This window comes from Theropithecus gelada, chromosome 19, assembly GCF_003255815.1.
Source record: "Theropithecus gelada isolate Dixy chromosome 19, Tgel_1.0, whole genome shotgun sequence".
In the NCBI taxonomy this organism is placed as follows: domain Eukaryota; kingdom Metazoa; phylum Chordata; class Mammalia; order Primates; family Cercopithecidae; genus Theropithecus; species Theropithecus gelada.
In genome coordinates this window covers 3,495,757-3,562,411 of record NC_037687.1, presented here as the reverse complement: position 1 = coordinate 3,562,411, position 66,655 = coordinate 3,495,757, and the positions used below count along the sequence as shown (strand labels likewise).

Here is a 66,655-nt window from a genome sequence, read left to right as displayed (position 1 = left end):
CTGGAGTGCAGTGGCCGGATCTCAGCTCACTGCAAGCTCCGCCTCCCGGGTTCACGCCATTCTCCTGCCTCAGCCTCCCGAGTAGCTGGGACTACAGGCGCCCGCCACCTCGCCCGGCTAGTTTTTTTTGTATTTTTTAGTAGAGACGGGGTTTCACAGGGTTAGCCAGGATGGTCTCGATCTCCTGACCTTGTGATCCGCCCGTCTCGGCCTCCCAAAGTGCTGGGATTACAGGCTTGAGCCACCGCGCCCGGCCGTATTTGTTTTTTTTAATAGAGACTGGGTTTCTCCATGTTGGTCAGGCTGGTCTCAAACTCCTGACCTCGTGATCTGCCCACCTTGGCCTCCCAAAGTGCTGGGATCACAGGTGTGAGCCCCCGCGCCCAGCCTTAAATTCTTTTTAAATAGCAACTTTATTGGGATATAATTCACAGACCCTACGTTTTACCTATTTGTAGTGTGTACATGTGTTCATAGGTTTTAGTATGTTCACAGTTGTACAGCTCTCCCTTCTTATTCCAAAATATTCTCATCAGTCAAAAGCTGTCCATGGAGAGCTCATTAACTGTCACTGCCACCCCTCCTCCAACCCCTGACAACACCTCACTCACTTTCTGGGCATTTCATAGAAGTGGGAAAATGGGGCCAGGTGCGGTGGCTCACGCCTGTAATCCCAGCACTTTGGGAGGCCGAGGCGGACGGATCACAAGGTCAGGAGATAGAGACCGTCCTGGCTAACACGGTGAAACCCCGTCTCTACTAAAAATACAAAAACAATTAGCCAGGTGCGGTGGCGGGCACCTGTAGTCTCAGCTACTCAGGAGGCTGAGGCAGGAGAACGGCGTGAACCCGGGAGGTGGAGCTTGCAGTGAGCCGAGATCGCACCACTGCACTCCTGCCCGGGCGACAGAGTGAGACTCCGTCTCAAAAAAAAAAAAAAAAAAAGGAAAATGGGAAAATGGGATCACACTTCTGTGTCCTCTCGCTGAGCGTGACGTCCTCCAGGTGCGTCCGCGCTGTGGCCTGTGTCAAAGCCTCATCCTTTTCACGGCTGAGTCCCGCTCCAGCGTGTGGATGGCCAGGCTGTGCTGGCCCATTCACCCGATGATGGATGCCTGGGCTGCTTCCCCCTTTTGGCTGTTGTGGATGTGCTGCTGCGAACATTTGCGTAAAGTTTTTGTGTGGACGGAGGTTTTCACTTCTCTTGAGTTGATGTCCAAGGGTGGGATTGTGGGGCCGCAGAAACCTGGTGTGGGACGGTTTGAGGAACTGTCAGACTGTTTCCCACGGTGGCTGCAGCGTCTTACATTCCCGCCGCGGCAGACAGGGCTCCTCATTTTTCCACATCTTCACCAGCTCTTCTTGTTGTCTGTGCTTCTTGTTTTCTGAGACAGGCTCTCACTCTGTTGCCCAGGCTGGAGTGCAGTGGTGCGATCCTCCCACCTTAGCCTCCCAAGTAGCCGGAACTATAGGTGCCGCCACCACCCCCAGCTAATTTTTGTATTTTTGTAGAGACAGGGTCTTGCTCTGTTGCCCAGGCTGGTCTCAGACTTCTGGACTCAAGCCATCCTCCCTGTTTGGCCTCCTGAAGTGTTGAAATGAGTTGAGATGACAGGTGTGACACTGCCTGGCCTGGTTCTTATTATTGACTTGTGAGTTCGTGTCTTTTAGATGTGGGGCCCTCACCACATAGATGATTCAAATCTTTCTACCATTCTACAGGTCCAGTTTCTTGCTGGTGTCCTGTGAGGCACAAAAGTCTTGATGAAGTTCACTTGATCTGTCTTTATTTTATTTATTTTTCTCGAGACAGAGTCTTGATGTGTCGCCCAGGCTGGAGGTCAGTGGCGTGATCTCAGCCCACTGCAACCTGTGCCTCCCGGGTTCAAGCCAGTCTTCTGCCTCAGCTTCCAGAGTAGCTGGGATTACAGGTGTGCACCACCACGCCTGGCTAATTTTTGTATTTTTGGTAGAGACAGGGTTTTACCATGTTGGCCAGGCTGCTGTCGAACTGCTGACCTTAGGTGATTCGCCCTTCAGGAGGATCAGCCTCCCAGAGTGCTGGGATTACAGGTGTGAGTCACTGCCTGGCTAGGAAACTTGCTGTAAAGGGCTGAGGAGTAAATTTTTTAGCTTTTACTCTTAAGTACGGTGGCTCACGCCTGCTTCGGGAGGCCAGGGTAGGAGGATCCGTTGAGCCCAGGAGTTTGAGGCCAGCCTCGGCAACGACGCGAGACCTCCTTTTTCTCTGAAAAAGAAAAGAATTAACCAGACGTGGTGGCGCCTGTAGTCCCAGCTACTCAGGAGGCTGAGGCAGGACAATCATTTGAGCCCAGGAGTTGGAGGCTGCAGAGGTATGATGGCACCACTGTGCTCCAGCCTGGGTGACAGTGCAAGACCCCGTCTCTACAAAAAAAATCTAGATGAGCATTTTAGGGTTTGTGGTCCAGGTGGTCTCTATCACGACTCCTCCATGCCGCGGTTTTAGCACTTAAGGAGCCAGACAGTTTGTGAAGAAATGGTTGTGGCTGTGTTCCAAGAAAACTCTCTTTAGTGGGCTGCATTTGGCCCCTGGACTGTGGTTTGCCAGCCCCTGCTTTAGACAGTCTCTGTAGGACCCTATGACTTCAACATAATCAGCGAGACTCCTGTCTTTTTACCTGTGCTGAAGTTTAGGAGAAAGTTCTAGAATTGAAGTTGCTGCCAATGGCACACACATTAGAAATGCTGCCAGGCTGCCCCTGGGGGTGAACCCATTGACACTGGCATCACCCCGGCTGTGTGAGGACACCCTGCGTTCCCCCCCCCCCCATTGCTGGCAGCCAGTTTCATATCACGTCTTTTATCATGAGAGGGGTCTGGGCGTCTTTCTCAGATGTTCACACTGTTTGTTTTCTTCTCCTTTGCCTGTTTTACAAGTTGACTGTGTTAATGCTTTGAGAAAAGCCTCATTTCTATAAATAAAAATGACAAAATATGTATTTCAAACAGCACCAAAGGATGCAAGTTGCAAAGTAAGAGACCTTCCCCCATCCAACACCCAGAAATAACTCGGAACCTTCTAAGATTCACGTGTCTGGCCCTGACTGCTGAATGACGTGTCTGCAGTGGTGGAAGCCGCATAGCACTAAGAGCTTGAGTTCTCCTGGTGGGTCACAGGGAACCAGATCCTGGTGCTCAGAGGGAGACAGCCGCCCGGGACTTTGCTGCCTGGGCCCTACGTGCCGGGTGACCTTGAGCAGGTGGTGGTCCCGCTCTGGGTGTGTCTGTGGTGGAAGTCATGGATTATGCAACAGACCACTGCCACACTGAGAGGATTCACACCACAGTGCTTTTGCTGTCGGTTTCTCGGGCTTGGCTGGGCTCAGCAGGTTGGTTCTTCCCCATCACTGCTGTTGGCCTGGATCACCTAGGCAGCGGCATCTGGCTGGTGCCGGCACACCCCGGTGGCCTCCTCTCCCAGGCCTCTCTCTGCATCACTGCTGCTGTCCAGCCTGGCCCCAGCATCGTACTGGAGGGATCCCAAGAGAGCAGAGGCTGATGGGAGAACTCACCCCCGCCCCCCGCCCCGTGTCACTTCTGCATCATGTGATTGGCCAAAAGCAGGGCTTGAGACCTGCCCACTTTCAAGGGGAGGGAGGTCGGCCCCGCCCCCGGGACCAAAGGGATCCTGGCAGGCAGCAGGTGTCCCCATCTGTGCAGTGAGTGCTGTGAGATCGTGCGCTGGCTGATGTGTGGGGGGTGAGGGGGTGGCAATGAGCTCATCTTGTTTGATGCCTCTAATTATAAGGCAAAAAAGTGCTCATGCATGACTGGTGTGGTTACCACCGCCGCACTGTGAGCGGGAGGCTCTTCTTATCGGTCCGTCTTTATTTTGAAGCATCGTGAGGTCCAGTGGGTGACACAGAGGCCATTTCCCAGCCAGGAGGCTGTGGGCGGTGCTCCAGGCACCGAAGCGTCTGCTCTGCCTCTCTTGTGCTGGGGGCCGGGCCTGCTGCAGAGAGAGTCATCACTGGCCAGGGTGCCAGGGGCTCCAACGTGGGGGAGGCGTGAGACTGCCCAGGAGGGGAAGTGGGGGCTGGCTGTGCTCTGCTCAGGACTGTCCAGTTGTGCCTGGACAGATCCCAGCTCTCCAGACACGATTCTGCCCCGGGGCCTTTGCACTGGCTGTGCCTCTGCCTGGGAGGCCCCTCCGCCCTTCCCCCGCCCGGCTCCTCCTCACTCTCCTCCCATCCCTGCTGTGGTGACGCAGCCTGGGGCCTGACCTCCTGGAATCAGGTGCGTCCACCCCCACGTTTTTGCTGCATGATCTCAGGCAAGCGATCTGACCTCTCTGAGCCTCAGTTTCCGCCTCTGCATAATGGGAGCAGTAACAGTGCCTACATCACGGGGTTGTTGGGACGATTGCATGACTAAGCCGTGGGGTTCTCATGGTGCGGGCCCCGCCGCACACACGGCACAGGTGGGCTAGCGGGCCTCTGGCCAGCTCCTCGCCACGCTCCAGCTATTCCAGGGCGGCTCAGGGGTTAGAGACGGGAAGCAGCCTGTGCCTCCAGGCTCTTGACTCCATCCAACCCCGTTTCCCTCCTGAGCCAAGCCCGCTGTGCCCTGGACCCAGACCTCCGTGGGACTCCCGGGCGGAGGACGCTGTCACAGGCAGCCTTACCCACGTGCCATGCTCGTGCTCCCTGCACTGTTGCGGGAGGAAAGATGAGGTCGCTGCCCTGGGCTCAGGGCCTCAGAGGATCCAAGGAGTAGAGAGAAGTAAACCAAGCGGGGACAGGGTGACCAGGGAGGGACCTCCCTGAGGAGGTGACATTTGATCCAGACCTGAACAAGGTTGGGTGGGAGAGAGAGTCGTGCAGTCATAGCTCACTGCAGCCTCAAACTTCTGGGTTCAAGTGATCCTCCTGCCTCAGCCTCCCAAGTAGCTAGAAACACAGGCGTGCACCACCACTCCTGGCTAATATTTAAATTTTTTTTTTGTAGAGATGGGGGGGCTCACTATGTTGCCCAGGCTGGTTTCAAACTTCTGGGCTCAAGCCGTCCTCCTGCCTCGGCCTCCCAAAGTGCTAGAGCCACGTCGCCTGGTCTTACATTTCTTTTTAAAGTAGAAGCAAGTCTTCTTTTTTCTCCTTTTTTTCTTTGTTGGTAGTGTTTTGGGGGGACATGAAATTCATACTGAATTTCGTTGAAGGTTTTTCTGGATTCGTAGATGGGATCACAGAGTTTTTCACCGTTGGCTTTGGGTAACTTCGTAGATGTCCCCAAATACCCATTTCCCGGCCTGTCAAACAGTGATCATGAATTAGGTGGCAGCTGGATAAGATGTCCATAGGCACCTTCTGGCCACACGCCGCCGGGGAGCGGGCCGTGGGGGACGAAGGCAGAGGCGAGCGTGCTGGGCGGGACTGAGTGATGGTGCAGCCTTTTATTTCTAGATCGGCCTGTTTTTGGAGAAACCCAGGTTTTTCTCCAAAACATTGTGATTTCTAAGGTTGACCGAACCCAAACACCACAGGGCTTAGAACCAAGCTCAGGCGGGCCACTCCCCGAGGTGTGCTGGTGCCCAGACGGGCCACTCCCCGAGGTGTGCTGGGAACGGTGGGTGCCCGGGACCACGGATGTACCGGGTGACAGTTTACGGTGACTCACCTGTCTTGGGGCTGCAGGGCCAGGCAGGTACCTGAGTTCACGTCTCTCGTCACTTCCCGGTGGGGACCGTCAGTCGGGTGCCTCCTGTCCCCAAACAGGGACGCCATTGCCTACCACGCCAGGCCTGTATGAGGTTAGAGACGATCGCGCAGGAAGCCTGGCCATGTGGTTTCTCCCCAACGTTGTCGGAATCCTTCCACCTCTCCCAGCCTCAGTTTCCCCATGTGTCAGATGAAGCCTTGAGGAGTGGCTGCTTGGTCAGGCCGGGTGGGACTCTGCGTGAGGAGAGCTTGGTTGGCACCTGGAGCAGATATTTGCTGTTGCAGCCGTGTTGAACTTCTCACCCAAGGGTTTAACCTCAGGGGCCAGCACATTGGGGCGTCACCTGGGGTCATTCTGCCCCCTGGGGACACTGGGCCTTGTCTGGAGACATCTGTGGTTGTTACAGCTGGGGGATGCCCTTGGCATGGAGTGAGTAGAGGCCAGGGACGCTGCTCAGCACTCTACAGTGCCCAGGACAACCCCAGTGACCAGCCCAGAGAACAGTCCAGCCCTAAGTGCTGAGGGAGGAGACCCTGGTTTGCATGGGCTTTGGGGAGTGCCTGGAGGCCCCCAAACTGTTTGCATGTTGGTACACTCCTATCAAGAGAGAAGAGGCCTGAAGCAGGGCCGTTTGGTGTCACCGTGGGCAGGACTGTCCATCCCAGTCCACACCAGAGAGGAGTAGAAGCCGAGAATCGGCACCAGCCTTCCAGACCTTGGCAGTTGGAGTTTACTACGATTTACAAAAGCCTTGGTCCATGATGGAGAGAAAAGAAAGAGTGAACTCAGTCCTGCAGGCACAGACAGTGTGAGAAGCTCCAGCCTGCAGGACTGGCTGCCCTTCTGGTTAAGCCTTGACCAAGTCCCCCGACCTCCTTTAGAGACAAGCAAACTGTGAGGCCCTGGGGGGATGACAAGAGTTTGGAGAAGGTTCCAGATGGTGTGTGTCACTGGGCAATACTTTTGCAACTAACGAGATCTGCATCTTCATTTTGCTTTTCTGGGACATAATTCACTGCCACAAAATTCACCCTTTGAAAGCGTCTTACTGCTTACTTATTGCAACTGAGTAAATTCTTTTCGGCGTATTCACAGAGTTGTTCAGTTGCTGCCACTAATTCTAGTACATTTCTATCACCCCGAAAGCAAACCCCATGCCCAGTGGCTGTCACTCCCCATCCCTCCCCAGCCCCAGCACCCACGCATCCCCTCCCTGTCTCTCTGGATCAGCCTGTCCTGGGCATTTCGTAGAAATGGGGTCACACACTGCATGGCCTCTTGTGTCTGGTGTCTCTCGCTGAGCATGACGTCTTCAAGGTGCATCCGTGCCGTGGCCTGCTTCAAAGCCTCATTCCTTTTCATGGCTGAATAATCCATTATACAGATTATTAATGCTCCTTTGAATGTAAGAAATCCAAGTAAGACAAAGGAATTAAAAACTGTAACTCCTCCTGTTCCAAAGAAGTCCACAGATAGGCCGGGTGCGGTGGCTCATGTCTGTCATTGCAGCATGTTGGGAGGCCGAGGCGGGCAGATTACGAGGTCAAGAGATCTAGACCGTCCTGGCCAATATGGTGTAACCCTGTCTCTACTAAAAATACAAAAAAGCTGGGTGTGGTGGTGCGTGCCTATAGTCCCAGCTACTCGGGGGAGGCTGAGGCAAGAGAATTGCTTGAACCCAAGAGGCAGAGGTTACAGTGAGCTGAGATCTGTTTCAGTCAGCTATTGCCGTGTAACAAACCACCGCCAGATAGAGGCTTCAGACAACGATGTATTTGCTTGCGATTCTGTTATTTGGGTTGGGTTCAGCTGGGTGGTTCTTCTGTAGGTCATAGCTGGGGTTAGTCCTGTGGCTGTGGTCGGCAGTGGCAGGAAATTCAAGCTTGTCCTGCACTTGCCTGTCCAGCCCTCAACTGGGATGGCAGGAACAGCTGGGGCCGCCCAGCCTTTCTGCAGGGAGCCGGCCTCTGAGCGTCATGGCCCAGGTTCCCAGAGACGCAGTGAGAAGTGCCAGCCTTCCTCATGCCCATGCTGTCCCTTCCCTCCCAAGTCACACCACTGCCAAGCATCGCAGCCATCTGTGGACAGCCACAGAAGCCCTTTCTGCAGTTTAGTGAGAGAAGATTCTCGTATGGCCTGCCCTTGTCCACTGGGTCCTGGGCTGAGCCTCACCAGAGCTGAGGGTTGGCCCCGCCCCCTCTGGGTCCCCAACCCAGCCTGTGTCGTGGAGTGCTGCTGCCCAGCCTGGCCTTCCTGTCAGGTCCTCAAAAGGGCCTGTGGTCCCCGTGGTCAGAGGCCTTCACGGCGGGAGGCCAGAGGATGGGTTGTCCAGCGAATGAGAGAGGTGACCATGAGCTCTGGCCCGGGGTTGGTTCCTGCTTGCAGGATCGCAGGACCCCATGCCTGGGCCGTCCTCATGCACTCGGGTTGCAGTGTCATGGTGAGCCCGCACCTGTGCTGGGCGCCCAGCAGCTACCCTCTGGGCAGCGGCCCCACCCAGGGGTGCAGGCCCCCTGTGCTACTCTGACACACTTGGGTCCCAGTGCCGCCACTTTCTCACTGGCCCTCCCTTGCTGCCCTCAGAGAGCTTTGCCAGAGTCTGTGGGGGGCAGGTGACAGAGCAGGCCTGGGCCCCCTGTTGTGGGGATGACAACAGCCATATCCCAGGTGGTGCCATGTGCCGGGCAGTGAGGAGGGGATTTTTTGGCGCAGGGTGGCTGCGGGAGGCCTCTGAGGGGGTGATGTTTAAGCCAGGTCTAGGGTGAAGCAAAGGAACAAACCCTGAGGGAATCTTGGGACCAGCAGGCCAGGCAGAGGCACCGCTCATGCAGAGGCTGTGATGCAGGGTGGCGCTGGCGCTGGCGTGCTGGAGGGACAGCCAGGGCCTATGTGGCTGGAGCAGAGGGAGGAGCGGAGGGCAGGGAGGGGGCCACGCACGGTCTGGTGGGGTAACAGGGCCTGGTCTTTACCTTGCAGGGCTGTAGTGGGGCCTGGGGAGACCCTTGTCTGCGGTGGGGATGGGGTGGGTGGACCCCTTTCCCAGAACCCCTCCCCTGCCCTGAGCTCTCCCTGGCCCCCCAGTCCCCGGCTTCCTCATCCTGGACCTTCCAGGGCGCTGCCCACTCTCCCCCGACCCCCACTGCCTCCAGGCCTGGGGCTTCCTCCTCCCAGCCACGGGGGCCTGGACTTCGGTCATGCAGGGATGAGGCCACCACTGTGCCTGTCCCGCCTGGTGTTGCGGGGCCCTGCAGGTACCCACGTGGGTCGAGGTGCCTTCCACCCACCCTCGAGCTTGCCCTCACTGGGCCTTCTGCCCTGCGGCGCTGTCAGTGAGCCTAGCTTGCGCCCTGTTTCCTCTCACTGCAATGCCTCCCTCCCTTCGGCCACCTGTCCAGGCCTCTCCGTCCCCATTCTTACTCTGGGTCTTACTATGGAGCCAGCCTGACAGTCCGCCTCCTCCCGCAGTTTAGTCATTTGCTGCCTCAGTGTCCACGTCAGACAGATGTGGAGAGGAAGCTCTGGCAGAGGCCTGTGTGCAGAGAGAAGAGGAACGGGTATCTGTCAGTCCATGAGTCAGTCAACAAATGCCCCAGGCTGTCAGCCCAGGGCAGGCCCCATCCTGAGGGAATCCCCGGGGTCACCAGGAGAGACCAGGCTGGTCTGCAGGATGGGGTGGCGTCGGTGGGGTGCAAAGGTGGCTGGTGTGGGACACGGCGTCCAGGGGGCATGGCAGGGCCAGGGCAGAGACTGGGCACAGGCCAGGGAACAGCGGGTGCAGAGGTGGCCATGTGTCCCCGTGGAGAACGGCAGTGCCTCGAGGGCTCGAGCTGGCTTCAGCCACACTTTACAGGCAGAGACTGAGGCTCGGAGAGAAGCCCTGGGCACACAGGGAGGTGGGGTGGCCGATGAGGTCAACGTGCAGCCAGCAATCAGAGCCGTGTGCCGCAGGCCCGGGTCGCATTGCCGCCAGGTCCTGTGATGGGGCCAGGAGAGAGGGGCCCCAGCGGCAGAGCCCCCGCCTTGGGCACTCAGTCTGGCCACAGGAAACTGCTCAGAGGGGCCACCTCCCGGCTCTGCGGCGCGGCACGCCTCTCCTCCCCCGACTATTTTTAAAACCTAATTTCCTCGAAAACGGGGTGGCTCATTCTGCAGATAATTAGTCACGTCTCAGGCTGAGCAGAGCTCGATGTCATGACAGCCCCTCATGGGGGTCACGGCAGGCTCCGCGCCGGAGTGGGCCTCGTGGGGAGCAAGGATTGAGTGAAAATGGCGCTTACCTGCCCACTCGACCGGGCAGTGGTTGCAAGGCTCTGCTTCCTCCCCTGTCCCCTCTCCTCCACAGGACACTCGGCTCTGGTCTCCCCTTGCTGTCCCTGCCTGCCTGCCCTGGGAGCCCCACATTTTCCCTGGGGTCCCCCAACTGAGTGCATCCCCTCCCCGTCCTGCTCCACCCCCGCCTTGGTGCTTCGGCCCTGGCCAGTCCCTTAACCTACAGGCCCCCAGTGCAGGGCCGTTCCCAGCAGGGCCCGAGCTGGCCGTCCCTCTCCTCTCCCCCTTGTCAGCCAGCTCAGGCGAGTTGGGCAGGTGAAGATGTGGAACCAGGAAGGGAAACTGAGGCAAGGGGCCTAGACCCAATGCAGGTGACCCTGAGGTGCCTGGTGAGGTCAGCAGTGCCGGGTCTGGAGGGCCTCACCGTGTCCACTCGGTCCTGGGGCAGTAGGGAGCCTGGGAGAGTCCGGGCAGAGGTGGACCCGAGGGCTGTGACCTCTCAGCTTCGGGGCCACTGAGGAAAACAGCTGAGTCACCCAAGTGGGTGTGGGGGAGCCCCAGAGGGGCGGTTTCGGGAGTAGAGTCAGGACTGTGGGCAGGGAGGCCCCAGACAGGCCGAGCAGGGGGACGCCGATGAGGTCTGGAATGTCCTGCCCCGGCCCACCACTGGCTTCCTGCCCTCTCTTCTTTTCCTTCCCCCACACCCTGGACGTAAAACCGTGAATTGTTCTGCTCCAGGGCGCCAACCCAAACATCACGTCAGCATCCAGCACCTTCCGCCCCCCGCAGCCCAGAGCAGGCCCTGTGTGGCCTGTCAGAGACCTGGGGCGACCAGCCTTGTCCTCTGGAAGGACGGAGAAGCAGCCCCGTCCTTCCCTGCACCAGGGCAGGCAGCCGGAATCCTGAGTCACCTCCCTCCCTCCGTCCCCGCCCCCGCCCCTGCAGTGAGCACCGCGGTCCGTCCCCCAGTTCCTTCCATGGCCCTTCCAGGTGCCCACCCAGCCCCGCAGGGCGCCCAGGTGGCCCGAGGGGAGGACCCTTCCGCTGTTCTGGCTGCCTCGAGAAGTACGCCCCCTCCCATGCAGGACTGGGGTCCTCACTGGAGGGCCACGCCCGGTGTGAGGTCCTGGGCTGCCCAAAGTCCCTGGGACTGGGGGGCTTGGAGCAGCAAGCCTGGAACAGGCATTTGTTCTGGCTCTGCTCTGGAGGCCAGAAGCCCGAGGTCCAGGAGTGGGCAGGGCTGCACCCTCCCGACCCACCGTGGAGAAGCTTCACGCCCCTCTGCTCCGCGTGCCTCCGGGCATCCTTGGCGTCTCTGGGCCTGCAGGAGCGGTGCCCTCCCCGCCTCCACCCCACATGGCATCTTGGCCTCTCCGAGCGGCTTCTCTTATAAGGACAGCAGCGGATCCAGGGCCCACCCTACTCCGGCACGACCTCATCTTACCCAGTGACATCAGCAGAGACTGTCTTTCCAAATAAGGTTGCAGGCTGAGGTTCTTGGAAGGACGTGAACGTCGGGGGGACACTGTCCAACCCCGCACCCCCAGGCAGGCATGGGGACTGATCACGACAACAGGGCCCCACCAGCGTCTTGGATGCGGCCCCCTCCCCGGCCTGCCCTGAGCCTCCTGACCCCGGCCCCTTCCCCGGCCTGCCGCTGCCCCAGGCTCCTGACCCCGGCCCCTTCCCCGGCCTGCCGCTGCCCCAGGCTCCTGACCCCGGCCCCTTCCCCGGCCTGCCCTGAGCCTCCTGACCCCGGCCCCTTCCCCGGCCTGCTGCTGCCCCGGGCTCCTAACCCTGGCCCGTTCCCCAGGCTTCCCCTTGCTCCGAGGCTCCTGACCCCAGCAAAGTTTTCCACCTCGTGCTTTCGCCGGGTCCCTGGCGGTTCTGACCTGGCAGCAGAGCGAAGTCGTGCCTTCAGTGCCTTCAGCGCCTGCGGTGGACGTATTTTCAGACGGCAGGGCGGTCGCCGCGCGCGGCCTCTAGGTGGGACACGTGGGTCTCCCGTGCACCCACTGAGAGCAGCGCAGGGGGCCGAGGGGCACTGACAGGGCGGGGCGTCGATGACCCAGGCCCGGGTTTGACTCTCCTTCGGCGTGACCTTGGGTGGGTTCAACCCTCCCTCTGACAGTCTCTTTCCGTGTCTTAGAACAGAGGGGTTCCCTCCCTCCGCGCGCTTTGCCGGCTTTGTGAGGCCTTGGTCCAGAAAGACTTCTTGTCTCGGGAAATTCTCCTCTGTCCCTTTTCCCCAGTCCACCCCCAGCCGGGTCCCCACCCCCGACGGTCCCCATCTGCACCCCGGACTCCACAGCCACCTCCTCACCTGTCTGCACCTCCCTGAACCTCGCCCAGTTGGCCCCTCACGTGTCCTGGCCTCCCCTGCTCACCTCAGCCGGCCTGGAAGCCAGGGCCAGACCAGTTCCAATGCACTGCTGCCCAGCCCAGAGCAGCGAGGCAGCCAGAGGGCCGAGCCCCACGGAGCAGGGCATGTGCCACACCCTCCTGCCCGCATCCCGGCGCAGCCCGAGCGTCTCCACGGGCTCATAATAATCCCCTTTGAGGGCCTGCCTCAGCACCCCCGGCTGCAGGACCTTGGCCAGCCCTCCCTTCCCCGACCCTCAGCCTGTTCCTCTAGGACTGGGGAATGGAGTGAGAAGGTACAGGCAGTGCTGGGGTGGAGTCAGCCCTGCCCCACAGCCCCTGTGTGATTCAAGACACATTTGTCTCCATGCCCTGGGCCCCGGGTGGTGCCAGCGTTGGAATCCAACAGGGAGGCGCTCCCCTTCGGCAGCCGCCTCTGTGTGAGCCTGGAGAACGCTGCTGTGATCCATGCAGCAGCGTGGCTGCCTCAGCCACCGTGTGACCTTTGCACTGCGGCTCCCTCCGCCTGGATCCCTCCTGCTCCCCCGGCATCCTTGTTCGGCACTGAGCTTAGACACGACCAGCCCAGGGAAGCCTCCCTTGCTGATCCGCACCCCACCTGTCACCCCACATCAAACACCTAGCCCTGCGCCCACCCCTGTGGACCGTGAGCCCCTTGAGGGCGAGGCCAGGTCTGCCCAGGGCCCGCGTGGTGGATGCCAGTGCGTGTGCTCCCTGCAGTCACCGACACCACTGCCCGCCTCAGGGCTCCAGGGCCAGGAGTCCGGCCCCAGAACAGCCTTACCAGCCTAGAGTCAAGCTGTGGGCAGGGCTGGGCCCACCAGAGGCTGCAGAGGAGAATCCGTTTCCTGCCTTTCCCAGCGTCTAGAGGCGCCCACACCTGTCGGCTCAGGTTCCTTCCTCCCCCCTCACAGCCACGGCACAGCCTCTTCCCCTCTCTCTCTGACTCACCCGCCCACCTCCTCTCGTGAGGACCCTGTGAGGACATCGGACTCCCAAGTCCCCCAGGATCATCTCCCGTCGGTCTCAGGGCCCGTAATCACAGCTGTAGAGTCTGTTCCCATTCTCCAGATGAGGACCCCAGGGTCCCGCTGCTGGGAGCCAGGGTTGCGAATGTGGTCCTGGGTCCTAGGAGCCGAGTCTCGCCTGTTCCCCTCGTCCCAGCCTCCTTGTGTGGACGGAGCTTTGGCTCAACCCAGCAGGCCCCTGTCGTCCTCTCTGGAGCTGAACCCAGCAGGCCCCTCTTGTCTCTCGTCCTCTCTGGAGCTGCGGTCCAGGCCCTGCTGCAGGCGCTGACCGGAGGCTGTGGGCCCAGGACCCAGGGCAGGGTTGGGGGTCTCCTCGCAGGCTCCCTTATCGTTCCACAAACCTCACCCTGGAGAGGGATGGGGAGGGCGCCAGCCCTGGGGACCCCTGGCCAACTCCCACTGACTGCAGCTGCTTGGGTGCTGCTGGGCGCTCCCCACAACTCCAGCCTGCCCTCGCCCCAGCAGGGGCCTGCACCCCTCACTCCCCACGCTGGCACCTGATTTCCCCATGCCCGAGCCTCTCCTGGCACCTGCCTCTGGGGAAGCGGGGCTTGGTCAGTTCAGACCTGCTCAGCCGGTGACTGCCCAGAACCTGATGTCTGGGCGTGAAGGGGGTCAAGAGCCGGGGGAAGTTTGCTCCCCACTTCCCCTCCCCTCCTCCAGGCAGGTCCAAGCCCCAGGCCCTTCATGGTGGGTGCCAAGCCTGGGCGTCACCGGCTGCCCACCTCCCTGAAGCTAGAAAGCCTCTGCCCTGCTCTAGGCCCCAGTGACCGCCAACCAGGGTGACCATGGCAGATCTCAGCGGCCCCCGCCCTCATCACATCCTCCCAGCACACTCAGTCCCTGTCTTCACGTGTGTGTAGCCTTGAGACAGGCCCCATGCAGAGTTACACACGCCAGGCCTGGGGGGCCAGGAGATGGGCCGGGGGCTGGGCCCAGGGCTCCCGGGGGGTCCCCAGTTTCCTGTCTGATACCAGTTTGTCTCTTCTGCAGGTTTGGCTCAGAAGAAGGCAGCCCCAACAGAGGTGAGTGTCTGGAGGGGACGAAGGGCCTGGGGTCCCCACCCTGACCGCTTCCTCCCTACCCATGGAGAAGCTGTGTGGCCTGAGGCAGCTCACCGCACCTTTCTGGGCCCCAGATGCCATCCAGTGTCCACAGGCAGGATGAACATGAGGTCTGTGCCAGCCGTGTCTTGAGAGGTCAGAGTGAAATTCTGTGATGGAGGAGGGGACCCCGCATTTGAGGGGCCGCGCCCCCAGTGGCAGGGGTGCCTGGTCAGGGCTGCAGGGGCAGGAAGGGCTTCTCTGCGTTCCAGGCCACATGGAGCCAGGACTCTGGGGGGTGGGCGGTGGGGAGAGAGCAGCTCTCACAGGGGCACTGGGGGCAGGAATGGAAGACCCAGCTGGAGGGTCAGATGCTGCCCAGAGGGCGATGCCTGAGGCTACCAGCTTCACCCATACCATCGGTGTCTGTGAGCCACACAGGCGTAGTGCACAGGCTGTGTGCAGCCTACGTGTGCGTGTTTGTGTGCATGTGCACGTTTGCCTGTGTGCATTTGCCTGTGTGCACATGTGTTTGCAGGTGTGCATGTTTGCCTGTGTGTGCGTGTGTTTGCCAGTGTGCGTGTTTGCTTGTGTGCGCGTGTGCACGTGTTTGCCTGTGTGCACGTGTGTTTACCTGTGTGCGTGTTTGCCTGTGTGCATGTTTGCCTGTGTGCGCATGTGCACGTGTGTTTGTGTGCATGTTTGCCTGTGTGTGTGTGCACGTTTGTGTGCATGTTTGCCTGTGTGCGCGTGTGCACGTGTTTGCCTGTGTGCGCGTGTGCACGTGTGTTTGCCTGTGTGTGCGTGTGCACGTGTTTGCCTGTGTGCATGTTTGCCTGTGTGCGCGTGTGCATGTGTGTTTGCCTGTGTGCGTGTGTGCACGTGTGTTTGCTGGTGTGCATGTTTGTGTGCGCATGTGCACGTGTGTTTGCTTGTGTGCATGTTTGCCTGTGTGCACGTGTGCACGTGTGTTTGCTTGTGTGCATGTTTGCCTGTGTGTGTGCACATGTGCGTGTAGATGGGTCCTTTCCATGCCCTGTCATTGCTGCCTCTCTCCTCCGGAGAGCTTTCTCTGCACAGTGGCCCTGCCTTTGCAGCTTCTGCCAGCCCCGTGGCACCTAGTGGCCTTCTTCCCAACCCCAGTGGGCGCGGTGGGGTGGGCTGTCCGCTGAGGGCACTCGAGCTGCTGCATCTCCTGTTTTCCCGCTTGCAGTCCTCAGGGCACCTGTATCCTGAGCCCCATTCCCAGGAGGAGTCCCCAAGGCACCCGCCCCATCTGGGCCGCCCTTGGGCCCTGCGTCCATAGCCAGAGGTGGGAGGGCTTTGTCCACCAGGCCTGGGACCCTGGGATCCTTCTTCAGAGTCCCCCGGCCTGGGGGCAGTGTGGAGGGTGGCGCGGGTGGCGGGATGAATTACTGGGGAGAGTCTGCCCCCTGGTGGCCTCCCAGGAGAATGCATGGAACATGGCTGAGCAGCGTCGGCTGCAGAGGGAGGGCAGGGCAGGGGTCAGGGCTGCAGGAGCGTCTCTGGGGCCGATAGCAGTGGGATGGGGTCTGGCCAGTGGAGGGTCCGTGGCCTCTCCTAGCAAACGCAGTGGTGCTCCTTATATGATGGTGCCAGGCGGGGCTGTTCTCCTTGGTTGGCCTCTGTGTCCCTTCAGGCTCCCACGGCCCCTCTTCACATCCTCCCACGAGGGTAGCAGGCTGAGGCCCCCTGGGGTCGGCAGCTCACCCATGTGCTGGGACGCCTGCGCTGCCCGACAGCTTGTAGGAGCCGGGCCTGACCCTGGCCAGTGAGACCATCTCCCTCAAGGACGAGATGCTCTTTACAATCCTTCCACCCCAGGGGTCTCACAGTTACGGGCCCTGGTGAGGAAGAGGGGTTACGACTCCCACCAGCACCTCAGGTGGTGGATGGGACGCTCTGAGGCTGGCCTGGCTCACACCGTGTTGGCAGGAAGCCTGACCCCCGCTCTGTTCCCACCCCCACCTCAGTCCTGTTTTTTTGTTTTTGTTTTTGTTTTTGTTTTGAGACGGAGTCTCGCTCTGTCGCCCAGGCTGGAGTGCAGTGGCTCAATCTCGGCTCACTGCAAGCTCCGCCTCCCGGGTCCACACCATTCTCCTGCCTCAGCCTCCCGAGTAGCTGGGACTACAGGTGCCCGCGGTCCTGTTTTTAAAAAATACCCACTTTACTGAGATGTGATTCACATGCTATACACCTCACCCTCTGAAGTGTGCAGTAAATGACTTTTGGTACATTCACAGAGTTGTGTGGGGCCATCTGTGGTTGTCACAACTGGGAGGTGCTCCTGGAATGGAGTGGGTGGAGGCCAGGGATGCTGCTCAGCACCCCAAAGAACAGTCCAGCCCCAGTGTCCACAGCACCTGGGGGAGACCCTGAAGTTAGGGGGCTGGGGCTGCCCAATCCTCTTTCCCTTCTCGAGGACCCAGAGGTCTCCACCACAGAGTGAGCGCTTCTGGGTGTCCAGTGTGGGACACTGAGGGGCCCCAGCCAGCCCACTAGGCGCCTGTGGGTGAGGGACCTCCTGCTGCATCTCGGAGTTGCCCGGACCTGCCCCCTGCCCTGTGCACCCCTGCTGGGCCCAACAACTAAACTCTTTCTTCCCAGGGTTTCAGAGCACACCCTGCCCCGTTGGGTGTGCTCCTCACGGAGTTAACGCTTCCTGCTTCCTCTTCCCAGGCCCTGTCGATGACGGCACAGCCGGGCCCTGGCCATGGGAAGAAGTTGGGCCATCGAGGTGTGGACGCATCTGGCGAAACCACCTACAAGAAGGTTCCTCGCTCCCCTTAGCTGGCTGGGGGCAACGGGAGGGAGCGGAGGGGCGGGAGTTCCCACTGGTACCATCGATGGGGCCCGTCACCCCCGACACAAACCAGGGTCTGCACAGGGACAGGTGTGGGCTGTGTAGGGCAGAGACTCGAGTCCTCAGTCCTGGACAAGGCCCCGCTGTTTGCTGTCCTTGCCGGGCGGCTGGGCAGTGTGCTCCGTGGCTCAGCCTGGCTGCAATGTCTGCCCGGCTCTGAGTCCTTGAAACCTTGGGCAGAGCCTGGGCTCTCGGCTCTGGTGAGGGAGAGGGGTTACGGGCCCCGCCACCACCTCGGGCGGTGGACGGGACACTCTGGTGTGTCTGGCTCACACCATGTTGGTAGGAAGCCTGACCTCCGCTCTGTTCCCACCCCCATCTAGGGCTTGTTTTTTCAAAAATAACTGTTTTACTGAGATGTGATTCATATACTGTACAATTCAGCCTTTAAAGTGTGCAGTAAATGACTTTTAGTGCATTTGCAGAGTTGTGCAGCCATCACCTCTAATTCCAGAACATTCCATCAGCTCAAATAGCAACCCTGTCCCCATTAGCAGTCGCCCCCCATCCCCCACTCCCAGCCCCGGCACCCCGCATCCCTTTCCTGCCGCTGTGGATTGGCCTGTCCTGGACGTTTCATGGAAATAGAATCACACACTGTGTGGCTTTCTGTGTCTGGCGTCTCTCACTGAGCGTGGCGTCCTCAGGGTTCATTCGCGCTGGGGCCCGCGGCAGAGCCTCGCTCCTGTTCACGGCTGAGTCGTGTTCTGGCACGTGGGGCGCCCGTGCTGCGCTTGTCCTTTGCTGCGTCGTGGACGCTGGCGTGGTTCACACTCCTGGCCGTTGTGAATTGTGCTGCTGAGGACACGTGTGTGTGAGTCTGTGTGTGGATACGTGTGTTCGTTTGTCTTGGGCAGACACCCAGGAGCAGAACTGCCAAGTCACATGTAACTCAGTGTCACTTTTGAGGAACTTGCAAACTGTTCTCCGCAGCCGCTGTACCATTTTCCACGCCCAGCAGCAGTGACTGAGGCCCGGTGTCCCTGCATCCTCACCAGCCCTCGTGATTGTTGTCTCTGATTCTGGCGTCCTCGTGGGTGGGTGTGAGGTGGTGTCTCTTCAAGGTGTTTTTTTGTGTGTTTGTTTTTGTAGAGACAGGGGTTTTGCCACGTTGCCCAGGCTGGTCTCGAACTCCTAGGCTCAGGCGATCTTCCCACCCTGGCCTCCCGAGTGGCTGGGATTCCAGGCGTGAGCCACCGCGCACGGCCTCCCTGTGGTTTGATTTGCTTTCCCTTGGTACCCAGTGACATGGAGCGTCTTTGCGGGCTTCAGGGCCATTTGTACGTTATCTCCGGGCACATGTCTGTTCTGTCCGTGGCATCTCGGGGAGGTGAACGTGCAGGCCAGACCCCCACCACCCAGAGTGTGGCTTAGGAGGGAGGCAGCGACCGAACCTGGGCAGTGGCAGAAACCAACTCCCGACCTCCCTCCCTGCCCCCTCGCACCTGCGACGGGAGAACTGGAGGCCAGAGTTAGAGACCAGAGGTATGGGCCGGCTTCCCAGGGCTGACGTGAACATGGCCCCGAGAGCACACAGTGAGAATAATGCTGACAATGCTGGTGGCAAATATAACAGCAGCTGGTAGGGCGCAGTGGCTCACGCCTGGAATTCCAGCACTTTGGGAGGCTGAGGCGGTTAGATCCTGAGGTCAGGAGTTGGAGACCAGCCTGGGCAACATGGCGCAACCTTGTCTCTACTAAAAATACAAAAAAATTATTAGTCAGGTGTGGTGGCGCGTGCCTGTAATCCCAGCTACTCGGGAGGCTGAGGCAGAGAATAACTTGAACCTGAGAGGCGTAGGCTGCAGTGAGCCGAGATCGCCCCACTGCACTCCAGCCTGGGCAACAGAGCAAGACTCTGTCTCAAAAAAATAAATAAATAAAATAACGGCCAGGCGCGGTGGCTCACGCCTGTAATCCCAGCACTTTGGGAGGCCGAAGCGGGTGGATCACGAGGTCAGGAGATCAAGACCATCCTGGTTAACATGGTGAAACCCCGTCTGTACTAAAAATACAAAAAATTAGCCAGGCGTGGTGGCGGGCGCCTGTAGTCCCAGCTACTTGGGAGGCTGAGGCAGGAGAATGGTGTGAACCCGGTAGGTGGAGCTTGCAGTGAGCTGAGATCGCGCCACTGCACTCCAGCCTGGGTGACAGAGCAAGAGCCTGTCTCACAAAATAAACAAAAATAATAATAACAGCAGCTGACACCATGTTCCCAAGAGGGCCAGAACCATTGTACCCGTCCCTGTCTACAGGCAGGGAAACTGAGGCACAGAGCGGCCATATGGGTTGCCCAGTGTGACCATGTGCATTACTTAGAAGGCAGCTAGCAGGAACCCGCATCTGAAGACGTGAAAGTGATCTGGGCATCTCGCTGTAAACGGTACCCCCTAAAAACAAACCCTGACAGTGAACCAACCCTTGCTAAGTTGGAGCTGTTTCAAAATGTGAGAACCTTCTAGAACCTAGCTAGCCAACAGGACTGGAGGGCTGAGTGACGCGGTGCAGCAGCCACAGCCAAGCCCTGTCCTGGCTGTGTTGCCCAAGGGAGGGTAGCTTCACCCCCCGGCCTGATGTCCATGGCTCAACAGCTGCAGGACAGGCGACCCCGGGGGCCACCGGGAGGGGGTTGGCAGGTGCGGGGTCCCGAGCTGCAGCTGGACACGGTCTCCACCCCCTGGTGCACATAGCGGGTGCAGGGCAGCGCGGGGAGCAGCCGGGGGCCCTGACGCTCTGGTCTCCCCGCAGACCACCTCCTCTACCCTGAAGGGCGCCATCCAGCTGGGCATCGGCTACACTGTAGGCCACCTGAGCTCCAAGCCCGAGCGCGATGTGCTCATGCAGGACTTCTACGTGGTGGAGAGCATCTTCTTCCCCAGGTGGGCGGGGCCCCGGAGCCTCAGGCCTCACCCAGCACACGCATGGCTGTGACATGGAGTGGCCTGTCCTGAGCGCCCTTCTCTGCTGAAAGCAGCACCTGGCCCCTCCTGGCGCCTCCTTGGCCTTGAGCTCTGGCCCTCTGTCCGCCAGGACATTGGTTTGCTGCTAAATCAGAGACCCAGTGTAAAAGCAGTTTAAGAACAGGAAAAAGAGGCCAGGTACGGTGGCTCAAGCCTGTAATCCCAGCACTTTGGGAGGCTGAGACGGGTGGATCACGAGGTCAGGAGATCAAGACCATCCTGGCTAACATGGTGAAACGCCGTCTCTATTAAAAAATACAAAAAAAAAAACCTAGCCGGGCGAGGTGGCGGGCGCCTGTAGTCCCAGCTACTCGGGAGGCTGAGGCAGGAGAATGGCGTAAACCTGGGAGGTGGAGCTTGCAGTGAGCTGAGATCCGGCCACTGCACTCTAGCCTGGGCGACACAGTGAGACTCTGTCTCAAAAAAAAAACAGGAAAAAGAAAAGATAGAAGTTAGCTCTTTTCTAATCTACAAATACCAGCGGGCAGTGCAGGGCTGGTCAGGAGGCTCCATGGTGTTGGGGTCCTGGGATCCTTCTGGTCACCCCACACCACCATCCTCAATATACAGCTCTGTGACCAGTGGCCCCAGGTGGCTGCCCAGGCTCCTGCCATCACGGCTGCATTCCAGCCACAGGAGGAAAGAGAAGGAGAACAACACAGCCCTTCCCTTTAGAACATAACCAGTGTTTCTGCTGCACTTGTGTCATTGGCTGGGTGCAGTCACATGACCACACCAAGCTGCAAGAGCCTGGGGCGGTGTGGTCCTATTCTTGGCAGCCATGTGCCTGACCAACACTGTGGGCCCCATTGTTAATGAAAGAAGAGAGGGTGGTTACTGGGGGACAATTCCATCAGGAGCCCCATGTTGCTTGTGGGATTGGGCCATTTCTAGGAAGCCTTGGAGCTCAGCCGCTAGAGGCACTAGGAGGGGCCATGGCAGGGGTGGGGGAGAGGTGCCCACCCCCCTCACAGGCTTCCTCCTGTCCTTCCTCCACAGTGAAGGCAGCAACCTCACCCCCGCCCACCACTTCCAGGACTTCCGTTTCAAGACCTATGCACCTGTCGCCTTCCGCTACTTCCGGGAGCTCTTCGGGATCCGGCCAGACGATTACTTGGTAAGCGTATTTGCTATTATGGGCTTCCTGGCTTGAAACAGAACATGTGTTGGGTCTCGGAGGGTCTGTGGGTCAGGCACTGGGGGCAGCCTCCCTGGGTTCCTGGTGTAGGGTTGTGGTGAGGTTCGGGGCCGGGGTCTCCGTGAGACTCACTGGGGAAGGGGGAGGGATCGGCCTCCAAGCTCACATCGCTGGCGGCTGCAGAACTCTGTCCTGGCTGGCGTTGGCTGGGAGCCTCCTCCATTCCTTGTCATATGGGTCTTGTCATCAAAGCGTCTGCTCACCAAAGAGATGGTACAGTCTTCTGCAGCCTGGTGCCAAAGTGACTGACCCATCTTCAGACTTAGGGTTAGAACAAGGCCCTGGGACGTGGGTGCCACTGGGGGCCAGCGTAGAGTCGGGCCTCCCAAGCTCTAGCCGTGGCTTTGTTGTTTCCAGTTAGAAAAGTCAAAATCTAGGCCAACCCCTTTGACCTAGCAGCCCATCATCCGGGCTCCTGACAGAGGCGTGTGGAAGGCGGCGCTCACCGTGGCGGCCCCGGAGCTCACCAGCGCCAGCACCACTTCTCAAAGCTCCGGGTGGCCTTTTCCCAAGCCTGCCGGTCATTCTGAGGACTTTGTGTCAGGGAAAACGCGAACTCCGCAGACGAGTGCGGTTGGCGTTCTGGCTGTCACAGCAGCGCGGTCCCCGGGGCCGGGAGCCTGTGGTTCTCCGATCCTGCCCTCACCCACGGTGGTCGGTTCCTTGTGCCTGTGGTGGTTGCTGACCGTGCAGGCGTTTGGTTTCTCTCAGGCTGTAGGAAGTGCCCGAGGCTGCGCTCTTCCGGGGAGAATGAGCATGTGCTGCAGCCGGGGGTACATGCGACCCCCCGAGAACTCCAGCCCTGTTCAGGTGCCCGGGAGTCACCATGCCCCTAGGCTGTGTCACCAAGGCCCAGCCTCCTGACTTCAGCGTCCCAGCGTTTGCCTGAGCTCGGCAGGGCAGTGGGGAGTGAAAAGACAGCTGGGGTTTTTGCCTAGAAATGGCCCTCGGGTGACCTGGACGCCCCCGTGTGAGGCGGCCGGGAATGGGAGGCGGCGGCCTGGCTCATAGCAGAGACGGCGCCCGCGTCCGTTAGCAGGAGTGGACGGATACAAGCCGAGCTGGGCCGTCTGGGTCTCTCCTAGAACCCGATGAGACCGCATTCCAGGGCCTCAGGCCGGGTGTGCGCCCACAGCGTCTTGGGGGCCAGCCTGGTGTTGGTGACCCCCGAATCCTCTCCAGGAGTGTGAGAATTCTCCTGGGGGCCCCCAGCCTCTGTCCAGGCTGTGGTGTGCATGTGGCCATGAGCCAGTGGCGGGAGGACGGGCCAGTGTGCGTGTTGCCGTCCACAGGGCCCCTGAACCTGAGTGGGGACAGGTGGGGCTCGGGGGGCACTGGGGGTTGCCGGTACTTCTCTGATTGGACAGCTGAGGTCACAGTCCACGCTGGTAAAAGGGGTGGCCCCAGCAAGGCCCCAGCTCAGGACAGCCAGGAAGGAGAAGGCGGAGGTTGGACGCGGGGTGGGGCTCAGCCCTGCCCAGCAGTCAGCGGAGGGTAGAGAGGAGGCCGAGGTCAGTGGCACGGCTGCCGAGAGCCCCAGCACCGACGAAGGAGGCCTTGGGGGGTTGTCCTGGCACTGCCTGGCTCAGAAACCCACTCATGGGGCCTGCTTCCCCGTGGCAGCTGAGGCCCATGGAGGCCACAGCCCCGCAACTGCCATGAGCCTTGTGGCTTCAGAATTTCCGTCGTTGGTGGTATTTGCACAAAGCCGAACGTGCCTTTCCGCAGTGTTTTCCACTCTGCGGGTGAGATCAGCCTCCCCGTCCTGCCACCGTGGAGAGGGAGCAGTGATTTGTGCCTCGGGGGACACTCCAGCTGCGTGGGGCGCCCCCTGCTGCAGGTGACCTGAACACAGTGGCCCAGGGCTTGGCGGGGTGCCCTGGCCTCCCAGGGAGGGCACCAGCCCCAGGAGAGACCCGCCCTCGCTCTGCACTGCTGCGTCTGTATCGGGGAGGCTGGAGGGCGTCCTGCTGCGGCGGGAAGGGTGGAGGAACCACGTGGGCTCTGTGTTTCCCGTGGATATTTGTGGCTCATGGCTGTGGGCGGAGAAAGGCAGGCAGATGGCCGGGCTGAGCGACAGCAGTGGCCTGGACAGATCTCCCTCCAGCCTCTGAGTCCACCCCACACGGCTCTCTCACCCTGCACCGTCACTCCCAGCCAGGCCATGGCAGAAGCAGCGCGTGCAGGAGGAAGGATGCTCGCTGTTCTGAGCTGCCGAGGTTGGCAGGGCCGTTGCTGACTCCACAGTATCCAGCCTGTGTTGACCGACGTGTGATAACTGATGGCGCCGTTCCCTGGCCCGAGACCACCTCGGGCAGTGGAGAGCGGGGGTGGTGACTTGAGCCCAAGGAGGAACGGGGGCATTCCCAGGCCCTGGGCCTGAAGTGACCTCATGTTTCCAGAGTCCTCTGGCCCCCAAGCACATTCACACCTCAGACCATGTGTGGCGTTGGGGACCTAACTCACACCTCAAGCCTCTGGCTCTTCCAGCATTTTCCAAAGGTGGTTCCCCTCACTTGTTGGGGTTTTTTTGAAACAGAGTCTTTCTTACTCTGTTGCCCATGTTGGAGGGCAGTGGTGCTGTCCCAGCTCACAGCAGCCTCGACCTCCTGAGCTCAGGTGATCCTCCCACCTCAGCCTCCCAAGTAGCTGGGACCACAGATGTGCGCCACCATGCCTATGTTTTGTTTTGTTTTGTTTTGTTTTTTGGTGCAGATGAGGCCTCGCTCTGTTGCCCAGGCTGGTCTTGAACTCCTGGGCTCAAACGATCCTCAGCCTCCCAAGGTGCTGGGATTGCAAAGTGCTGGGTGAGCCACTGTGCCTGGCCTCCCCTCGCTTCTACTTGCCACCACTCCTGACTCTGGGGACACCCCCCACCTGCTTAGCACAGCAGCGTTCTTCCCAGCGGGGCAGGCGGCACTCAGCGCTCAGAGACCACCCTTCTGTTGTCCGGCAGATACGGACCCAGCGTTAACCCTGGGCGGGCCTGCCTCACTCCGCTGATGGGGAGCTGGCTCTGACCTCATCTGCGACCAGTTAGAATTTTGCAGGGCGTGACCCAGATGGCCTTAACCACATGCACACTTCATTGGTTCCATACCCAGAAGACGCAGGATAGCGCCCGTGGGTCTCATCTTCACTCTCGTCCTTAACAAATAGAGCACCTGGCCTGTAATCCCAGCACTTTGGGAGGCCGAGACGGGCAGATCACGAGGTCAGGAGATCGAGACCATCCTGGCGAACACGGTGAAACCCCGTCTCTACTAAAAATACAAAAACCTAGCCGGGCGAGGTGGCGGGGCGCCTGTAGTCCCAGCTACTCAGAGGCTGAGGCAGGAGAATGGTGTAAACCCGGGAGGCGGAGCTTGCAGTGAGCTGAGATCCGGCCACTGTACTCCAGCCTGAGCAGCAGAGCGAGACTCCGTCTCAAAAAAAAAAAAAAAAAAAAACCAAATAGAGCACCTGTCGTGTGTCAGTGACGCAAAAAACTTTCGCCTCCACGGACCTACTGCCGAATGTCTACGAGAGGGCGTGGTGGCAGAGAGAGAGTGAGCACATCATGAAACAAACAGCAGGGGCTGAGAAAAAGGGGCAGAGAGGTGGGGAGGAAGGGCTTGGACTGGGGTGCTGGGGGCCAGAGTGGGGCCTGCCCATTAGAGATGCAGCTTCCATCCCAGAGGTTATCTTCTGGTCCAGTGTGGCTGCTGAGGTTCCGGCCATCACATCAGCATCTCAGGAGAGAACTAGGTGGGAAGGAGAGAAGGGCAAATATGCAGGTACTCCAGCTGCCTGTTGCCCATCTAGGGAGTCTTCCCTGAGTTCCACCCCACAGCTTCTGCTTGTGACTCATGGGGGAGAGCTGGCATTGTGGCCACACCCAGCTGCAGGGTGCTGGGAGCACCTCTTAGCCATGCACGTCAGCACCCCCATACGATCCAGTGTCCACTCCTAATGAGAGCGGGAGGCAGCCTGGGGAGTGCATCCTAGCAGGCCAGCCCTCGAGCTGCAGAGTCAGCTCGGTCTCAGGCTCCAGTCCTTGCTGGCTGGCCTCAGGCAAGTCGCTCCCCCTCTCTGAGCCTCTCTTTCCGCATCTGTAAAACACAGCGACACGTCGTCAGGTCCTGGGGCTGTTGGGCAGACGGAAGCCAGTGCCATCTGTGTGTCCAGCAGCTCGGGGCCCGCTGACCCGCCTCCTCTGCTTCCAGTATTCCCTGTGCAATGAGCCGCTGATCGAGCTGTCCAACCCGGGTGCCAGCGGCTCCCTCTTCTACGTCACCAGCGACGACGAGTTCATCATCAAGACTGTCATGCACAAGGAGGCTGAGTTCCTGCAGAAGCTGCTCCCCGGCTACTACATGGTGCGTGGCTCGCCCTGCGGGGTGGACGGCTCCTCCATCAGCCCCCTTCTCCCGGCCGACAGGAGCAGATGTCTGCAAGGCTTGGGCAAGCAGGCGTCCTTGGGGCGCAGCGAGAGGCATTTTGGGCCTCAGGGACTCACCCTCGGGGGTCCCCCGTCAGGCTTCACCAGCACCAGTCACCAGTGTTCAGGAGCTGCCCTCTCTTCCTCCTGTGGCCAGACGCCCTGAGGGCCATCCCCGGGCAGGGCTGGGTGGGCATCAGCTCCTGCCTGCCTCCCCATCCCCACCTGGCCAACACCCCTATGAGCCGTGGGCCCCAGAAGCGGCGGCCCGTGGACAGTGTCTCTCAGCTGCCACGGAGGCCCAGGCAGCCCAAGGGTGCCTCAGAGGGATCCAGAGAGGAGGGGACGGGCCACCGGCTGGCACCCCACAAAAGACCAGCTGCTCGGGCAGGCGTGAGGCAGCTCCATCCGGCCCCCCTCTCACCCCGCGTGACTCACAGAAAGGGCGCGTCAGGCCCCGGGAGCGGGAGGAGGAGCCGGCGGCTGCGGCTGTGTTGCCTGGTCTGGGATTCCGGTACTCGCCCAGACGAGGTGGGCGCCTCCCATGTGGCCGGGCCTGAGCTGCTGCCCGGCTCTGGGCAGCGCCGTGCAACCTGTGACTCAGTTTCTCCTTTGAGCCCTCCTCCATCCACTCTCTGTGATGCTTAGTGAGGGGCCCGGGCTCCCTCGATCAGGCTCAGCAAACTCAATCTTTAAAGGCCCAGAGAGTGAGTGTTTTTGGCTCTGCGAGCCAGTGTCCTATGTCTCCAGGCCTCAGCTCTGCCTGTGTGGCACCAAGCCGCCATGACCACATGAGAATGTACGGGCACGGCCATGTGCCCATACGTGTTATGTATAGACCAAGAAATGCAAATTCCATATCACTTTCACGTGTCATCAAAGACTATTCTCTATTTCCCCACTTATTTATCTATTTATTTATCTATTTATTTATTTATTTATTTTTTGAGACGGAGTCTCACTCTGTCGCCCAGGCTGGAGTGCAGTGGCGCGATCTCGGCTCACTGCAGCCTCCCCCTCCCAAGTTCAAGCCATTCTCCTGCTTCAGCCTCCCAAGCAGCTGGGACTACAGGCGCCCGCCACCACGCCCAGCTATTTTTTTATTTTTAGTAGAGACAGGGTTTCACCGTGTTAGTCAGGATGGTCTCAATCTCCTGATGTCATGATCTGCCTGTCTCGGCCTCCCAAAGTGCTGGGATTACAGGTGGGAGCCACCACGTCTGGCCTCTTCACCACTTTTTTTTTTTTTTTGAGATGGAGTCTTGCTCTGTCGCCGAGGCTGGAATGCAATGGCACAATCTCGGCTCACTGCAACCTCCATCTCCCAGGTTCAAGCGATTCACCTGCCTCAGCCTCAAAAGTAGCTGGGATTACAGGCATGTGCCACCACGCCCAGCTAATTTTTATTTTTAATAGAGACGGGGTTTCACCGTGTTGGCTAGGCCAACTCCTGACCTCAGGTGATCCACCCACCTCGGCCTCCCAAAGTGCTAGGATTACAGGCGTGAGCCACCGCACCCGGCCCTCTCCACTTTTTAAAACTGGAAAAACCATTCTTAGCTCATAGCCCTATAAAAATAGGTGGCATCCAGATTTGGCCCAGGGGCTGGAGTTTGCTGAGCCTGCCCAGGCTGGTGCCTGGGGCCGTGCCCCCGACTTCTCTCCCTGTGGGTCCATCCCAACCCCAAAACCTGGGCAGCAAACCACTGGGTTCGTCATTGAGAGGCTCTGGGCAGGGGGAGCTGTTGATTCACTTGGGTGCCCCTGGGTCACCCAGTGCCTGCTTGGGGTCTACAGGGCAGAACAGGACCCAGACCTGTGCCTGGGGACCCAGATTTGGAGTGAAGGTCCGAGTTGATCAGTCCAACACAGCAAAGCATAACCAACATAGAGGCTGGGCTCACGCCCGGAGTCCTGGCACTTTGGGAGGCTGAGCTGGGAGGATGGTTTGGGCCCTGGAGGTTGAGGCTGCAGTGAGCTGTGATCGCGCCATTGCACTCCAGCCTGGGCGACAGAGTGAGACCCTGTCTCAAGAAAATACATGTGTGTGTGCACACTGTGTATGTGCATGTGTGTGTGTGCGTGTGTGCATATACATATATGCATGTGTACGTATGTATTTTAGGATAGAGCATTGTGTTTCCGGCCTCCAGACCTCCCAACAGGCAAGCCCAGCCAGGGCGATGTCCTGTGGGCAGGCAGGGAGTGTGGAAGCCTCTGATGGAACAGAAGCGCCTGCCTCGGGGCCTGGCTCTGTAGAAACAGACTCTCCTGGAGCTCACAGTTGGGCGGGGAGACCCTGTGGCCTGTGAGAGTCGGGGTGCTGTGGGAAGGTCAGCTGGGCACCTGCAGAGGAAAGGGGTCCCTGAGGGCGTCTGGGGAGAGAGGGGGGCTGACCAGGGGCATCCATGAGCCCCCTAAGGCAGAGGCCAGCTCTGCCCGCCCCCGTAGGTCTGTGGCCCGGCTGCCGTCCATGACGTCCCCTCTTCCCCTGGCAGAACCTTAACCAGAACCCGCGGACGCTGCTACCCAAGTTCTACGGGCTGTACTGCGTGCAGTCGGGGGGCAAGAACATCCGCGTGGTGGTCATGAACAACATCCTGCCCCGCGTGGTCAAGATGCACCTCAAGTTCGACCTCAAGGGCTCCACCTACAAGCGGCGCGCCAGCAAGAAGGAGAAGGAGAAGAGCTTCCCCACCTACAAGGACCTGGACTTCATGCAGGACATGCCCGAGGGGCTCCTGCTGGACGCCGACACCTTCAGCGCCCTGGTCAAGACGCTGCAGCGGGACTGTCTGGTGAGGGCCCGGCCCGGGCGGGGGAGGGAGGGTGGCAGGTGGGACTGCCTGGTGAGGCCACGGTCCAGGCAGGCAGGGCCAGGGAGGGTGCCAGGCTGAGGCCCAGCTGCCCTGCAGCCCACAGCAGGCCCCACCCCAACGTGGGATCTGGAAGCAGCTCAGGCTTTTATGGCCTTAACCTAAAACGTGGTTGGACACTGGCTCATGCCTGGGATCCCAGCACTTTGGGAGGCAGGCAGATGGCTTGAGCCCAGGGGTTCAAGACCAGCGTGGGCAACATTGTGAGACCCTGTCTCACAAAGAAAACAGGAAACTTATGTCTCCAGACCCAGCCCTTGGGGGTTGGGAGTGTCTGCACCGCTAAGAAGCGGTTCCTCTGGAGGTTACATGGTGACAGTGGTAGAGTCCCCCCACCCCCCCAAGAAGAGAGCCCAGCCTTCAGATGCTGTGGTCACGAGCCCAGAGCTCCCGGCCAGCCATGAGAGCTTGTGCCTCAGTTTCCTCACCCATCAAATGGGATGACTGCCCGCTCTGCAGGCCATGGCAAGGGCCCATGTCTGTCCGGTGGGGGGGTCTGGCTCCTGTCCCCGTGGAGCCTGCACCGGCTCTGTATTAGGGAAAGAACGATGCACGCAGCTCTTCCTCTCCCTGTGTTAGCTCCATTGTCCCTGCCCCACCCCGGCAGCTTCGAGGCATGGAGCCAATGAGGGAGGCCCCAGCCTGTCAGCTCCCAGCTCCCCCATTCCACCCAGGCCCTCCTGCTGACCACCCCTAGCTCCCCGACCCCTTTGAGAACTTGACCCACACCCCCAGAGAACTGTGCAGACCGCTCAGGGGCCTCAAGGCTACCCTGGGCATCCACGCACCTGGGTGTCACCTGTCAGGCTGGCAGGTCCTTGCCCACGGGCCTGGGCTGGTCAGAGCATAGGCCTGGCCCCCTGTCTCTCAGGAAGGAGCAAAGCCAGGGAGGGAGTCCCCGTCCCAGTGCCTGGGGCGGCCTGCTGTGAGGCTGGAAGCCCCACTCTGGCCCGCCTTGATGCCGCTGTGTGACCGCAGCCCCTCCATCCCTCGGGATAATACTAGAACCCCCACCCCTGCATGGCCGTGGGACTCCATCCCTCACACCCGAGCCCACGGAGCTGTCCAGGCTGAGGCCCCCATAAGCTCCAGGAGCTGTGGTGGGGGTGGAGACAGCTGACGGCATGGTGTGCTCCTGCCCATCTGTCCCGCCAGGTCCTGGAGAGCTTCAAGATCATGGACTACAGCCTGCTGCTGGGTGTGCACAACATCGACCAGCACGAGCGTGAGCGGCAGGCGCAGGGCGCCCGGGGCACCTCGGACGAGAAGCGGCCAGTAGGCCAGAAGGCGCTCTACTCCACGGCCATGGAGTCCATCCAGGGCGGCGCCGCGCGCGGAGAACCCATCGAGTCGGATGACACGTAGGTGGGCGGGGGGCCTCCGAACCCGTCCCGCTTCCCTTCCCCACAGGCTCCGGTCCCCCATCCCCGGCTCAAGTGTGAAAACAGGCAGGGAAGGCTGACGAGGGCATCCGCGGCGACAGGGAGAGTCTGAGAGCCTCACGCCAGGGCCTCAGAGCGAAAACAGGCAGGGAGGGCTGGCGAGGGCATCCATGGTGACAGACAGAGTCTGAGAGCCTCACGCCAGGGCCTCAGAGCGAAAACAGGCAGGGAAGGCTGACGAGGGCATCCGCGGCGACAGGGAGAGTCTGAGAGCCTCACGCCAGGGCCTCAGAGCAAAGCCAGGCCATAGTGCGGGCCGCAGGCTGAGTGCTGGATTCCGGGTCTTGGCTTGCAATGGTGGTAGCATTTCCCATTCACCCGTGAGTGGGCCGAGGCCACTGGCCATCCACAGGAATGAGATAGAGATAGCGTTTCCCCATGGCACTCAGAGGGGTCCACTCGCTGCCCGTGCAGACAGGAGCCACAGAGGTGTGGAAGGTGCATGGGAGGACAGAGGGATCGGGCGAGGCAGGGCTCACAGCAGGACACAGCCCACGAAAATGAGGGACTGCAAAATCTGATTCCACACAGATCAAAGTGACTGCTGGCCGGGCACGGTGGCTCATGCCTGTGCTCTCAGTACTTTGGGAGGCCAAGGTGGGAGGACTGCCTCAGCCCTGGAGTTCAGTACCAGCCTGGGCAGCATAGCGAGACCCCCTCTCTACAATAAATATAAAACTTAGCTGGGCATGGTGGCATGTGCACCTGTAGTCCCAACTACTTAGGAGACTGAAGGTGTGGCAGGCGTGAGCGTGGCAGGCGGAGGTTGCGGTGAGCCGAGATCACACCGCTGCACTCCAGCTTGGGCGTCAGGGTGAGACCCTGTCTTAAAAAAAAAAAAAAAGCTTGGCACGGTGGCTCACGCCTGTAACCCCAACACTTTGGGAGGCCGAGGCAGGCGGATCACCTGAGGTCAAGAGTTCCAGACCAGCCTGGTCAAGATGGTGAAACCCTGCCTTTACTAAATACAAAATATTAGTTGGGAATGGTGGTGCATGCCTGTAATCCCAGCTACTTGGGAGGCTGAGGCAGGAGAATCGCTTGAACCCAGGAGGTAGAGGTTGCAGTGAGCCGAGATTGAGCTGTTGTACTCCAGCCTGAGCAGCAAGAGCTAAATTCTGTCTTAAAAAAAAAAAAATGCTGCCACAGAAGATGGGAACGGTGGTAGAGAGAGGAGGCCACACCTCAGTGGCCTACAGTTATGTCTCTGCTGGACGCTAGGGGCAGAGGGAGCAGACCGGCCCTGCCCTCACAGGGCTCGGGGCTTGGTTGGGGAGATTCTCACAGAGCCCTTCTGGGACACTATGAATGTTAGGGCCAGGTCATTCGCTGGTATGGGGCTGTCCTGGGGCTGTCCTGGGCACTGCAGGGTGCTGAGCAGCGTCCTGGGCCTCCACCCACTCCGGGCCAGGAGCACCCCCCAGTTGTGACAACCACAGATGTCCCCAGATGTGGCCCCAGGGGGCGGGTTGGACAGGTGTTGTATAGCAGTGCTGAGATTGTGCCCTGGTCATAGCAGCACCCTGACAGTGGGGGCAGGCCCGAGCCTTCACTTTGGTACCTGTTCTGTCCTCACAGCAGCCTTGGAGGAGGGAGGTGGGCTTCCCCCGTTTCCAGCTGAGGAAGTAGGCTCCTAGGTTGGGGGGCAGCCTTCCCCAGCGGAGCCATGCAGGTGTGGAGCCAAGTTCCACCTGGCCTGGCCCCAGGGGCGGTGCTGGCTTGCACTAGGCCACCAGCTGGGCTTTGGTTTGCAAAGGTGGTGGTATTTCCCATGGATGGCAGAGGAGGAGCCGGGGCCCCAACCAGGGTGTAGCTGTGGGGAGTGCGGGAGCCAAGGCCAGGCACAGCTCCCCCTCAGACCATCCTGGCGTTTGTAGGGTCTTCGTGGGCCTGGCAGGGGAGCAGGTGAGCGCACCAGCCTGTGGCGTGAGCAGAGCGTGCAGGGCCCCGGCCCAGCGGGTTTGGCTCCTGGTGGCTTCAGGATGGCTGCTGTACGTGTGGCCTCACTAACTGCGCTGGGCATGGTGCCGGGTGACAATTAACTCCCCAGGCTGTACCTGAGACCCCGTGGCCCTACCTGGGCATGCAGCATGCATGTGTGTGCACGTACATGTGTGTGCATGTGTGTGTCCATGCACACGTGTGTGGTGGCAGGGTATGTGCCCGGGCCTCCTAGCTGGGACTCCTCAGCAGCGCCTGGGCCTGGGTTTGAGACTGGGGATGATGGAGGGACATCAGGACGGAGATTCCCGGGTGCCAGGCCCCACTCCAAGAGCTTGGCCGAGCTGCCACCCACGGGAGCAGGTGGACTTCCCAGCCCCGGAGTCCCCAGCCCTGCCTGCCCCGAGTCCCGGCTCTGTGGGATGCTGACGGTGCCCTCATCCTCTCTCCCCAGGATGGGCGGGATCCCCGCTGTGAACGGCCGCGGGGAGCGGCTGCTACTGCACATTGGCATCATTGATATCCTGCAATCCTACAGGTGGGTGCCAGGGTCTGCAGTCCCACAGGGGGGTGCCCGGGTCTGCAGTCCTACAGGTGGATGCCCTGGGTCTGCAGCCCCACAGGTGGATGCCCCGGGTCTGCAGCCCCACAGGTGGGTGGGTGCCCCCAGGACACCCATGCACAGAGGCGCTTGCCTGTGGAAACAGCTGCACCAGCAGCTCTTGGGGCTTCCTCAACCTTCTGGAAAGCTCTTGCTTGGCTGCCCCTTCTTGAGCCCTAAAGGAAGGTGTCTGGTCGCCTTGAAAATCCAGAGTGAGTTGGGCGTAGTGGTCCACACCTGTAATCTAGCGCTGTGGGAGGCCGAGGCGGGAGGATCGCTTGAGCCCAGGAGTTTGAGACCAGCCTGGGCAACATAGCAAGACCCCGTCTCTACGAAATATCAAAAAAATTAACCGAGCTTGGTCGTGCTCCTGCAGTCCCAGCTACTCAGGAGGCTGAGGCAGGAGGATTTCTTGGGCCCAAGAGTTCAGGGCTGCAGCAGTGAGCTGTGATGGCGGCGCTGCACTCCAGGCTGGGTGACAGAGCAAGACCCTGTCTCAAAAAAAAAAAGAAAACAGAAAATCTAAGGAGTGGGTTTGAGGCCTCCCTTTGGGGCTTGAATATTTGTTTTTTGGTTTTTCATTTGTTTGTTTTGAGACAAAGTCTCGCTCTGTCACTCAGGCTGAAGAGCAGTGGTGCGATCTTGGCTCACTGCAGCTTCCGCCTTCTGAGTCGACCCTATTCTCCTGCCTCAGCCTCCCTAGTAGCTGGGATTACTGGCACGCGCCACCATGCTTGGCTAATTTTTGTATTTTTAGTAGAGACGGGGTTTCACCATGTTGGCCAGGCTGGTCTCGAACTCCTGACCTCAGGTGATCTACCTACCTTGGCCTCCCAAAGTGCTGGGATTACAGGTGTGAGCTACCGTGCTTGGCTGGGGCTCTAGAATGTTGAAAGACAGGGTCACTCTCTCGGTACTATGGACATTGGGACCAGATGGTTCTCTGGAGTGGGGCCGTCCTGGGCACTGCAGGGTACTAAGCAGAGAGCCTCCACCCACTGCCTGCCAGGAGCGCCTGCCACCCTGAGTTTTGACAGCCACGATTGCTCAAGGCCATGGCCCAGTGTCCTCGGGGGTGCACAGTGGCCCCTGAGTGAGGCAGCCTGGCAAGGGCTTGGCTGATGTCAGCTGCCACTCCGGGCGCTCTCTCCACAGGTTCATCAAGAAGCTGGAGCACACCTGGAAGGCCCTCGTCCATGATGGGGTGAGCGCCTGCACCCCTCCTCCCATCCTTCCTCTGTCCTCCTGGTGGTCGTCCTGGCCTTCCTCCCATCCATCACTCCACAAACGCAGACTACCTCCTGGGGCCGAGCATTGAGAACTAACTAACAGCCTGTAGAATCCAAGATCCCAACAGGCACCCCCATTTTTCAAGAGTGTGTAGAAGGTCCAGGCAGGAGCTTCCAGAACAAGCATTGAGCATGTCAGGGTGGCGGCCAGCAGAGGCCTCTGGGGATGTCTTAGACCTTGCCAAGGCCCAGAACCCGAGCCTAGGGCAGATAGGAGTGCTGTCTTGCTCTGACGAGGCCGGCCAGGGTGTCCTGTGCTGCCACCCTACATCGCTGGGGTTGTCCACATGTCCCCTGGCCCACAGTGGCCGGGCACCGCCTCCCACTGCAGCCTTCAAGGGTGGAGTCATTCACAGTCCTGGTATGTGGCCACCCCTCACCCAAGGAGGCTGGGAAAGGAGGCTGCATTCTGGGAGGCCAAGGGTCACATCCCAGCAGGGCCCCAGCCAGACCGTCCTACCTCAACCTCCCCTACAAGTCCATGTGGGCCACTGCGCCTGGCCGGAATACTTTATTCATAGCTGGTTGAAAAAGTCAAAAATGCGAATAGGTCTCTGGCGGAAAAGCTTCCACCCATTCCCTGGCACCCAGTCTCCCTCCCCAGAGGGAGCCACTGTCCCCTGTTCCGTGAGCCCCTCCCAGGAAGCCACAGCACCATGGACCCATCTCGAGCCTTTTCACACAGAAGGTGCCCCCCGCACACATACAGCGTCTGTCCAGGGCTGTCTCCAGCTGTTGGTTGATGCACCCTCTGCCCCCGGGCACCCCCAACTCTCTTCCAGGATACGGTGTCTGTCCACCGCCCCAGCTTCTATGCCGAGCGCTTTTTCAAGTTCATGAGCAACACAGTCTTTCGGAAGAACTCCTGTAAGCCACCTGAGCCCCGCGAGGCGGGAGGGACCCCGGGGGAGGCCGAGAGCCCCGCGGGGCAGGAGGGACCCGGGAGGCCAAGAGCCCCGTGAGGTGGGAGGGACCCCAGGGGAGGCCGAGAGCCCCGTGGGGCGGGAGGGACTCTGGGGGAGGCAGTAAACCCAGAGCCCCTGTGTCCCCCTCAGACCAGGCCTCATCCAGAGGCAGGATAGTCGGGACATTTGCTCTGCACAGGAGCCACCGCCGGAGCCTGACTCCTGAATCCTGGCCTGGTCTCGTCCTGCCTTGTGGCCTTGAACAGGCACTTCCCTCTGTGCCTCGGTTTCCCCATTGGCACAGCACTGTGAGAGTACAGTGTTGATATATGGGATGGGCGGGCCTGGCCCAGCAGGCAGCTCATTGTGTGGGGCTCCAACAGCATCACCATCACCACGGAAATGCATCCCGGGCAGGGAACCCAGGAGGCTGGCATAGCAGGGCGTGGCCGGGGAGGTCACAGGGCAAACAATGGTGGGGAAGGTGGGGACTCAGGGTTCACCCACAGGGTACCCAGGGGAGGTCCCCATTTCTCAGGGCTCAGCTTCCCCTCATGGGCCGCTGTAGCATCTGGACGCAGACTCAGGGTTCCAGGCCCCCGCACAGACCTCAGCCCGTGGCCCACCTGCTGCCAGACGGGTTCCTCCCTGGGGTCTGTTTCTCAGCCACCCTCCCCAGTAGAAGGCTCTCGGGCTCCCCAGCATCCTGCATGGGCCTGGCACACAGAGGTGCTTGGGAAGTGTTGGGTGGGCATGAATGATCTGCGGGTCCGCACCCACGGGGTTGCTGCTGGGAGACAGCAGGGACAGGCACGCCAGTGCCCAGCACTTGCAGTCAGGCTGCTCTTCCCGGCCTGCACACCTACCTGCTCCCGGCCCCGAGGCCAGGGACCCCCTCTCATTGACACCGTGGGAATTGGCAGACACCACGCATCGGGATCTGTCTCCAGAGAGCTGGCTGTCGAGCCTGTCCCCGCACCCCACCCTCTGGGACTGATGCCACAGGATCATTCCCAGTCATCCAGGGCTGTTTGCCAGCCTTTGGTGACTGTAGGAAGCTGCACAAGGCAAACTGAGCACCTACTGTTTACCAGGAGCTGTGTGGGTCATTCTGGGGGCAGAGGTCACAAGAGCTTGGTGAGGAGGCAGAGCTCGCACAACACTGAGGACAGGCCCGGCCCTGTGTGGGCATCATCTGCTGCACCACACCCCACTGCTGAGATCGGCCAACGGGGCCCAGAGAGACTGAGCCACACAGCCAGCGGGCGAGCCTGGATCTGGGCTCAGGCCCTACGTGCTGAACCATTGGCTTCTCTAACCACAATACCTGGTGCTGTCTAAGACTGTCAGTGTCCATCTGAAAATGGGGGCCCTGCCCGGGCTGGGCCACACATGGAAGGGGATAAAGCCTGCAGGCATCCCTGGCCAGCTGGATAGACGGGAGTCACAGGTCTGCAGGACCCCGGGAGGGGCAGGCACCGTGCCAGGGTCCCAGTGTGTGTCATAGAGACGGTCGGGTGGGCAGGACAGGCAACTCAGGCTCTCAGTCCCTCCGCGGGCAGAGCCCGGTTTTCCACCAAGAGGCTTGGCTGCTTCCTGGCCTCAGGGATGGGCAGGGGCCTGGTGGGTCTCAGGGACATGGGTATATTCGGGCAGCGGCCCTGTCTGGCCTTTGCTATGAGCCCCCAGCAACCCCAAGCGCCAACACCCACCCTCCCCTGCAGCCCTGAAGTCCTCGCCCTCCAAGAAGGGGCGCGGCGGAGCCCTGCTGGCTGTGAAACCCCTGGGGCCCACAGCTGCCTTCTCAGCCAGCCAAATCCCCAGCGAGCGGGAGGAGGCCCAGTACGACCTGCGGGGGGCCCGCAGCTACCCCACGCTGGAGGACGAAGGTGAGGGGCAGAGGGCAGAGTGCGCCTGTGGGGGCTCCAGGGTGTGTCAGCAGCAGCCCAGTGGGTGGGGCGCCGCCTCATCCTGAGTACTCATCACTCAGTCTTCCCCTCCGGATCTGCGATCTGCAGAACCTCCTGCCCAGGGACTGGGGGCTTCCGGGACGGCCCCAGGGAAGAGCCCAGGGAGAGCTGAGTGTAGAAGGCTCCACTGCGTGGGGTGGTGACAGCTCCCGTCTTCTCTCACGGTCACTGTTATCTGAGGCGCACCAGGATGCCATCGAAGGCATACAGCCCCCAGGCTACGCCTGATGTCAGGGAGGGCAGGGGACAGAATGAAGGAATTGACATAGCCATGCAAGGGTCCTGGGGCAGGACCACACTGCTGGGGGAACAGCAAGGAGCCAACAGCAGGGAGGGGAAGAGAGGGAGAGGGGAAGAGAGCAGTGGGGAGGGGAAGAGGGTGGGGAGAGAGGGTAGGGAGGTGACGGGCCAGGCTGCACAGGGCCCTCTGGGCTGTGTAGGGCTGTGGATTCTATTTTGAGAGCGGTCAGAAGCCTTCGTGTGAAGGGGGGAGGTCGTCCTTCCCTGCCGTGTGGGGAGGTGGGCATGTCCAGGAGGCGGGCTGGCACTGGGCGTGGGTTCCCAGGGTGAGCCAAGCCTCAGGGAGAATCGACTGTGTGTGTGTGGGGGCCTGGAGGCTCCACAAGGTACCCACAGTCCTCTCCCCACAGGCCGGCCTGACCTTCTGCCCTGCACGCCACCTTCTTTTGAAGAAGCCACTACAGCTTCCATTGCCACCACTCTGTCATCCACATCCCTCTCCATTCCTGAGCGGTCCCCCTCGGAGACTTCGGAGCAACCTCGGTACAGGTGGGCGGAGGCATCCGCTGTACACGTGGGCGGGGCATCCGCTGTGCACGTGGGCGGGGCATCTGTGCATGTGGGCGGGGCATCCTATGTACAGAAGAAGGGGGCATCCGATGTGTAGGAGGGAGGGGCATCTGTACAGGTGGGCGGGGCTGCCAGGTAGGCAGGCGGATAGGCAGGGCAGGTAGACTGAGCAGGCGGGCCATCCTCTTTCTGGGTGTCACCTGTTTGCTGTGTCTCTACAGGCGGCGCACACAGTCCTCCGGACAGGATGGCAGGTGAGACCCTGCCCCCTTCCCTCCCTGGGTCTCACCAGCTCCTCCTGCATAGCTCCCAGCTCCCATTCCCGCTCCCATTCCCGCTCCCCAGCCCATTCCTGCCCCCTAGTCCGTCTGCTCTCTGCCCATTCTTTCCTGGGAACAGATTTAAGGTTCCAGCACTCGGCCTTAGCACTGCACACAATCTTGGAGCCACTTTGTTTTTCTTACACCCTGGGACAGCTGTGGCCTGTTGGATCCTTCTTTTTCTTCTTCTTTTAAGTTTTTTTTAACTTAAGATACAGCGGGAACATCGTGAAATGCTCCCCTCCTGCCCAAGGCCGGTCTCCTCCCCAGGAGCAACCACTGGGACTGTGGGTTTTGTCTCTTGGCAGATACTTTCTGGGAACACAGCAGACGTGCACCAGACTTTTGTTCCTCTTTTATTTTCACACCAGTGGGCACACCCGTGCATGCCGCCCGCATGTTGCTGTTGTCACTCGACTGACGGGGATCTCGGGCGTGTGTGCACCGTTCCTGTCACGCCTGCGTGCCGTCCTTCCATCCCATGGACTGCACCTGGCTTTAATGCCCAGCCCTCGGGGACATTTGTGAGGTTCCCGGGGTCTCGCTCTTGTGAACACCGGGGCAGTGTCGAGGTGTTGCTTTCCTTAACGGTGTTTTAATCATTGCCGCCTGATGAAAGAAACCCCTTGGTGCCATGGGTGGGATGTGGCCCTCCCCTTGGTCCAGCGTGCCATTTGGAGAGGCTACACAGCCAGGCCCGGCTGCTGGGACGCTGATTCACCTGTGTCAGGGCCTCGGCTGCCAAGTGCAGGCACCCCCAGGGGGTGGGCAGGGTCTGTGGCACGCAAGCTGGTCGGTGCTGCCATTCGCTCATACGCCCTCAGAACCTGCTACACCCCAGGCCCTGCCAGCACCACAGTCACCAAGGGACCCAGGTGGACAGTCTCCCGGCTGGGAGTGACAGCCAGAAAGACCAGGCCCAAGCAGGAGGCTCCCAACTCCCCTCTGGGACTGGCCCTGGAGTTCACTGGGCACTCCTGGGGGTAGCACGGGGGGAAGCGAGGAGGGAAACTGAGACACAACCTCCCGTTGCCTGCAGGCCGCAGGAGGAGCCGCCCGCAGAAGAGGACCTGCAGCAGATTACGGTGCAGGTGGAGCCTGCGTGCAGTGTGGAGATCGTGGTCCCCAAAGAGGAGGACGCAGGGTGAGCCTGGCTTGGCGGGAGGTCAGGGCGCCCTCCCGCTGCGGACCGGGAGGAGCCAAGAGCATCCCGAGGTTTCGTCGTGAAGCCGTTCTTTCTTACTGGGTTGTATTCGGAGACGGTGGATTTTCCCATAAGGTTATTTTTTGATTGAAGAGAGTGGTGCTTCACTAGCCGAGGTGATCCTGGCCCCCAGGAAAACTGGGCGATGCCTGGGGGCATTTGTGGCAGTGAGTGGTGGCCAGGGACGCTGCTCAGCATTAGCCTGCAGTGCCCAGGATGGCCTCATCCCAGAGAAGGACCTGGTTCCAGTATCCACAGGGCCCAGGCAAGAGACCCTGGGTTAAGGGCTGTGTAAGAACATCTCTGAACCTCCAAGCGTTTAACGAATATTTTTTTTACCTTTTTAGTATTTATTTTGTTTTATTTTTAATTTTAATTTCTTTATTTTTATTTATTTATTTATTTATTTTTAATTTTTTTTGAGACAGAGTCGCTCTGTCACCCAGGTTGGGGTGCAGTGGCGCAATCTCAGCTCACTGCAAGCTCTGCCTCCCGGGTTTACGCCATTCTTCTGCCTCAGCCTCCCGAGTAGCTGGAACTACAGGCGCCCGCCACCTCGTCCGGCTAGTTTTTTGTATTTTTTAGTAGAGACGGGGTTTCACCGTGTTAGCCAGGATGGTCTCGATCTCCTGACCTCGTGATCTGCCCGTTTCGGCCTCCCAAAGTGCTGGGATTACAGGCTTGAGCCACCGCGCCCGGCCTATTTTTATTTTTTTGTGAGACAGAATATTGCTCTGTTGCCCAGGCTGGGGGACAGTGGCTTTATCTTGGCTCACTACAGCCTCCACCTCCTGGGTTCAAGTGATTCTTCTGCCTCAGCCTCCCGAGTAGCTGGGACTACAGGTGCCCACCACCACACCTGGCTAATTTTTTTGTGTGTTTCAGTAGAGACAGGGTTTCTCCCATCACCCAGCTGGGCAGGCTGGTCTCAAACTCCTGACCTCAGCGGGGCACGGTGACTCACGCCTGTAATCCCAGCACTTTGGGAGGCCAAGGCAGGCGGGTCACGAAGTCAGGAGATCAAGACCATCCTGGCTAACACGGTGAAACCCCATCTCTACTGAAAAATAGCAAAAATTAGTCGGGCGTGGCCGAGATCGTGCCACTGCACTCCAGCCTGGGCAACAGAGCAAGACTCTGCCTCTAAAAAAAAAAGAAAAAAGGCCGGGCGCGGTGGCTCAAGCCTGTAATCCCAGCACTTTGGGAGGCCGAGACGGGTGGATCACGAGGTCAGAAGATCGAGACCATCCTGGCGAATACGGTGAAACCCCGTCTCTACTAAAAAATACAAAAAACTAGCCGGGCGAGATGGCGGGCGCCTGTAGTCCCAGTTACTTGGGAGGCTGAGGCAGGAGAATGGCGTAAACCCGGGAGGCGGAGCTTGCAGTGAGCTGAGATCCGGCCACTGCACTCCAGCCCGGGTGACAGAGCGAGACTCCGTCTCAAAAAAAAAAAAAAAAAAAAAAAAAAGAAAAAAACTCCTGATCTGAAGTGATCTGCCCATCTTGGCCTCCCAGAATGCTGGGCTTAATTTTATTGAGTTTTGATTTGAAAAAAGAGGTTTAAAAGAAGTATCTATGTTTTAAAAAACGTAGGACACAATGGTTGTGGCCCTTTTGGGGATATGGCGTCACCTGCTGTTATTTTCTTTGAGACAGAGTCTTGCTCTGTTGCCCAGGCTGGAGTGCAGCAGTGTGATTTCGGCTCCCTGCAACCTCCACCTCCTGGGCTCAAGCGAATCTCCTGCCTCAGCCTCCTGAGTAGCTGAGATTACAGGCGCTCACCACCACACCCAGCTAATTTTTTTGTATTTTTAGTAGAGATGGGGTTTCACCATATTGACCAGGCTGGTCTCGAATTCCTGACTTCAGGTGATTCTCCTGCCTCGACCTCCCACAATGCTGGGATAACAGGTGTGAGCCCCGTGCTGGACCCTGCGTGTCTTTACTTTTTCGTGTTTTTTTTTTTTTTTTTTTTTGAGGTGGAGTCTTGGTCTGTCACCCAGTCTGGAGTGCAGTGGCACAATCTCGGGTCACTGCAAGCTCCGCCTCCCGGGTTCAAGCCATTCTCCTACCTCATCCTCCCGAGTAGCTGGGACTACAGGCGCCCGCCACCACACCCAGCTAATTTTTTGTATTTTTTAGTAGAGATGGGGTTTCACTCTGTTAGGCAGGATGGTCTCGATCTCCTGACCACTTGATCCGCCCACCTAGGCCTCCCAAAGTGCTGAGATTACAGGCGTGAGCCACCGTGCCTGGCCTTTTTTTTTTTTTTTTTGAGACAGGGTCTTGCTCTGTCTCCCAGGCTGGAGAGCAATGGCATGAACTCGGCTCACTGCAACCTCTGCCCCCTGGGTTCAAGTGATTCTCCTGCCTCAGCCTCCCACCAGGCCTGGCTAATTTTTTGTATTTTTGGTAGAGACGGGGTTTCACTGTGTTAGCCAGGATGGTCTCGATCTCCTGACCTTGTGATCTGCCTGCCTCGGCCTCCCAAAGTGCTGGGATTACAGGCTCGACGCCCGGCCTGTCTTTACTTTTTTGTCATCTATCTGGTGTGCGTAATCCCATGCTTGCATTGTTACCAGATTCTTCTTGCCTTTTTAATGATTTTTGCTTGAGATGCTTTTTTTATTTTTGTTCCAAGAGAGCTTTTTTAGCACTCATATCAGCAGAGACCGAAAAATAAAGCCCTGAGGGTTTATCTTCCACCCGGTGCTCCTGCCACTGTCAGCTCCTTGCCATTGCCAAACCTCGCACCATGAAATTTCAGGCTTTGCTAAAAGGAACTGAACCTCCGATGTGGCAGGAGGGCGTGTTTACCCTCATTCATGGGATGAACACTGTGCACCGTGTGGCCATAGCCAAGGCCAAGGCTGTTCCTCACCTCCTCTCTGTGCCTCCATTTCCGCAAATGCAACACAGCAGTAGCCGCACCCTCTGCATCCCCCCTAATAGACTCAGTGGGTTAATCACAGGAGCTGGCCCTGGCATGTAGTAAGTGCTCAGTGAAAAGGAGAGAGAGGCTGGGCTCGGGGGCTCCCATCTGTGATCCCTCCTAAAGGAGGCTGAGGCAGGAGGGTTGCTTGACCCCACAAGTTGGAGACCTGCCTGGGCAACATAGTGAGACCCCATCGCTACAGAATAAAAAAAAAAATTTGTTGGGCGTAGCAGTACACATCTATAGTCTCAACTACTTGGGAGGCCAAGGTTGGAGGATCGCTTGAGCCGGGAGGTGGAGGCTACAGTGAGCCGTGATTACACCACTGCATGCCAGCCTGGCTGATGGAACGAGAGCCTGTCTCAAACACATCAATAAAGAAGAAAGAAGGTCTGATCCCAGTGGCTAGGTGCCATCTCTCCCCACTTTACAGATGAGGAAACTGAAATTCAGAGGAGGAACCGGCCCTCCCAGGGTGGCACAGCTGGTGAGGGTGAGGCCAGCACCTGCCCACAGGTGTGTGTGTCTGAGCTGGGAGTAGCAGGGCCACGCTGTCAGTGGGCTGGCTGGTCACTCCTAGGGTCAGCATTTGGGGGCTGCTTGGGAGGTTTGTTCTGATTTGCGTTAAATGGCAGGCACAGGAGCGCGTGGCCTGTGGTCAGCTGCCTGGGTTTTTGGCGCAGGAGCGCGTGGCCTGTGATCAGCTGTCTGGGTTTTCGGCACAGGAGCGTGTGGCCTGTGATCAGCTGCCTGGGTTTTCGGCGCAGGAGCGCGTGGCCTGTGGTCAGCTGCCTGGGATTTCGTCTCAGTGATGACCGTGTGAAGCCCCTGCCTGGATCCTGAGTGGGGGCGCAGGGAGCCTCTGTGTGGGGGCTGAGGGTCAAGACCCTCTGTTTATCCCTGTCCCCAGGGTGGAGGCTTCCATGGCCGGGGCCGCTGCCGCTGTTGAAGCAGAAACTGCCAGCCAGGCCTCGGACGAGGAGGGCGCACCCGCCAGCCAGGCCTCGGACGAGGAGGACACGCCCGCCACTGACATCTACTTTGTAAGTGCCCCGGGCTCTTCTTGCCACCGGCTCGTCAACCAGACTCTCTCACACACGCTCCACTGTGTGCACACCATGTACACACAGCCACACACAGGCCCGTGAGTGTGCCCTGTCGACCCACCCACATGCTCTCTCACCAGCCAGCACTCTCATGACACACCTACATGCACCCACCAGCCACGTTCACACCCACCTTCTCTTCCTGGTCTAACCCCACGGGGTGAGAATCTCCTCCAGACCAGGCCTGTCTGGACCTTCTCCCTGTCGCCGTGGGCGTGGCCAGGTGGGCCCATCCTTGAGGAGGACCAGGGGACCGGGCAGTGGCAGGAGGGCTTCACGCTCCCACGCTGTGGGCTGGGGACTCATGACTGCTACTGGGCAGGGCTGGGTCTGCCCGGACCTGGGATCCCTGCCCCCCGCTTGCCAGGGTCTGGGTGAGGCAGCTGCCGGGCAACCAGCAAGGCCTCGGGTATCCAGGTAGCGTCTCCACTCCCCAGTGGTCCCACTCAGGTCAGGCAGCCCCAGGTCACAGGGAGGGCTGGAGGCTGCAGCCTACTTCCCAGATGGTTTGTTCTTACCCTCCTGGGAAGGTGGGCTGGGCACAGGCACCAGGCCTCAGGGCCCGTTTTGCGGGCACCTACTGGCTGCTTCATAACTAACTCCCCTGCTCTGTCTCCAGTGGCGCCTCTGGGGTTCCCATGTCCCCACCTGGCCCTGGAGAAGGGAGGGACGGGCCGCGTGCCTGTGCCCCCAGCCACCCCATGTTGTCACCCCTTTCCCCAGGACTGGTTCGTGCGTGTCCTGGTCTCTGGATGGTACGGGGGCCCTGGGGTCCACGTCCTGCTGTGTGTCTGTGTGCTGATGCCCTGCTGGGTGGGCAGCGGAGAAGGGAGAAGGGTCCTCGGTCCCACCCTGGCACCCCCCACCTTCTGCTTGGCAGTCAGCTGTGCCCACCCGCTCCCCACTGCCTCCCTCCACCTCTCCCACCCGACCACGGGGGTAGCCGCCTCATCCGCTATCCTCTTTTCCTTCCTCCTCTGGCCCGCCCGGCCTGCCCCGTCCAGTTCACGGATGGGAGGTACTGGATTTACTCTCCCCACCATCGCCGACTGCGGGCCATGACGCTGAGCGCCTCAGGGACTGTAAGTGACCGCAGCTGGCCACCCTGGGGAGAAGGGGCGGTGCCCCTCGGGCAGCAGGGAGCTGCAGGTCCCCGGCCAGAAGCTCAGTGTCTGACGTCCGTTGTTTTCCAGAAGGGCTTTGGGGAAATCACGGCCGCGGTTGAGGTCAGCCACGCTGGCCCCGGACCGGGTGCTGGGCTGCGTGCACCACTGGGAATGTCACTTAGCCCCATGTCGAACCGGGCACTCCATAGGGCGACACCATCGCCAGGTGCACAGCTGAGGCCCAGGGTCTGCCTCGGACCCCGGCCGGACCCCAACCAGCCCCTCTCTGCCCCTGGACCCAGCCCTCCCATGTCAGGGTGTCTTGGGTGGATGCTTCTCACTCGTACAGACCTGGCTCCCCTGGCCTACCTGACTGTATAGGGGAGGTCGCACAGGTCAGCAGAGCGGCTGCAGAGCCAGGCTCTGAACTTCAGGGCCATGGAGACGGGGAGGAGATGGTCTCTCCGCACCCACCTCACAGATGGAGGTGCTGAGGCCTCAGCTCCCCTGGGAGCCTGGGAGACCACACGGTTTAGTCAAAATCCAGATCCCCAAGCTCTCAAGGAGTTCCCCCTGGGACGCCACATGGGCCCCACGTAGCCGTGAGATCCTCAGGGCCTGCTGTGGTCATTATGACCAATAAGCAAGGGGCCCAGAGAGGCTAAGAGACCTGCCCAGCGCCGCACAGCCAGAACAGGGCGCAGACCCAAAGCAGGAGTGTCTCCTCAAGACAAAGCCCCCGCCGAGGCCGCCGTGACTCCCCGCCCATCAGCAGACCTCTCTGAACACTGCTGTGTGCCAGGCACTGTGGAGTGATCCCCGGGAGGTGGAGACCACTTCCCAGGCTGCTCCAGGCAGCTCCGTCCCACAGAGCCAGCAGGAAGCCAGCCACCGCAGACCCACGCCCTGGAGATTGTCAGGGAGCTCCCAGAGGGGCCTGCTGGGAGGGGGAGCACTGGAGAGACCCAGCAGCCCTGCCGGTCACCCCACCACAGGCAGGGAGCCGTTCACAGAGGCCGCCTACAGAGGGGGGTGCCTGGACTTTGAAAAACACCTGGTTTGAAAGGGCAGATGTGGGGAGGGTGGTCTCAGCAGCAGGCACAGCAGAAGTGTGGGGGCCAGAGGGGAGGCAGGGCAGCCGTTCAAGACACCCCAAAGCCTGAGTGCTGAAGAGGCTGTGCCCTTGGTTCTGGTCTTCCTGGGGTCACCTGGTTCTGGGTCCCAGCTGCCACTGCCCCCCACTTCCCCCCTGCCCAGCTGGTGGCTGAGGAGGTCCCTCTCTGTCCCCCCAACTCCTGCAGGACAAGGAAACCAGCTGTTCTGCCCTTTTTTTTTTTTTTTTTTTTTTTCTTTTTTGAGATAGAGTCTCGCTCTGTCGCCCGGGCTGGAGTGCAATGGCATGATCTCAGCTCACTGCAACCTCCACCTCCCGGGTACAAGCGATTCTCCTGCCTCAGCTTCCTGAGTAACTGAGAATACAGGTGCCTGCCACCACGCCTGGCTAATTTTGGGGTTTTTGTTTGTTTTTTTTCGAGACGGAGCTTTACTCTGTCGCCCAGGCTGGAATGCAGTGGCTTAATCTCGGCTCACTGCAACCTCCGCCGCCTGGGTTCAAGCAATTTTCCTGCCTCAGCCTCCTGAGTAGCTGGGATTACAGGCTCCTGCCACCATGCCCTGATAATTTTTTGTATTTTTAGTAGAGATGGGGTTTCACCATGTTGGTCAGGCTGGTCCCGAACTCCTGACCTCAGGTGATCCGCCTGCCTCAGCCTCCCAAAGTGCTGGGATTTCAGGCGTCAGCCACCACGCCCAGCCTTAATCTTTGTATTTTTAGTAGAGATGGGGTTTCACCATGTTGGTCAGGCTGGTCTGGAACTCCTGACCTCAAGTGATCCACCTGCCTCAGCCTCCCAAAGTGCTGGGATGACAGGCATGAGCCCCTGCACCTGGCCTGTACCCCCATTTCTAACGCTGTAGCAGAAGGGTACTATCGTCCCTGCCCAGGTGCTGTGTGCACGGTGCCGCCCAGGACACCCCTCCCAGAGAGCAGCTCTGAGTGGCTGCTGCCACCCTCCTCCCTGCAGACCAGCTCTTTCAGGGCTCAGGTGGGGATCCTGTTTTGGCCCCACATTTTCAAGTCCCCATGGGAGCCATCAGTGCAGCCACCAAATCAGTACCAAGCACACACGCAGGCTTCCCACACCGGGCTCTCGAGGGACATTGCAGGGGCGGACCTGACCTGCCGTTCCCACATCGGAAATTCCAGGCTACATTTGCTATCCTCCCAGAGGAATGGGCAAGGCCTGCGCTGGGGTCCCGGCCCCTCGGTGCAGGAGTCAGTCCTCCGCGATGGCAGCCTCGCAGGGCAGGAGCACGCTGCCCTCGGTGGCCAGGGGCCGGGAACGGGGGTCTGGTGGGAGCTGTAGGATCGGGCAGGGTGGAGTGAGCACAGAAGTGAGCCCTTTAGAGGGGGCATGGAGGCAGGACCCGAGGCAGGGAGAGGCAGTGCCTCTGCAGGTGAGGCCTGGGCTCACCTGGAGTGTGAGGGAGGCTCCTGCTGGCCCAGGCTGGGAGCTGGGAGCTGGGAGCTGGCACAGGCAGGGGCACAGGCCCGATAAGGAGGCATGGGTTGGCCTGGGCAGCGGGTGGGCAGCGCTGTCCTGACTGGAAGGACAAGCAGTGGGTCTTGGGGTGACGGACTGGGTTGTGGCTGTGACAAGTTTAGGGGCCGAGGGCTGCCAGGTGGACGTGGCCAGGCAGCTGTGTATTCAGGCCTGGCACTTCAGGCTGAGACCGGGCCTGGTGGAAATTCACAGGTCGTCTGTGCCGGGAGGGGCGTTGAACGCTGGGGTGGTAACAGAGGCCCAAGAGAGAGGAGGATGCAACAAGAAGACAGGGAGGCCAGGCGGGAGGCCAGGCTGGAGCCCTGAGGAAGCAGCCTGGGGGCAGGAGAAGCAGAGGGAGCTTGAGGGGTCGGGGGCTCCTCAGTGGGCGGGGTGTTTGAGGAACGCACCCTTCCTCCCCAGATCCCACCCAGACCTGGGACCCCTCACGCAGGCACAGCTGGGAAGAGATGTCCGTGTCCCAGCACACGGCCCTGCCTGTGCCTAGCCCTGAACTTGGCCCTCCCTCTGCCCCGCTGCTCAGGAAGGTGTCTCCTGGCTCTTGCAGGGTGGGCGGTCTGAGCCTGAGTCTCTCCCGAGCACATCTGTGCTGGCAGAGGGGGCTGGCCCTGCCCACGGGCAGCCACGTGTTCAGGTCCTGAAAGGCTTCTGGGTTGGGAAGTAGGTCCGGCACCCTGACCTACCAGGACCCTCACAGAGAGCCCCCAGGAGCCTGTGCGCTGGTGCCCATGGCATAGGCAGGATTGGGGGCTGTGGTGGGGCCGGGCTGTGGAGGAGGAGGAGGAACACTCGGTGCTCCAGGTTGTGACCCCCACCCGCTTCCGCCGGCTCTGTCACCTGCTGTCTCAGGCCCTGCCTTGACTGAACTAACCGCTTTCTGCCGCCCGCCCCGCCCTGCCACGCTGAGCTGAGACCCGGGCCCGTCCAGGTTGGGAGCAGGTCCACCGGGTCGGAGGGGGCAGCCAGGCTGAGCCACCCCTTGTCCTCCGTGGGGGATTCGCCTCTTTTATGTTCTCCTGTCTCTTCCTTCCTCCCTCTGCCTCTCTTGCGCCTCCTCGCACCCTGCTCTTCTGCGCCCTCCTGCACGCGCGCCCACCCGCCAGCCCACCGATGAGAGGAGCTGGGTGTACTCCCCACTCCACTATAGCGCCCAGGCCCCCCCGGCCTCCGACGGCGAGAGCGACACAGTAAGTGCGGCCCAGGTGCGCCCGCCGGCCCTGTGGGCTCCAAGGTCCTACTGAGCGTGGTCCCCAGCCACTGGGACAGGCAGGGACTGAGGCCTGGGGCGGGAGGGCACAGGTGGCCCAGAGCTCCACCCTGGGCTCTCTGGCTCTGAGGTGGCCGTGGGGTAAGTGTCTCAGGGCCTGTGTTGGCCCAAGGAAGCCAGTCCCTGGCAGGGGGCCTGGCGGGTGGCCTGGGGTGGGCCTCGCCCCGCCCGTCGCCCACCTTCATTTGTCCTCTTGCTCTTACAGTAATTTCTATGCAGTCCCCAACCCAGAGCCGAGCTCCACTTTCGCTCCGGCCGCCCCTGGAGGCGCTGCCCACCCTGCTGAGGCCCAGAGCTCGGGAGATGCCCGCCTCGCCGCCCCATTGGACCTCATCCTCCCCCTGCACGGATGTCGATGGCCGGACCCCTCCCCAGCAAGCCTCCCAGGGCCCCGGCACCCCCATCGGCAGCCTGCCCCAGTGAGACTGACCCTCCCGAGCGGCAAATCGCATTTGAGTCCTTACTCGGCCCAGAGACGGAAGCACGTGTGTGCTGTTTTAGTAAAAGACCAAAAAAGACAAAAACCCAAACCAGATGAAGAAGAGCCCCCGCCCACTGCACTCTGGTTCTCTGCTGTGCCTGCATGTGTCCTGAGGAGGGAGCCAGGCTGTTCCCGGTGGCCTCTGGGACCTGAGCCCCAGGGGCCCCATCAGCCTGCAGAGGGGACGGCTGGGGTCCCAAGCCACTCTGCCTCCGTCCACCTGGGAAGCGGACCCTCCGGCCCTCAGCTTGGGTTTGGGGGCCTCAGTGCAGGACATCTGGCCTGAGCATCGACTGTGGGGACAGCCCTCGCCCTGCCAAACACTGCGGCCACGCAGCAGCTGTGTTCCCGCCGCAGTGGGGCCCTGACACCCACCTTCCAGGTGCCCCTCGAGCAAAAGCCTCTGGCGCCTCCGATCCAGACCCACCACAGCTGGAGGGCCAGGCCTCCTCTCCCCCAGGCCACTACCCATTCTGGCGGAGCTCAGGGCTGGGGACTTGTCGTTCTCTTCCGATGTGGGCCACTCGGCAACTGGCACGGAGGGCTCAGGCAACAGAGACGCTTTCTCCGCGGACGGACGGAGCGGGAGGCCGCACCTTGGGCCACAGGAGACCAGCTCAGGGTGGAAGGTCAGGCTCCCCGACCCCTCCACCTGGAGGCACGGCCAAGGGGGCCAGGCGCGGCTCCACAGGAGTCTCCTTCAGGACTGGCGTGGGTGCCGCGGCCTCTTTCTTGGTTAAGTGACGTGATGTCTCTGAGGAGAGGAGAGACTGTTTCCGGCTCACCCCCCTCCAAGAGGGCAGCACTCCCGGTGGTGGGACTGAGCCCAGACTGCCCTGGGGCAGCTTCCTGGGGCCGCTGCGCTCAGAGGGTGCTGGTTGGAGTCGAGAGCTCGGCACAGTCGCCCACCCTGCCCTTCCCCAGGACCCCTGAGAGGGGCTTGTTGGTGATGGCCGTGGGGTTCCCCACTCCCAAGATGTGCCCAGGATGGGAGGAGCTGGCGTGGAAGCTGCACCTTCGGGAAGAATTCCTCTCCAGCCCTGGCAGAGCCTGGTGTGGGGTCTGAGACGGCGAGAGAACCTGCCAGGCAGGGCTCTGTGTTTTGTCTGTTGCAAGCTCTGTACAACACCACGTCACCCGCTCTTCACATCCTGTCGGCCTCCCGCACAGCCCACGCGCTGCGCCTGGAAGGGCCCTGCTGTGGAGGAGCCGGCCCCATCCCCGAGGCCCTCAGCGAGGACACGCTCCACGAGAGCAGCCCTTCCACTCTCCGCCGAGGAGAGGGGCTCACCCTCCTCGGGAACCGGCTACCCGCGTGGCTCCCGTCAGGACCAGCCCGCGTAGGGTGCTCCCTGCCTGCTTGAAGGGTCTGTCCAGCCCTGGGAAGCCACCTTGGCCCCAGTTCACAGCCTGGTGCTCATCTGCTGGCACCGGGCATCCACCAATCAGCTTCCCCCATCCCTCCGAAGGACACCCGGCGGGCATCCCCCAGGGAGGCGGGGGCAGAGATCAGAAGGGGTGTCTGGGACCTGGATGACCAACAGGGACAGGGGCATTGTCGTCATCTCAAAGGCCCACACCCCCAGAGGCCACACTGAGCCTCCCAGGGAGCCCTCGAGTCCCCGTGCCCAGAGCCCTGGCACCAGAGACGCGGAGAGCCTGTGGGGGTGACTCGGAGCAGCAGGTGTGGTCCCAGGCAGGCAGCACCACGTTCAGGGCAGCCTCCCTCCGCTGAGCGAGTCACATGATACCAGTGCCCGGCCAACACTCCCTTGCAGGAGAAATTTGCAAACCTCTGTGGATACCACATTTCCATTTTTGTGTTGTCTCCAAGGCCCCTTTGGAGATCTACTTTGTTGGTTGTGTTTTTTCGTTCCTTTCAGAGAACTGTAAACCGAGGCTGAAGTGCCCCACTGACTGTGCCGAGGGGCGGGGGCAGGAGGACGGCAAGACCTATTTATAATATTTAGCAAACTCGGCCTCCCTCAGATCCCCCGCGAGGGAGGCCGCTGGACCCACCCCGCTGTCCCCCACGATAGAAGTCTGTAAATACCTTGGTGACCAATGCCCACTTCCCCTCCTGGGTCACCTCTGATGGCCGCCGTCCACTGAGAATGTGGACAGTGTCCAAATTCCTGTACTGTAATGACTAAAAGGCGTTTTCTCTGAGACTGACAAGGCAGAAACTTCCATGTGTCTCCTGCCAGGCTCTGTCCCCCTACGCCATCCCAACATGTCCCCGTTCCCCCGAAACCTGGCTCAGTGCAATACTCCCGTTGCCATGGGGTCTTTCACCATGGTACTGTCTCCACAGCCCCTCAGTCCCCACCCCAGGATAGGCGCCCACCACCTCCTCCTCGTCTCCGGTGGTCAATCGCTCCTCCTGTCCCCACCCCAGTCCCATTTTTATGGCTGAACTGATTCTGAAACAAAACGAAACTGCAAACCTCGTGTGTCTTAACTCCCCCCCGGGGATTCCACTGCATTCCTCTGCCCCGTGGTCTGGTGCGTGACAATCCAAAGCGCCGCGCCTCGTGGCCGAGACGAGGGTGCTGTGTCCCTCAAACCCAGAGCCGTGGGCGCCTCTGAAACCATACAGCCACTCCTGGCCCCAAACAACACTGGTTTGCAGCCCAGGTTCCCCGCCCACCCATCCCCACCACACCCCGTCTTTTTAGAGGTCTCTCTAATAAATCGGGTAATAAGCATCCACCCGCTTGTCTGCCTTTCTGTGGGTTCCGGGGTCTGGTTGGGAGTTTGAGGACTGACTTTGTTTTCTATTTTTTGTTTTTTTTTTTTTTTTTTTTGAGATGGAGTCTCCTGTCACCCAGGCTGGAGTGCAGTGGTGCAATCTCAGCTCACTGCAACCTCTGCCTCCCAGGTTCAAGCCATTCTCCTGCCTCAGCCTCCCGAGTAGCTGGGATTACAGGCGCGCACCACCACGCCCGGCTATTTTTTTTGTATTTTTAGTAGAGACGGGGTTTCACCATGTTGGCCAGGCTGGTCTCAAACTCCTGACCTCAAAGGACCTGCCCGCCTCAGCCTCCCAAATTGCTGAGATTACAGGCATGAGCCACCGCGCCTGGCCTGAGGTCTGACTTTGAATCTTAGAGAAGAAAGAAACCTTTGTGAGATTGATGCTAATATCAGTAATAGAACCCAAACACCTTACCAGTTGTGAACCTCCTTTAGGTCCCAGTTCAGCTCAGAAAACATCTGTGCTTCCAACATCTGTGCAGCCCTCCAAAGTTTGTATTTGTTCTGCTAGGGCGGTTCAAATTCAGTCAGGTTTGGACCCCTTGAAGGGAAAAGATTTCTCTTAGGTCTCCCAGATTGAGAAACTACATTGAAAGTAAGATAGGCCGGGCGCGGTGGCTCAAGCCTGTAATCCCAGCACTTTGGGAGGCTGAGACGGGCGGATCACGAGGTCAGGAGTTCGAGACCATCCTGGCTAACACGGTGAAACCCCGTCTCTACTAAAAAATAAAATAAAATAAAAAAACTAGCTGGGCGAGGTGGCGGGCGCCTGTAGTCCCAGCTACTTGGGAGGCTGAGGCAGGAGAATGGCGTAAACCCGGGAAGTGGAGCTTGCAGTGACCTGAGATCCGGCCACTGCACTCTAGCCTGGGGGACAGAGCAAGACTCCGTCTTAAAAAAAAAAAAAAGTAAGATCCTGGCCAGGCGTGGTGGCACACACCTGTAATTCCAGCTACTCGGGAGGCTGAGGCCAGAGAATTGCTTGAACCTGGGAGGCAGAGTTTGCAGTGAGCTGAGATCGCGCCCCTGCACTCCAGCCTGGGCGACAGAGCAAGACTCTGTCTCAAAAAAAAAAAAAGAAAGAAAAGTAAGATCCTGCCTTTAGTAAGGGAGCCCTTGGAACAATGCCGTTTTCAGCACAGCTGTTTTATAAACTGAACATGAAGGTGATCTCGTTTTAAGTTAGTTTGTTTGAAATGGAGTCACGCTCTATCACCCAAGCTGGAATGCAATGATACGGTCTCGGCTCACTGCAACCTCTGCCTCCCAGGTTCAAACAGTTCTGCCTCGGCCTCCCGAGTACCTGGGACTACAGGTGCCCAGCACTACACCCGGCTAAATTTTGTATTTTTAGTAGAAATGGGGGTTTCACCATGTTGACAAGGCTGGTCTCGAACTCCTGACCTCAGGTGATCCACCCACCTTGGCCTCCCAAAGTGCTGGGATTACAGGACTGAGCCACTGTGCCCAGCCCATGCAGCCAATCTAATGTGCTGCAAGGATGCATCTGAATTTTGGGAAGCACAGGGTCGGGCCTTCGCCTTGTTTTGGACCATCCCAACACCATGACAACCCACATCTCAGGACCAGCAAGGTCATCATCTAGATTGTCAGGAGATGGTCTTCCACTTCCTCTGTAAGGTTCCATCCTTGCCTTAACACCAAGCAAAGCATACAAAGCCAGCGTTTGTGGGGATGTTAGGAAGTTGTATTCCAAGATAAGCATTTTATTTATTTATTTTGAAACGGAGACTTGCTCTGTCGCCCAGGTTGGAGTGCAGTGGTGCGATCTCAACTCACAGCAACCTCCGCTTCCTGAGTTCAAGCGATTCTCTGCTTCAGCCTCCCGAGTAGCTGGGATTACAGCTGGGATTACAGTGGTACAATCGTGCCACCATGCCCGGCTAATTTTTGTATTTTTAGTAGAGCCGGGGTTTCACCATGTTGGCCAGGCTGGTCTCGAACTCCTGACCTCAAGATCCACCTGCCTCAGCCTCCCAAAGTGTTGGGATTACAGGCATGAGCCACTGTGCCCGACTCAAGATAAACATTTTAATTTTTTTTTCTTTTTTTTTTTTTTTCAGATGGAGTCTTGCTTTGTCACCGAGGCCGTAGTGCGGTGGCACAATGTCAGCTCACTGCAACCTCTGCCTCCCGGGTTCAAGCGATTCTGTCTGCCTCAGCCTCCCAAGTAGCTGGGATTACAGGTGCCTGCCACCACACCTGGCTAATTTTTGTATTATTTAGTAGAGATAGGGTTTCACCATATTGGCCAGGCTGGTCTTGAATTCCTGACCTCAGGTGATCCGCCCGCCTGGGCCTCCCAAAGTGCTGGGATTACAGGCGTGAGCCACCGCACCCGACCAAGATAAACATTTTAAAAGTTTGCTTCAATTACCATCATCCTCCAGAAACAAGCCTTCCTAGCTCTGAGTGGTTAGAACTGCAGGGCGTGGTGGTAGCAGCGACCATGGGCTGGGGGAGCCCAAGACGGCACATCAGCGTCTTCTAGGTGCCCCCAGCCTTGCCCTTGAAGTCCGTCCTCCCATGCCAAACTTGTTTCAACAGCAAGTCCCCCAAACCCTGCTCACAACCCTCCCACGGGTCCCCAGCACCCACACCACAAAGCTGGGCAGCCTGGGTTGAGAAGATAGGTATTAAATGTGACTTTCCCTCCCTGAGCCTCAGCTTCCCCCCCCAAGCCTCAGTTTCCCCATCTCTAAAATGAGTTGATGGGGCAATACAAGGAGTTATCAAAGTTTTTTTTTTTTTAAAGCTTAACTCCCAAAATACACAGGTGTTCATTGGCAGGTGGTTCATTGGCAGGTGGTGGAGCATAACGATGACTCTCATAGGAAGGCTTTTCAGTTTCTGTCCCCGCGCCCACCCTCTGCCCTCTGGAGCTGCCTGGTACCTAAGCCTTCCTGGTTCTTTGCCTTTCGGGGACCTCGCTCCCCAGACACGCCTCTCCTTGGCCACGCCCCTGGTCACGCCAATGAAGTGCCACTTCGGGCCTAGACCCGCTTCTTATTGGTCCCGCCTCCGCAGGCCCCTCCCCGCATAAGGTTCCTAGTTTGCCCTTGCCCGGCCCACAGTTCCTCAGGCCCCCTGAGGCGCGGGGACCCGCCTGGGACTGCCTCCGACACTGCCTGAAAGGAGAACCCCTCGCCCTGGAGCCTACAATGCCAGTGGAGTCGATCACGCGGTCCACATTTGCAGATGTAGTAGAGAGTCTGGGGCGTCGGAGTCCTTGCAGGCTGTGGCGGCGTGATGGGTTGTTCTCTCCTGGCTCAGGCCCGGACGGGGCAGTCTGGAGAGCGCCGTGAGCGAGAAAGGCCCCCAGCGCCGGCTTCGGCTATTGGTGTCAGCGTCGCGGCCACTGGCCCAGCCGATGGGTCGGGACACACGCTCGCGCTCGCGGTCAGCGGGTCGCCGCGGCCGAAGGCAGCGGAGCCAGAGCGGGAGCCGGAGCCGAAGTCGGAGCAGGAGCCATGGGCGGCGAAACCGGCGGCGCCGGGAGGACGAGGGACGGCGCAGACGAAGGCGGCGGAGCCGGGAGCGTAGGTGGGGTCGCTGCGGGAGCAGCGCTGAGGATCCGGCTCCTACCTCAGGAGCGCCCGACCGAGGGTTGGAGATCCCGGGGAACTGGGAGATCCCCGACTTACTCGGGGAGGGCTTCCTGGAGAAGGGGACAACTGACCACGAGTCGCAGTTAACCTGGCAGCGGAAGGAAGGCGAGAGGCGTTCCAGGCAGGGGACCGGGTGGTTGGAGGGACAGCCCGGAGCCGGGTGAGCGAAGCGGCGGGGAGGTCACGAGAGACCAGATCATATCGAGCCCTGTGTGCTCAGCACATTAGATCTTGGTTATTAGTCGGAGGGAAATGGGGAGCCTTGAGAGGAATTTGGGCAGGGGAGTGACGTGGACTGACTTACTGTGCAAACTTTCTGGCTTTGAGGTGGAGAAGGGATGGAACGGGGTGGGCAGGAGCGGCACCAGAGGAGGACGGCACGGTTGTCCAGACAGTAGATGATGGCAGCCTCGATGAGAGAGAGGCTGTAGGCAACCACAGCGGGGAAAGTGCGTAGATTTCAGAGAGATTCTGGAAGTAGAGGTGACAACATTTGCTAATGGAAGTGGACTGTGGGAGGGAAGAAGACTCGGTGTTAGCTGGCAGGACTCACAGCTGACTCCTAGTACCTTAATCTCAGCTTCCCCACGGCCCACGGTCCTTTGCTTCTGAAGATGGGACACTTAGTCGGATTTGCCTTGAGCTGGGTCCTGTACAGAGAAACCAGAATGGTGACAGGGACTGATTCCCAGACCGGGGCTCCAGTGCTGGCTCAGCCCCTTCGTGGCTGTGACACTCAGGCCAGTTTTGCCTCACTCTGGGCCAAGTTCATTCATCTGCTGTGGTTGGTTGGTTGTTTGTTTTTGAGACGGAGTCTTCCTCTGTCGCCCAGGCTTGGGTGGAGTGGCGCCATCTCAGCTCACTGTTACCTGTGCCTCCCAGGTTCAAGCGATTCTTCAGCCTCAGCCTCCCGGGTAGCTGAGATTACAGGTGCATGTTGCCAACCCAGCTAATTTTTGTATTTTTTAGTAGAGCTGGGGTTTCTCCATGTTGGCCAGGCAGGTCTTGAACTCCTGACCTCAAGTGATCCTGGCCCTCAAGAGATCTCCCAAAGTGCTGGGATTACAGGCGTGAGCCACCATGCCTGGCCATAATTCTTGTTTTTATTTTTATTTTTTATTTTTTATTTTTTTTAATTTTTTTTGAGACAGAGTCTCACTCTGTCACCCAGGCTGGAGTGCAGTGGCCAGATCTCGGCTCACTGCAAGCTCCGCCTCCCGGGTTCACGCCATTCTCCTGCCTCAGCCTCCCTAGTAGCTGGGACTACAGGCGCCCGCCACCTCGCCCGGCTAGTTTTTTGTATTTTCTAGTAGAGACGGGGTTTCACCGTGTTAGCCAGGATGGTCTCGATCTCTTGACCTTGTGGTCATCCCGTCTCGGCCTCCCAAAGTGCTGGGATTACAGGCTTGAGCCACTGCGCCCGGCCTGTATTTTTTTAGTAGAGACGGGGTTTCACCGTGTTAGCCAGGATGGTCTCGATCTCCTGAGCTCGTGATCCACCTGTCTCGGCCTCCCAAAGTGCTGGGATTACAGGTTTGAGCCACCGCGCGCGGCCATTTTTTTTATTTTTGAGATGGAGTCTCGCTCTGTCCCCCAGGCTGGAGTGCAGTGGCCGGATCTCAGCTCACTGCAAGCTCCGCCCCCCGGGTTCACGCCATTCTCCTGCCTCAGCCTCCCGAGTAGCTGGGACTACAGGCGCCCGCCACCTCGCCTGGCTAGTTTTTTTGTATTTTTTAGTAGAGACGGGGTTTCACCGTGTTAGCCAGGATGGTCTCGACTTCCTGACCTCATGATCCGCCCACCTTGGCCTCCCAAAGTGTTGGGATTACAGGTGTGAGCCACTGCACCTGGCCGCATAAGTCTTGTTAATGTCATCTTTGTGTTTTTTTGTCTGCCATTTTCTGGTAGTGGAATTATTTGCAATAATTTGCCACACTAGATATATAGTTAGAATTAATGTTCAGAAAAATTCAATCGAATTTGTGGCCAATATTTAAGGGCTCCGCAATGATTGGTTTCAACATAGTTTAGATTTTTTGGTATGAGCTTAATGGGTAGAACATTTAACAAAATATTTGGCAGTTCTGTGTGTACAAAGACGCCTAAACGTGACTGGGTGCAGTGGCTCACATCTGTAATCCCAGCACTTCGGGAGGCTAAGACAGAAGGCTTGCCTGAGCCCAGGAGTTCAAGACCAGCCTGGGCGACGTAGCAAGACCCCCTCTGTTCAAAAAATGTAAAAAGTTAGCTGGGTATGGTAGTGTGCGCCTGTAGTCCCAGCTACTCAGGAGGCTGAGGCGAGAGGATGGCTTGAGCCCAGGAGGTCAAGGCTGCAGTGAGCTCTGATCGTGCCACTGCACTCCAGCCTGGGTGACAGAGGGAGACCCTCTCTCTAATGAATAAAAATATAGACCTTGTCTCCAGTAGACTTTGTGTCTAATAGACCCTGTCTCTAATAAATAAAATTAAAGGCCCCTGAACCACCCCTGGGGTTGTACATCTTCCATTCCCTGCGCTCTATTGTGTTAACTCCTGTCCATCCTGTGGGACCAGTTCAAATGCCACTTCCATCTAGGAAGCCCTCCCTTGACAACCTAGATGCGTTCGGGTCGCCTGGTTCATACCCTTATAACTCCTGCACCACCAGCCCCAGCCACCTCCCTGCTGTCGCCTCCTCCCTCTCCCCCACACTCTGTCTCAGCCACACAGCCTCCTTGTTGTTCTTAGAACGTGCCAAGTCAGTGCCTGCCTTTAGGCCCTTGCTCTTGTTCTGCCTCGAACACTCCCTCCAAATCCACCCATCGCTGCCTCCCCACTCCCTCCAGACCTTGGCTCAGTGTCAGCTCCTGAGAGAGCCCCTCTCTGCCCCGGGCCCTGCAGCCCCAGCCCCTGTGCTCGGCATCTACTCTCTGTGGCTTCTGCCTCTGCCTGCTGTTGCATGGTGTGTTTATTTATTGCTCTCTTCCTTGTTGGGACCCACCAGAGGGTAAGCCCAGGAAGGCAGAAGCCATCAGTATTTGAGTCACTGCTACATCCCCAGAACCTAGAACAGTGCCTGCCCCCCTCCCGCTATGGGCACCCAGTAAGCATCTGTGGAGCAGATGACAGCGGCAGGCACTGAGCGGGCGTCCATGGGTCCCCTCTGCAGGTCAGATTCGGAGGAAGAGCGGTGGCAGCACTCAGGGATGCGAAGCCGGAGCCCCCCGCGGTCCCGGTGGTGCTCGAGGGATGGGTCCTCTCAGTCAGACTCGGGAGAGGAGCAGTCACGGGGCCAGTGGGCTCACCGGCGACGGCGTGCGCGCTCCTGGTCCCCTAGCTCCTCAGTGTCCAGCTCTGCGTCTCCACGGCGATCCCAGAGCCCCCGGGCGGCCGCGGCCGCCCTGAGCCAGCAGCAGAACCTGCAGGAGCGGCTGCGCCTGCGGGAGGAGCGGAAGCAGCAGGAGGAGCTGATGAAGGCCTTCGAGACGCCCGAGGAGAAGCGCGCACGGCGGCTGGCCAAGAAGGAGGCCAAGGAGCGCAAGAAGCGGGAGAAGATGGGCTGGGGTGAGGAGTACATGGGCTACACCAACACCGACAACCCCTTCGGAGACAACAACCTGCTGGGCACCTTCATCTGGAACAAGGTGGGCCCTGCCGGGTGGTGGCCTCTGCCCCTGTAGCATTTCCGCTGTTTCTGGAGACCCCAACACTCGAGACACTCCCAGCCCGCACTCAATCGTGAAAGATCGCATGAGCCAGCTTCTGCCGCCATTTTTTTTTTTTTGGACACAGGGTCTCGCTCTGTCGCCCAGGCTGGAGTGCAGTGTGTGATTGTGGCTCACTGCAGCTTGATCTCCTGGCCTCCAGCGATCCTCCTTCCTCAACCTTTTGACTTTCTGGGACCACAAGCACCACCACCATGCCCAGCTAATTTTGTATTTTTTTGTAGCGATGGAGTCTCACTGTGTTGGCCAGGCTGGCCTCGAACTCCTAAGCTCAAGTGATTTTCCCACCTCAGCCTCCCAGAGTTCTGGGATTACAGGTGTGAGCCACTGCGCCCGGCTCACCATCACTTTCTTGCCATTAGCTGTGTCTCTTGCGGTGTAAGCTTCAGCTATTCTTTGCCCCGAACACCAGCCCAACCTGAAACCTGTCTGGAGAGCCAGCTCTTGGCATCACGTACCCAGGACAGGGTTCCACAGTTCCAGGTGCTCTGTCGTCTTGAGCTGGTTGTTTCGTTCTGCGCCTCCCATGTAACCACTAGCCACACTGGTGGCAAAAAACAACAGAACTTTTCATCTCTTGGTTCTGGAGGCCAGAAGCCCAAAATCAAGGCGCGGGCAGGTGTGGGCAGGACCGCACTCCCTCTGGGGGCCGAGGGGAAGGCCCTCCTGCCTCTCCCAGCTCCCAGTCATGGCTGGTGATTCCTGAGCCCTCCCTGGCTCGTAGCCGCAGAACCCGGCCTGTTCCTGTGTGGCGTGGCTGCCTCTCTTCCCGTCTCTGTCTCCACACGGCCTTCTCCTCCGTGTGCCTGTGTCTGAATGTTCCTCTTCTCATGAGGATACCAGGCGTTGGATGAGGGCCTGCCACCTCCAGGATGCCCTCATCTTACCTACGTCTGCGAGACCTCCTCACTTTTTTCTTTTTGAGACAGAGTCTTACTCTGTTGTCCAGGCTGAAGTGCAATGGCGCGATCCTGGCTCACTGCAACCTCTGCCTCCCAGGTTCAAGTGATTCCCGTGCCTCAGCCTCCCAAGTAGCTGGAATCACAGGCGTGTGCCACCACACTCGGCTCATTTTTGTATTTCTAGTAGAGATGGAGCTGAACCATGTTGGTCAGGCTGGTCTCGAGCTCCTGACCTCAAGTGATCCGCCCGCCTTGGCCTCCCAAAGTGCTGGGATTACAGGCGTGAGCCACCGTGCCTGGCCAAGACCTCCTTTCACATAGGGTCACGGTTACAGCTACAGGGGTTCAGATGGGGATGTGCCTGTGGGGGACATAGCTCATCTGAAGCAGCGCCCACTTGTGGAGGGGGTGGAGCAGGCAATGGGTGGGCTGGGCCAACTGCACCTGCTCGCCGGTTGTGCAGTTGGGAGCTGTGGGGTCCCCAGGTGGCTTCTGCCCAGTGTCGTCTGAGAACACAGCGGGCTCCTTCCGCCTTGGGGCCCTCACCCCGCCGCACCCCTGCCTGGCCACGCTCTGCCCCTTCCTGGGCTGTTCTCTTTTGTCAGGCCTCAACTGACATGTCCCCTCTTGAGAGAGCCCTTCCTGGCCCCTTGCTCCCCAGCCCCCCCCCCAAGTTCTTTATTGAGGCACCCACTGCTGCCTGGCACTTCATCGCCACTGTGTGCTGTGCGCCTGCGGTGTGCTGGGCACCGCTGTGAGCCCTGGGAGGGCAGCCATGGAGGAGGAAGATGTGGTCATCATTAACACTTGTGGAAGTGGCCCCAGGCTGGGCTGGATAGACCACAGAGTGGCCTGGGCATCTAGGGGGTGGTCCCCAGCCAGGCAGCCTGTGTCCCTGGAGGCAGGCTCTTCTGGGTGGCAGGGGGTCCTGGAACACCCTCATGGCGACGGAGCGCCTGGAACCTGGGGAGGGTGGTTGGGAAGTGGGGGCTCCGCACCAGGCTCCTAGACAGCTGCTAGAAGAAGCCAGCTTTGAGGGGCTCCAGGCTGGGACGGTGCCCATCCATGGCTGCCCCGTGCCCTGCTGTGTGGGCCGGGCCCCATGACCCCACAGGTTTGCTTTCAGAGCCGCTGCTGCCCCCACTCACTGTTCCTGCCCCACTCCACGCGCAGTGGGGGACCCTGACTTGCTGAGGTCATGGCCTTCACATCCGAAGCAGCCAGACTCCCGGGTAAAGCGAGTCAGCAGGCCCGGAGCAAGGCTCTTCTGTTGGGGGCTGGGGAGGCCCTGATCGAGGCACTCCTGTTGGGAGTTGGGGTGGCCCCAAGCAAGTCCCTCCTGTTAGGATTGGGGTGGCCCTGAGTGAGGCCCCTGTTGGAAGTTGGGGTGGCCCCTTCTTCCCCTTTGCATACACCTCACTCCCAGTGGGGCTCCGTGTCTGTGCTGAATTGGATCCGCTTGGTTTCAGGAGCATTGAGGAGGGGTTGGAAGACGTGCAGTGCGGGCAGGTTGCCTCTCTCTGCAAAACGAGGGCCGTGGTCAATCTCTTGGACGAAGGAGCCGAGGAGGGGGGCGAGGGGGCAGGTCTGTGCTCAGACGGGTGTGCTTGGCGCTTCCAGGCCCTAGAGAAGAAGGGGATCAGCCACCTGGAGGAGAAGGAGCTGAAGGAGCGGAACAAGAGGATCCAGGAGGACAACCGACTGGAGCTGCAGAAGGTAGGCGCCCACCAGCCTGCTGGGCAGGGCCCTCCCTCTCCAGGGCCTGGAGGCCCACCCGCTGTGGCGGAACTTGAGGAGGCTTAGGTGGGAAGTCCCGGGGGCTGGCTTCAGGTAAGGCTGCATCCAGCCTTACATGAGTCTCAGACCATGGACCCAGGAAGCCGTTTCCCTCCACCTTGGCTCTGCTGGCCTCGGGCCTTCACTCCGAGATGCTCCCTTCAGGGTCGCCGAGAGGACCCCAGCTGCTCTGAGCTGCTGAGTCTCAGGCGGGAGGGCCCTCCCTTCCCAAGGTCTGTCCACCAGCACAGGCATCTCCGGACCAATCCCTGTGCCCAGGGCAGCCAGGTGAGGGCTGGGCCCCCATCGCAGCCCAGCAGACCCCACGGCCCCGGCTGCCCTCAGCCTCCTGTGCCTGCAGGTGAAGCAGCTGCGACTGGAGCGGGAGCGCGAGAAGGCCATGCGCGAGCAGGAGCTGGAGATGCTGCAGCGTGAGAAGGAGGCGGAGCACTTCAAGACGTGGGAGGAGCAGGAGGACAACTTCCACCTCCAGCAGGCCAAACTGCGGTGCGCCGGGGCCCCCTCCCCCGACCCAGACTCGAGCCAGGGCTGGGCACTGGCTGGCACCCTGCGCCCTGTCTGGAGGCCACTGCTCTCCCACCCCTCAGGGTCCCACGCGGCACTTCCTGGAACCTTCCCTTCCTGACCCCTTCCCGGGCAGCGGGGCTCCTGCCTCCTGCCCTCCCCCGCTGGACTGGGCGCAGAGGAGACGGGCCCCGGTGTACGGCACCCCACGCCACCGTGCGTGCTGGACGCCGGGCCTGCACCGACCGCGGTTGTCCCTCCCACACTGCCCACGAGGGCGGCGCCCCTGTCCACCCGGTTTACAGACGAGGAAGCTGAGGCTCCGGAGTATTCCTGCTTGCCCTGGGCCCCGTGGTGGGTGACATCAGGCTCCTCCCAGCTCAGGCCTGCCTGGTGACGGGTTCTCTTGGGTTGGACCAGGGGCCGCCCGCCACACGCACCCCTGCAGGCCCAGAGCAGAAGCCCTGGCTCTCCGGCCCAAGTTGTCTGCCTGGGGGAGGAGGCGGCTGTGAGGCAGGGACTGCTCTGGCCCCTCAGCCTGCCTCTGCCTCAGCTCCTCCACTCTTCCCCATCACCGTCCACATAGAAGCCGCCCTCCCGGGCGCATCCCAGAGGCCCTCCAGGAAGCCCTCCCACCTGGCCCACGCTCCGGGCCCACACTGTGTGCACTTTGCCCTGCTGGCCTGTGCCCTCTGGCTGACCCGGCTCACTCTACCTTGTGCCTCCTCCTCTTCCTGCAGGAAGCCTTCCCTGACCACCCCCAGCATGTTAGGCCCCCTCCCCAGCTCCCACTGGTGCAGTCACCCCAAGGGCAGGGCATTCAGCGTGGAGGGTACAGCCCAGGCTCTGACACCACCTTCCCTGCTTCCCACAGCTCCAAGATCCGCATCCGGGACGGGCGGGCCAAGCCCATCGACCTGCTGGCCAAGTACATCAGCGCCGAGGATGACGACCTGGCCGTGGAGATGCACGAGCCCTACACGTTCCTCAACGGCCTCACCGTGGCCGACATGGAGGACCTGCTGGAGGACATCCAGGTACCCGGCCCCACCCGATGCTCCTCCAACCTGCACACTCGCCCCCATCCCACCCCAGCCACGCACGTGCCCTGACCCCCGCCCCCTGCCCCCAGGTCTACATGGAGCTGGAGCAGGGCAAGAACGCCGACTTCTGGCGGGACATGACCACCATCACCGAGGACGAGATCTCCAAGCTCCGCAAGCTGGAGGCCTCGGGCAAGGGGCCAGGTAACTGTGGGCGTGCACCTGGGCTCTGGGGGAGCTGCGGGGGCTGCAGGGTTCACCCGGAAGCCTCAGACTTGCTGTGGGGCCTGGTGCTCTCTTCAGGCCTCAGTTTCCCCAACTGGGGCCTCCCCTTCTGAGCCGAGCCACCAGGGGGCGGCAGCAGCAGGCGGTAGGCCCCGGGAGGGGTGCAGGGGGGCGGGCCTCTGTCTGGGGTGCAGGCCAGCAGCATCCAGATCCAGCATCCGGTAAACGCTGACCCGGTGGTGCCTGGCCTCCCGGAGCCGCAGGGCTTTGTGCTCGGGTTTCAGTGCTCACGGTGGTCCTGCCTATGTGAGCAGGTCTCACTCCACGCGGCCTGAAGGCCGTGCAGCCCTGGTTCAGGGCGCTCCTCCTCCCACGGGTCAGTTCATGCTCCTCCAACGTGATGGGCTTTTAAAATCATGTTTCCCTCCCCTCCGTGCGGTTGCACACATATGATCACCCGGGACGCTCTAAAGCGTCTACCCCGAGCACTGCGGACATTTGGGCTGGGCCGTTCCCTAGGGTGGGACCGTCCTGGGCACTGCAGGGTGCTGAGCAACGTCTCCGGCCTCCACCCACCCCGGGTCAGGAGCACCCCTAGTCCTGACAACCGCAGATGTCCCAGACATCACCCAGAGTCCCCTGGGGGCAGAATTGCCCTAGATGGGACCCCCGGTATAAAAGCCAACCACAGCAGCCCCGGCCCCTCTCCTCCAAAATCCACACCCCAGCAGCTGCTGTAACAATGCCTGGCTCTCATGGGCCACGCATCCCTGTCAACAGACCCGGTCCTTCCGCTGCCCTCTCTCTCAGGCCTTGGCTGCCACCAGCCCATGGTGGCCGAGGATCCCTGGAGGCTGGGTCAGTGTCATTTACAGCCCTTAGCATGGTCTGTGGCAGGTCCTTCTAGGAAAGAGCTTGTGACTTTCCTCTTTTCCAGGGGAGCTTGTCTTCCCCGGAGGTGGAGGTCACTCAGCCATCCCGTCCCTCCAGTGGTTGCCTCGGTGGGGCGCATCCTCCCGTAACCTCAGAGAGGCAGGGCAGTTCTCCAGCATCAGAGATGTGTCCGTAAGGGTCTTTGTGTGCTCCTGCTGGTGGCAGCGGGGCTGGAGAAAGACTTCTGGGGGCAGCACATTTTCCTTCAGAAGCCCCAGACCCTACAGGCTGGCTGCAGGAAGCCTGGGAGGCATTTCCACCATTGCCTAGGCCTTGCCCTCTCCCATAAGCCTGGGAGGCATTTCCACCATTGCCTAGGCCCTGCCCTCTCCCATAAGCCTGGGAGGCATTTCCACCATAGCCTAGGCCCTGCCCTCTCCCATAAGCTTGGGAGGCATTTCCACTATTGCCTAGGCCCTGCCCTCTCCCATAAGCCTGGGAGGTATTTCCAGCATGCCCCATTGTCCTAGGCCCCAGCCTCTTCCGTCCCTTCCATGGCCTTCTGCCTCCACCACGTCTGCCTCAGCCCACCTTCCCCCTCACACATTACAGCTGGGGACCCCAGGTGGCTTTGGTGTCCTCTGAGGGAGTTTTTCTGATTCTCCTTTCAGCATGATTTCCAGGAGTAGGGAAACCAGGGGTCTTGATTTTACTGTCCCCTCAGAGACCCACAGAGCCTCTGTCTTGGTCTTCTTAAATTAATTGGGTTTTTTCTTTTACTTTTCATTTTTCAGAGACAAAGTCTCGCTCTGTCGTCCAGGCTAGAGTTGAGTGGCATGATCAAGGCTCACTGTAGCCTCGACTTTCTGGGCTTAGGTGATCCTCCCGCCTCAGCCTCCCTAGTAGCTGGGATTACAGGCACTTACCACCACACCCAGCTAATTTACTTTATTTTACTTATTTTTTGAGAAGGAGTCTCACTCTGTCACCAGCGTGGAGTGCAGTGGTGCGATCTCAGCTCACTGCGATCTCCGCCTCCCAGATTCAAGCGATTCTCCTGCCTCAGCTGCCCAAGTAGCTGGGACTACAGACGCGTGCCAACACGCCCAACTAATTTTTGTATTTTTAGTAGAGACGGGGTTTCACCATGTTGGCCAAGATGGTCTCAATCTCTTGACCTCATGATCCACCCGCCTCAGCCTCCCAAAGTGCTGGGATTACAGGTGTGAGCCACCGTGCCCAGCCACTTTTTAAATTTTTTTGTAGAGATGGGGTCTCACTGTGTTGCCCAGGCTGGTCTTGAACTCCTGGCCTCAAGCAATCCTCCTGCCTCATCTCCAAAAGGGCTAGGATTAAAGGCGTGAGCCACTGCATACTTTTTCTTGTCTTACAAAATTATTTAAGTTTTTTATTTCTGTACATTATTGGGGAACAGGTGGTGTTGGTTACATGAATAAGGTGTTTTTGTTGTTGTTTTTGGTTTTTTTCTTTTTCTTTTTGAGACGGAGTTTTGCTCTGTCGCCAGGCTGGAGTGCAGTGGCACGATCTCAGCTCACTGCAACCTCTGCCTCCCGGGTTCAAGTGATTCCCCTGCCTCAGCCTGCCGAGTAGCTGGGATTACAGGCGCACCACCACACCCGGGTAATGTTTTGTATTTTAGTAGAGACAGGGTTTCACGATGTTAGCCAAGATGGTCTTGATCTCCCGACCTCGTAATCCACCCACCTCAGCCTCCCAAAGTGCTGGGATTACAGGTGTGAGCCACCGCGCCTGGCCAGTTACATGAATGAGTTATTTAATGGTGATTTGTGAGATTTTGGTGCACCTAGCTTTTTCTAGGAAGTTCTAACCCTACAGTAGGTTGGGCAGTAGAAAATGGGTGTCATCCCAGCTCAGCCTCATTAGCCTCCCACCCTGTATAGGGCCTGGCCTCTCTCCACGCAACCCTGGGGCCCTTGGCCTGCACCCCCAGCCTCTAGCAGCTGCTGGGGCCCCCCTAAACCCTGTGGGCCCCCTTGTGGGCATTCGGGAGGTGACCAGACATGCAGCAGCACGTCCAGACCGACTTTCTATAAACGCTGACTCGGCGGCGCCTGGCTTCCCGGGAACCGCGCAGCTGGGCTCTTCTGCTTGGGTTTCAGTGTTCGTGGCAGCCCCGCCTGTCCGAGCACAGCCACGCTCTGCTTGGCTGTGGCTGCCACAGCTTCCATTGCCACTTAGGGCCCAGCAAAGGGGCTGCAGCTCTGGGTGCCGATTCCACGGTCCCAGGTGATTGGCTGGAGGGGACTCGGGTTCGTCTAGACTCTATCCAGTCCCTTGTGCTCTGGGTGTGGGCCTCTTGACCCTCTGTCCGCCAGCGGGGACTGGAGAAGGCAGGTTTCGAGCAGGGTGCCTGTGCTGGTCACCTCCACCTGGTGTGTCCCCAACAGCCATACACCAAGCTGCCTGTGGGCCCAGCACG

At 59.7% G+C, this 66,655-nt stretch overlaps 2 protein-coding genes across 3 annotated transcripts in view; both read left to right on the top strand.

Annotated features, from left to right (window-relative positions):
• The first annotated feature begins 8,899 nt into the window (after nucleotides 1-8,899).
• On the top strand, nucleotides 8,900-51,468 carry PIP5K1C (phosphatidylinositol-4-phosphate 5-kinase type 1 gamma). The gene is made up of 18 exons (XM_025367733.1): nucleotides 8,900-9,022; nucleotides 14,354-14,401; nucleotides 17,120-17,212; nucleotides 20,052-20,182; nucleotides 21,263-21,380; nucleotides 25,667-25,819; nucleotides 28,380-28,679; nucleotides 29,913-30,118; nucleotides 32,595-32,678; nucleotides 33,897-33,945; nucleotides 34,813-34,897; nucleotides 36,660-36,824; nucleotides 37,556-37,694; nucleotides 37,937-37,969; nucleotides 39,075-39,179; nucleotides 43,087-43,219; nucleotides 48,116-48,199; nucleotides 48,485-51,468. The coding sequence occupies exons 1-18, from the start codon at nucleotides 8,900-8,902 to the stop codon at nucleotides 48,485-48,487; spliced, it is 2,052 nt and encodes a 683-aa protein (XP_025223518.1). The 3' UTR covers nucleotides 48,488-51,468.
• A 3,393-nt stretch (nucleotides 51,469-54,861) lies between these two features.
• CACTIN (cactin, spliceosome C complex subunit) overlaps nucleotides 54,862-66,655 on the top strand; it is a 16,746-nt gene continuing 4,952 nt past the window's right edge. For both annotated transcript variants that reach the window (XM_025369203.1, XM_025369204.1), the window contains exons 1-6: nucleotides 54,862-55,081; nucleotides 58,295-58,769; nucleotides 61,373-61,468; nucleotides 61,890-62,035; nucleotides 62,928-63,090; nucleotides 63,186-63,300. In XM_025369203.1, the coding sequence (XP_025224988.1) occupies nucleotides 54,909-55,081; nucleotides 58,295-58,769; nucleotides 61,373-61,468; nucleotides 61,890-62,035; nucleotides 62,928-63,090; nucleotides 63,186-63,300 (1,168 nt within the window). In that variant the 5' untranslated portion in view covers nucleotides 54,862-54,908. The remainder of the gene's footprint in view (nucleotides 55,082-58,294; nucleotides 58,770-61,372; nucleotides 61,469-61,889; nucleotides 62,036-62,927; nucleotides 63,091-63,185; nucleotides 63,301-66,655) is intronic.

Bases quoted from the DNA above. Each gene is read 5' to 3' on its own strand.
- PIP5K1C (XM_025367733.1), top strand. From the start codon at position 8,900: ATGAGGCCACCACTGTGCCTGTCCCGCCTGGTGTTGCGGGGCCCTGCA. The intron at 30,119-32,594 runs GTAGGTGGGCGG...CTCTCTCCCCAG, and splicing joins CCCATCGAGTCGGATGACAC to GATGGGCGGGATCCCCGCTG. The intron at 43,220-48,115 runs GTAAGTGCCCCG...CCCACCCGCCAG, and splicing joins CCGCCACTGACATCTACTTT to CCCACCGATGAGAGGAGCTG.